We start from the raw sequence: 71,194 nt of genomic DNA on the forward strand, positions 1-71,194 counted from the left end.
CCCAGCCCAGCACACAACCAGGGCCTCATGATGACAATTCTGCAAAACTGGTCCTTGGCTGGTCCTCCCTTGCCCGGATGGATAAGATTGTGCAAAGCCCCACCCACAGGCAGCTGCTCCAGGTGTGGTTTGAGGGCTCAAAATTCCTTCCAACTAAAAGTATCTTTCCATCCCTGTTGGTATAGTGGTTAGGGGAAAAAAATTAAAAGAAAATAAACAATGTATTTTCCACATCAAGATGCCTGAACTTCCCTTAACAGCTGTCACTTTGAGAAGCCATAAGAGAAAGTGCCAGGTCTCCATAGGTCATTATTTTTACCAGGCAGGGTCAACTTCCTCTATTAACACCGACGCACATATCAGAAGCTACCCATGAAAGGCCAAGGGCCTACAGCAAAGCTCCCATGACTGGAAAGTATTTAAGCATAAGGAACAGAATAGTTTTGAGGGAAGGGTAAGAAAGAGAGTCTGGAAGGCTGGGCAGAACACTACTTGGACAACTGAAAAAGGAAGTGGGGACATCCCAAAGAGTGGGCTGGCCACTCCCAGAACCTGTATGAGCAGGAAACAAAAAGCATTTATGGCTGGTAAATGCTTAACAACTGGTTCTCTGGGATAAAAATGTATATACGTACAGAAATTTACTATAAATTTCATTGATAGAAAGGATGCACAGCACAAATTTATAAATAATAAAATATACAATGCCATTTATTGTAATTCTAGAAAAGCTTTTTACTGAACGCTTTCGTTGATTTTTGCTGACTCTTGTATCCAACCTGTTTGCAATTCAACCATGATATGACACAATCAGACTACAAATAAATGTTTGCTATGATATGATTCAGCAAAGCAGTCACTCATTTCACGGAATGGATATGGGCTGTTAGTCAGTGGAAAGACACATGAGATGGTTCAGTGCTAACTCACCCTTCTGACAGAAAATGCCAGAAAGTTTACATCCCATTGACAGGCTTGGAGTCTTGAGTACCATCTGGGTGGGTGGAGCCGGCACTGGCATAATACCTCTCCACTGCTATCCTGACGGAGATGGGGCATGTGCTTCCCAGGGCCACCTGCCAACCCGGGGAGGTTCTCCATCTTGCTGGTTTGGTGAGGGAGGCTACTTTCAGATTTCAAGTGGACACTGCTGGCCTGGATGGGGCTGAGGGGCTCTGCCTCTGAGAGGTGTTCTTCACTTTGTGGCATTACCCTTCTGAAGTAGAGCAGGCCTGCTTTGCTCCACAGAATCCTGCTGCAGAGCTGAGGGCTGGACAACTTCATGTTCTCTGGCAACTGATGGCCACTGTAGTACTGAAGGAGGGATGTATGTCAGGGCACTTTCAAAAGTATGTTATTAGAAAGTTGTGCATCATGGCCGGGTGTGGGGGCTCACACCTGTAATCCCAGCACTTTGGGAGGCCGGGGGTGGGTAGATCACCTGAGGTCAGGAGTTTGAGACCAGCCTGGCCAACACTGTTGAAATCCCATCTCTACTAAAAATATAAAAATTAGCTGGGCATGGTGGTGCACGCCTGTAATCCCAGCTACTCTGGAGGCTGAGGAAGGAGAATCGCTTGAACCTGCCGGGTAAAGGTTGCAGTGAGCTGAGATGGTGCCACTGTACTCCAGCCCTGGGAAACAGAATGAAACTCTGTCTCAAAAAAAAAAAAGAAAGAAAGAAAGTTGTGCATCAATCCTGTCGTCTCACTGTCGTAAGAACAATGTTCTGGCCCCTCCCTCCATTTGAGGTGCCAGGTTCTATGATAGGGTCTTCCCCACCATGGACCAGAATACAAGATAGCATTTTTTCTGCAGTAGTATCCAAAGCAAAAACTTCATCAGAAGGATGGCATTGGAGTCTCTTTCAGTTGAAAAGTGTGTGCAGACAATTGAGTGTCAGATCCAGGGGAGAGGAAAAGGCGGAGGAGAACTGGGGAGACAAGTTGAGAGTAAGGAGATGAAGGGACATTTGAGAATCTGAATTTTTTCTCTTTTTTTTTGTAGAGATGGGATCTTGCTATGTTGCCTAGACTAGTCCTGAACTCCTGGGCTCAAGTGATTCTCCCACTTTTGACCTCTCAAAGTGCCAGGATTACAAGCATGAGCCACCATGCCAAGTCCAGGGAACCTGTTTCTCACAGCTGGGTTTCTTGCACATCCAGACTTCACAATCCCTTCCTGTGCATACAGACTGGCAGTCCCTTGGGTAGCAGGAGGACAGGAATGGGATTGGCTTTGGCCATGGGGCAGATTAAGCAACATCTGAGGGGAGTTGCTAGTGGACCAAGGCCCAGACCACAGTGCAGGGAAGAGGGAGAAAAGGGGTGGAAGAGTGACAGGAACTGACATTTTTTGAGCAGTTACTATGAGGAATAAAACTGGGCAAGAAAGAGAAAATACATAAAACAAGGACAGGTTGTTCAGCATCTCTTCAGGAGATGACTGTCTGGTACTTCCTTTACCACCATTATCCTCAATCACCAATCACTAAGCACAGTCATGTACCAGGCCTGGGGACTGGGACTATGGGAGCTAGTTCTTATAAGGGGCTCATGATCTACCTGGGAAGACAAGACCTAAAGAAATGACAAGTAAGCCACAATGGCATATGCTTTGTCAAACGAGAGGACACCAATCAGTAAGTGTGCCAGGGACTTAGAGGAAGGGGTCACAAGCCGTGGGATCGCTGAGGTCCCCAGGGAGATGTCAGGCCTTGAGCCAGAACTTGAGTGCTGGATGGCACTTGAGTGGAAAGGAGGGGCAGAGAGACTGTCCAGATTGGAATGGACAAGGCATAGCAGAAAGTGCATAGATGGTATACTCAAGGCACTGTGAACAGCAGTTTATTATTATTTTTTCCTTCATCCTGTCTTCTGGGGTCCTTAGGAAATGACTCTGTTGTCCGTCACAAGCCCAGCTAGGCCCTGGAACAAATGGCCTTCAGCGAGTTCAGCAGTATGAAACTCCTACTACGAGTAAATCTATGTTGGGTGTTGTGGGGTATGTGGAAAAGTGAAAAAAAAATAGTCCCTGCCTTCAAGGACAAGAAACGATTTTCCCTTTATCAAATGTCCAGGGAAGGAGACTGTGGGATGATACTGTGGCAGTGAAGTCTCACATCTGATAAAAGGCAGTGGGCTCTGAGCAGCGTGCACAAGTTTAAGAAACACTGGATTTGCCATCTATCAAGATGCTCCATTTGGGGGTGGTCCAAAAGGTCTTTCAGTGACTCAGCAGTTCTCTTCTCAGAAGTGGTTCCCAGTCTGGGCCTTCCAATCTTCCCAGTATATTCCTTTATCAGCACAAAAACTCATGTACAGCCAATGACCAGTCCAGAATCAGATGCCAAAGTAATCAGACTATACCAGTAGCCCACCCCATATCTGGTCACTGAGTAAGACATCACAGACTCTGCAAATAATCCTGGAAAGGAAGATGTACCAGGACAAGAACGAAAGAACCAAAACAAGGATGTAAATAACTTCTAAACTGGTCAGACTTGGACAAAAGGAAATCTGGAAATCTCGACCTGGCCTGGGAGAAACCTCATCCTAGCCCTTAAAATGCCAATTAAGGCTGAGCTGAAAAGGAGTTGGGCATCACCACAGACAAACTGCCAACAAACTTAGCTTAGGCACCCAGAGTGTGATGATGTGGTTATTTCCATGAAGGAGCAGTCTATGGAGAAGTGCAGGAACTTTCAAAGCTGCATGGGCAGAGCTGCTGCTTATATGACAGAATTGGTAGCTGCCTGTCACTTCACAGTGGGTCACACAAATATGAAGCAGAGAACTGGTTGTGTGGGTCAGCGGGAGAGCTTAAGATTGCAGATTCTGGGGAATTAGCACTCACTGTGACACATGTGATCCTCTGTCTCCTCAGACAACTGAAGGATGATGAGAAGGGGATCTCTGGAGCCTTGACCTTCTGGGCTCCGAATTTCTAGTTGGAAAACCTCTTTTCAAGACAAAAACATGCCAAAGTACATTTCAAAGTATTTCGAAGAATGAATCACATGTCCTAACTTTATAATAGAGGAAGGCACAGATCTCATTTTTGTGACAGGTGAAACATAATCCTTGCCACAGGTTAACTCCAGAGGAAGGAATTATACAGCTGAACAGAGCAGAGTCTTAGAAACTACAAACTAACCAACCAATAAACAAATGAGGCAAAGAACAGCTGTACATTACCTTTAATTAAGATTCCTTATTTAAAGGTTGTATCTCTAAGCCAGGCTATTATATAATCAAGCAGGAAAGTATTACTAAAACTTGATAGTTTTGACTGGTGGCCTTGTCTTGGATGTTAACAAAAAATTTGCTGTTGTTTTTCAAAATAATAGAGATGGGGGTCTCACTGTGTTGACCAGGTTGGTCTCGGACTCTTGACCTCAAGCAGTCCTCCCACCTCCCAAAGTACTGCAATCACAGGTGTGAGACTCTGTGCCCACCTGTTGTTTTTTAACCAAGCAGCCTGTAACTCAGCTTTCATGTTAATTCAAAAAACTCCATTTCCTGACACACCAGGCCCTGAAGTGAAGGTGAAGTGAGTACCACTCTCACTGCACTAAAATTCCCAAGGCAAGGGGTCAATGGAGCTGACCAAATAACCCATGGTAAGGTGTTCCAAAGGAAGACACCATATATGGAATTTGACTATTAAGAAAGGGAAGATTCAACCTCATATAAAGAACTCTTTAAAGAACTGTGCAACAGCTCTCCAAGCAAGTGAATGAGGTTTTAACATACTGAGTTACTCAAGTTGTTATAAGAAATATTTGGATCTAAGAGAATCTGGCAATGTTATCTGAATGAACATCAATTTTGATCTATCCTAAGAGTTAAGATATATTTTTGAATGTTAAAGATATTTCTGTACTAGGAAAAAAAGGGTGGTGAGCAGATGGAGAGCTGGCCAAGGAAAAACGGATCAACTGACTGGCAGATTATAACTATTCTGACACCCTTAATAGAGTCCCTTACTTCCTCTGTGCTGTACAGACCAGGCTGGGAAAGACATGTTGCCAGGCTATTGTAAGAATGTTTGACAGCCCACGTCATGTCTCGAGGTGAACTTGGAGATAAATCACCTGTCCTTTCGATCTCTCCAAAAGGTTTAAAATATTTCCATGGCCTCTCCTTCATCCATTTCTAAACCAATCAAAGGCACTTCAGAGCATTCATGGGTTCCCCAAGATATTGCAATGAAATAACCATGTCTCTACCAGGTGCAGTGGCTCACGTCTGTAATCCCAGCACTTTGGGAGGCCGAGGTGGGCAGATCACAAGGTTAGGAGTTTGAGACCAGCCTGGCCAACATGGTGAAACTCCATCTCTACTAAAAATACAAAAATTAGCTGGGTGTGGTGGCAGCACCTGTAATCCCAGCTTCTTGGGAGGCTGAGGCAGGAGAATCGTTTGAACCCAGGAGGCAGAGGTCGCAGTGAGCCGAGATCACGCCACTGCACTCCAGCCTGGGCAACAGAGGGACACTCTGTCTCAAAAAAAAAAGAAAAAGAAAGAGAGAAAGAACCATGTCTCTAGCTCAGCAATGGTTCTGTCAAAGCATTATTTGTAACACTCAACTAGACTAAGGAATCAAGAATTTTGGGTTACACTCCCAACTTTTTCTCTTGCCTACTGAGTACTGTTTCTTCCTTTCCTACCTTATTTTTTTCATTCAACAAATATTTATTCAATATTTACTATGTGCCTGGGTCAGTACTAGGCACTGTGTCTACAGGAGTGAACAAGAGGGATAAAGTCCCTCTCACGAAGCATACATTCTAACTGGAGAGACAAATGATTTCAGATAGAGATTAGTGCTAGAAAGAAACAAATGATTTCAGATAGAGATTAGTGCTAGAAAGAAACAGGGAAGCAGGCCACCACACGTGATGGCTCACGCCTGTAATACCAGGACTTTGGGAGGCCGAGGTGGGCAGATCGCCTGAGGTCAGGAGTTCAAGACCAGCCTAGTCAACAAGGTGAAACCCCAACTCTACTAAAAATAGAAAATTTAGCCAAGAATGGTGGCGTGCGCCTATAGCCCCAGCTACTTGGGACGGTGAGGCGGGAGAATCGCTTGAACCCAGGAGGTGGAGGTTGCAATGAGCTGAGACAGTGCCACTGCATTCCATCCTGGGTGACAGAGCAAGACTGACTCAAAAAAAAAAAGAAGAAAAAGAAACAGGGAAGCAGAATTCAGTAAGGGGGCAAGATAGAGGGGAGGGGAAGAAAAGCCCTACTTTAGATAGTCTGGGAAGAGCTCCAGGAGGAGGCGACAACTAGTGAAGATCTGAGTCACAAGTAAAAGAAGCAAGGGAAAAACTCTCCAGGCAAAGGGAATGGATACAAAGACTCTGAGGTGGTCAAGAGTCAAGAGATGGAAGGAAGGCCTGTGTAGCCAAAAGTGAATGAAGAAGAGAGTGGATAAAGACAAGCAGAAGTGATAGGGCTGGAGAGCCCAGGGAATCAAATGTTATAGGAAGACAAGATTTCGATCAAAGTGAGATGTCAAACCCCTGGAGTTTTTTAGTAGGTGTGAAGCCATCTTAAGGGGCAGACTTAATGAGGATCAAGTGTCCTCATTAAGGAGGACTTAGAGAGCTAGTGGGTACGATGAAAAAGGAGGTGCTCTATGAGAGAAATGCAGGTCATCACTAACCAGGCTAGTGTCTTTAGGCACTGCAGACCGATTCAACTGGAAATCCCCTCATTTGACAAACATATAAGTGCTGCTCTCTGCCAGGCCCCACCTCCCCCCATTCTTTTCCAAGTGTCTCCGCCTGCAGTGATTAGGTTAGAAAGCATTTCTCTCTGCTGTAACTTAGTTCCTGCAGTATGTAAGACTACAGAGCTGAATTAGGACTGTCAAAGGATGTTCATACATAATAAAGGAGTCACACATATTAGAAATGACATTGTTACTAAAAAGCCACACAATATCTCATTTAGAGAATATGCTTAACAAAATATACACCTTAAAAATTCAGCACTCCAGAATGCTTTTTCAATTGTTTCCATTTGAGAAATAAAGAACAAAAATTGGTAATAATTATAGACATAACTTCATACAATAATCTGGATAATATGCAAGAAGCATCATGATGTCTTTCAGATATTTCTCTTTGTGGCTAACGAACCACTCATCAAAGGATGGACCAAAGTTCAGATGTACACAGTCCAGGGTGCCTCCCAGCACAGTGGCAGTGCCCTTGGGGATTTTCTTTCCCTTGGTGAGAGACATGGGGGATGGGGAGGAGCCCAGGAGTGGCACCAGAAAGCACACAACCCAGCTTCTTACCGAGCCTGCTGGCATCATCAATTATCAAACCATTTGCTCCTCTTTGCAAGAGGTGCTCCTTTAGAAGGTCCCAATAATTTCTGCTTATATTGTTCGACCAGCTGGTTGAAGCGGGTTTCCGTCTTATTTCCCTTAGCTTTTTTCCTAGATACCTACAAGTGAAAGGATTAGAAACATAATATAATCGATTTCAAAGACTATATATCACCTTACCCTCAGGCCACCCAAGAGAGAAAGTAAGTGTACAGAGATCAGAAAGGGGTAGGTTTCTAGAGAGAGACCCTTAGAAAGGCTCAAACAGAATCATCCACTGGTAAGAAATTAGACCAACAGTACACAGGGAGCAGGGCCTGACTAACTCCCCTGTCTAACACACTGTGTTGGGGGCTCAAGGGCCTCTCTCACTCTAGCTTCCAAAGCCTCACTTTAGCCTCAAAGCAGATAAGCCAGCACAGAATCTGGCCATTCTTGCTTGCCCATTCCCTCCCCAAGAACACTGCTCATGGGATTTCAGAGATCTATAAAATAGTATGGTATAGGTCAGAAACTTCCCAGACACAGATTTCTTGAGTAGGATGGGAAGCTAATGCTGCTTTTACCCTTAAAGGAAAGAGACTAGGAAAGGGGAGAAGAAAGCTTGACTTCAAGTATTCAAGAATGTAGGATCACCGTTTTCTACTAAAAGGAACTAGGGCTCCTTGGGAAAAATGGCTAACGTCAGGACCGGGGAAGAGGTACCTGAGCTCAGCCTGGACATCCTGCACTAGAAAGCAGGGATATTACCAGACAAACAGGCCACATCAGAAAGACTCAGAAGCCAACCTGCAGGGGCTTCTGCCAGCCTTAAACAGAGTAAGAATAATGACAGTATTTGAAACACATCAAGTATATGAAAAGTCAGGATTTCCTAATACTAAAAAATGAGCCGGTATGGCAACAGCTCATTACTCTGAAAACTAATACAGAGAGAAAGAAAAAAAAAATCAAGCATTTATCCTGTCTTTCCTATACAAATGATATTTTGTGGTAACCAAATAATTGACAAAGGAAGATTTTTCTTTCTAGAGTTCTATTTAAAAATGCAAAAGGATAGAAGTTTAAATAATCAGCATTCTGTAACCCATAATGAAATAATGGATCTGGTAACACTCATCAATAATTGCTAAGGCCATTACATGAAAGGCTAACTGGCGACTTCATCAATGGAGGGACAAGGCAGACAATCCTCAAATCTACTGATCAATCTCAGAATCACTAAAAATGGGCAACCAGGTAGTATGTGCCTCAGGTGATGTAAAGAAACACATACACCACCTGTGAAATACTCTAGTCAAAAAAACTGAACTTGAGGCGAGGCTAGGCATGGTGGCTCATGTCTGTAATCCCAGCACTTTGGGAGGCCAAGGCAGGCGAATCACCTGAGGTCAAGAGTTCGAGGCCAGCCTGGTCAACATGGTGAAACCCTGTCTCTACTAAAAATACAAAATTAGCTGGGCATGGTGGTGCGTGCCTGTAATCTCAGCTACTAGGGAGGCTACTCCGGGAGGCGGAGGTTGCAGTGAGCCAAGATTGTGCCATTGCACCCCAGCCTAAGCAACAAGAGCAAAACTCCATCTTAAAAAAATAAAAAAAAAGAAAACTGAATTTGATCAAGCTACCAGACCGAACTAACTACCAGGTGACAGGCAAGATGGGGTGTCACAGAAACAAGTTAAATGACACCACAAGGAAGCAAATGGCTAAATTAAAAATGTAACACAAATGACCTGGTTTCTCCAATAAATGAATAGCATGGAAAAAAGGGTGGTAAGGGAAAATGGATATTAGAGAAGAAAAAAATGATTTAAGAAATTAAAAATCCAAGTATAATATGTGGACTTCGGATCCCGACTCATACTAACCAAGTATAAAAACATATTTTTCAGGCAATTGGGGAAATTTTAATATGGTTTTAATATATCATTTGTGTAGTACATGATAAAGGGCTTATTAGTTTCATTAGATATTATAACGGCATAAGGTGTGTGTGTTTAAGGCCTCATCAGTTAGAGATGCAATCTGAGGTTTTTCTGAGCAATGTTTCATTTTCATATGAGACACATTTACATGTGAAATGGGCTTTGCTTTAATATACTCTAGTGGGGAAAACATGTTACGGGGAATACGTAAACAAGGAGACTGCTGAAACAGAGGAACAGATACATGGAGGTTCATTTTACTTTTTTCTCTCCACTTTTATGATTGTATGCCTCAACATTCTCTAAAAAGCTACTGTCCTACACAGAAGTCTTTCTTTTTTTGTTTTTTGCGCAGCTAATCAAGGTACAAACATGGCTACGATCTGGCAGAACCATGCCATACCAAAGCTGAATGTCCTGCAAAACTCACCTGCTCAGAAGATAATTGCTGTTTCTCCTGCTTCCACTGGCTTATCTGGGGCTTTGGCTTTTTGGGATGGATGGGCTTCACTTTGCCTTTGTCCCGCAACCTGAAATAAAATGGCTGAGTGTCACCTTAAGTCCTTCTAATTTGACCCTCCTAGGTTCTCTTAGCTCAAGGGATAAAATTCCTCTTTGTACACTGGCCCTTCCCAAGCCCATGATATGTTAAGTCATTCTAAAAAGGGATACTGCAACAGAACCTCTGAAAGCTCAGTATTTGTATACTTAGAACTGCTTGATGTCAGAAGCTTGAGACCAGCCTGGGCAACATAGCAACCCCGTCTCTACTAAAATAAAATTAAAAAGTCCCAGCTACTCAGAAGGCTGAAGCAGGTCGATTGAGTCCAGGAGTTCGAGGATACAGTGCGCTATGATCATGCCATTGCACTCTAGCCTGGGCAACAGAGTAAGACCCTGTGACATGGTTTGGATCTGTGTCCTTGACCAAATCTCATGTTGAATTGTAATCCCCAATGTTGGAGGCTGGGCCTGATGGGAGGTGACTGGATCATGGGAATGACTCCTTCATGAATGGTTTAGCACCATCCCCTCAGTGCTGTTCTCATGACGGTGAATGAGTTACCACAAGATCTGGTTGTTTAAAACGCTCCTTCCCCCTGCTCCTGGCCATGTGAAGTGCAGGCTCCCACTTCACCTTCCACTATGGTTAAGTTTCCTGAGGCCTCCCTAGAAGATGAGCAGCTGCTGTCATGCTTCCTGTACAGCCTGTGGAACCATGAGCCAATTAAGCCTCTTTTCCTTATAAATTACCCAGTCTCAGGTACTTCTTCATAACAGTGGAAGAAATGAATAATACACTGTCTCTAAAAATAAAATAAAATAAATAAATAAATAAAATCCCATGGATATCTCAAAAACCTTCATTTATTTAACAAATATTTTGTAAAGATTTATTTTTTTAGAGCACTAATCTGCTGCCCCAAACAGAAACTACCACTGAACCTCACGTATGTGGCCTCAGCTGGCAGAGATAGTCATCTGGACAACAGGAAGCTCTTTAAAAGAGGAGAAAAGGGGCACAAAAGCCTGCCCTAGGAGGCCTCTCTGCCATTGATCTAAGAGTGACATCTCTGACGGTGTTGAAGACTCACGTGTTAACCCCGTGTGTGGGAATACATAGCACCAAGCATCCTTTTCAACCAAACAAATGCCACAAAGAGAAAAGAACTCAGCAAAAACAAACCCGCTTAGAACCCACCCACTGTTCTATGCTGCCGCTTTCCTGCATCTCACCTGATTTTGGGGCCTCGGTGTGAGGGGAGCGCCAGGACCTTTCTTCTCTTCTTTCCATCAGGCAGCTCCACCTGCTCCACTTCAGCCTTGGTCTGGAACCCGGCCCATGAGGTAGAGCCCGCCTTCCCCTTCTGCTCTGGGGGCGCCTTGCTTTGTTCCTCTGTGTGGTGTTGGGCTGCCTTCTGTTGCTGGTCTTTTGCAGGCTCTAGTTTCCCCTTCTGAGGCTCACCAGTTGCAGGCTTGGATCTCACTTTTTGCTGCATAAAACAAGAAAATGCCATCTGGTTTCTGGATGAGCTTTGTTTGCTGCAAATACTCAACAGAAGATGAGCTTTATGTGAGCTAGATGAAAGAAGAGGAATTCTTCCCCCACACAGTTGGAGACTAGAGGAAAGTGAATACATGTAGTTCACAAGCCCTGCCATAGTAACAGATGGTTACTGGGTGGGGGGCACAAAATAACCATTCCCCTTCCCATAACACAGAAATAAGGGAGAGTGCATGCCCAAGATTCAAAAGCCAGTAGGTGGGACAATTATCAAAGGTGTAACCTATGTAGAAAGAGAATACAAGAAGAAAGCAAGCAACAGAAAAGATAATGAAGTAATAAGCGCTGAGAATTTTTCAAAACTAATGACAGTCACTAAACCACAGATCAAGGAACTCAGAGCTCTAAGACCAAATAAGATAAAAACTAAACAATTTACAACTAGTCATATCATAGACAAACTGCAGAAAATCAAAGATAAAATCTTGAAAGAAGCCAGACGGGAAAAATTTTACCTATAGAGGAACAAGGATGAGATTACATCAAATTTCTCTCTTTTGTTTTTAATAGGCACCCTCCCAAACCAGAGTAGGTTCAGAGAGATTTCCAAGACTTCTCTTCAGAAATCATGTAAGCAAGAAGGGAGTGAAGTGAGATATTTAATATTTAAAGTTTTAAAAGAAAAAAAATCACCAACCTACAATCCTGTATCTGATAAACTTATCCTTCAAAAGTTAAGGACAAGACCTACTCAGACAAAAGAAAATGGAGGGAATTTGTTGCCAGTAACCCTGTCTGCAAGAAATACGAAATAAATCTCTTCAGAGAGAAGAAAAATGACATAGGTCAGAAACTCGGATCGTTTTCAAGAAAGGAAGAACATTAGGAATGGAATAAATGAAGCGAAGACGACAAGGAAAAGACGCTGTGGAAAGGAAGGCATCAAGGATGTTACAGAAGTATTTGCACTGAAGTGGAAGAAACAGAAGATTCAAGTGAAATTAATGTTAATGATAAGTGTGTGTTGTTCTTCCCTTTCACCTTAGAAATACAGATACAATGAATAGTTATTATATGCTTATTGTATGCCAGTCTGTTTCTAGGATACAAAAAAAAAAGTGTCCACCCTTCAGGACTCACAGCCAGGTGGAGACAAGAGATGTATACATAAATAAACCAAAGTAAAAAAAAACTACACAGCTTAAGGAAGTCCACGAAAATCAAGTAAAGAGGGCCTTTATCTTTTGAGAGAGGTGGAGGAATGTTACTTGAAAGGGATCATTTGATCTGCATATGCAAAGTGAGTAGAGGCATTTTTACACAAAAGAACAGTATGAATATAAATCCAGGCAACAAATAAAGTAATTTGGATGTTAAAAAACAAACAAGGCTGAGCTCAGTGACTCACACCTGTAATCCCAGCGCTTTGGGAGGCTGAGGCAGGTGGATCACTTGAAGTCAGGAGTTCGAGACCAACCTGGCCAACATGGTGAAACAAATACAAAAATTAGCCAGGCATGGTGGTGTGCACCTGTAGTCCCAGCTACTCAGGAGGCTGAGGGAGGAGAATCACCTGAATCCAGAAGGTGGAGGTTGCAGCAAACTGAGATTGCACCACTGCACTCCAACCTGAGCAACACAGCAAGACTCCATCTCAAACAGACAAACAAACAAAACTGGTAGCTTCAGAATCACCTCTGAAACAATGGGTAACAGTAATAAGCAATTCTATTATCTAGGGTAACAAAGTTGCCTTGAACAACAACCAGATCCCAGATTTTCCAACTGAGAGCCATTGCATTAACCACCAGAATGGCTCATCTGTCGGTAATGCTCTTGGTATACACCATAAAGACTACAAATGTTTGCTGTATATGCAAGTGAATTTTGCTGTGCAATATCAATGAGAGCTCTAAGAATAACAGAGTCAAGAATAATCTGGCCCTGCATGTCCTGGGGGAAGATGGGTAAGAGAACGAGTACTGTGTGCTGACTATGCAGTATGCTAGATGATGGACATGTATTATCTCATTTAGTCCTCAGCAATCATGTAAGGCAGATGTTGTCCACCCATTTTACAAAATGAAGTTCAGAGCGGTAATAACTGCCAAGGAACATGCAGCAAAAAGGGCAGAGCCAGAGTATGAGCATGAGTACACCTATTCCTAAGTCCCTGCTCCACCCTCTATAGCACACCAGATTAAAACCTGCATAAAACTATCAGGCTTCACACTTCTGGAGCCAACTAATAAAAGAAAATACGGAAGAGATAACTGAAATCTACAGGTAACGGGAAACCCTAACCTCAACCATTAATTTTGGCACATACTATCAAAAGAACGGCTGACTGGAAATAACATTGGTCTGCTTCCTCTCTCCTTCCTTTCCCTTCTGCTGTAGAGCTATCAGACATGGGCCAGCAGATAAGAAGATGGCCTGGAGAGGCTTAGGGAACAGGGACTAAAGGGAACTGGGAGCAAAAAAAACCTAATTGAGGGGAGAACTACTCTAAGAGAGGAGAAGCACAAACTGAGCAAAATAGAAGAGTTTAATTATGTCCTTAAAAATATGGATCATTTAATTTCTGTACCAAGCTGCGCTGGATCCTTAATTCCTTCATTTTAAGTTTTCTTCGATCTTCTAAAGAGAACTCCACTATCGGTCTCTGTCAGAAGGAGATAGAATGTCATTCATTAGACTTCTAAATCTGTGCATGCAATGAGTTGAGTTTTTCCCCTTCACACATCCTCCCCCAACCCACCTTTTTTTTTGTCCACTTGCCACTCTTTCCCACCCTTCAAATGTCAGAGGACACTAGGCATAAAGGAGAAGGCTGGTTTCCTGCAAGTGGTCCTAAGGGAAACAAGTCTCCCCAGAGGACGAGGCTTACCTTCAGAGGCCCAAAGATTTCTGGATTGTTGTTGATCAGGCGGAGGGCTTTCAAGGCATGTTCGTGCTCTTGGAACTCTGCAAAGGCGTAGCCCAGGGACTGACCCTTCATGTTCCCATGAACTCCTTTGAGGTCTCGCATCACTCTACACTATGAGTAGAGCAAGAAAAAAAATCAGTAATTACAGAATGAGAAGCCTTGCCTGACATGAACTGCTTTAATAGAGTCAATAAAAAATAAGGTTATTGGGTGAGCATGGTGGCTCATGCCTGTAATCCTAGCACTTTGGGAGGCTGAGACAGGAGGATTGCTTGAGGCCAGGAGTTTGAGACCAGCCTGGGCAACATGGCAAAACCTTGTCTCTGCAAAAAATACAAAAAATTAGCCGGTGTGGTGGCACCTCAGCTACCCAAGAGGCTGAGGCAGGAGGATCACCTGAGCCTGGGGAGGTTGAAGTTGCAGTGAGCCATGATGAAACCACTACACTCCAGCCTGGGCAACAGAGTGAGACCCTGTCTCAAAAAAAAAAAAAATCAGGTTATTGAAACATAATCTTCATTTATACCACCATCACAAAAATCACACTGGAATAACACTTATGTGTGTTCATCTTATTAGAATTCACCTACTAACACCATAAAACAGATTAAAATAATATTTTCTTGCTTTCTACTAGTTTATAGACATCAACAGAGACCTAAAATAAGCATATAAACAAAACTTCCTGAAGTTTTTGGAGGTTTGGATGTTAAAGAGGTTTGGATTTGTTAAAGAGGTTTGGTTTTGGAGGTTTGGATGTTAAAAACCAAACACAATACAAACACAACTGTTCACGATACATACAAATTGAGAGGTACATGGTATTCTAAGCGTGTAACAAGTTATTGCCGAGGATGGAATACTGTCCATAGATCTTACCACTGAAAAAAGCCCTCAGGAAGGAAATTATTAAAGAAGGGAAGGAGGAAGGACTGATGGCTTTAGATAAGAAAGACATTTCAAGCACAGGAAAAAGGCTCTCCAACATACAGGCTCAGAAATACAGGAAGAAGTTTCAGCTCTCTTTGCCTGCGGCTCAGATCCTCTCTAGTGTGATTTTTCCCTTAAATCCTTAAGCCAGATGTAGCAAACATCTGGGGCACCAAAGTACAGCAGGATGTTTTGAGAAAATTGATCATTTACATGCCATTACTACCGAAACTGTCGTTCTCATGTAATGGAGATGGCTAAGTATTGGGGACACATGGATGCCACATTTAGTTTACGTCCAGTGTCCACTCTGTGTCTAGAACTGTCATATACTGTAAGGGAATCAAGAGAAGCATATAATGAAGATCCTGTTCTCAAGATACTTACCATCTTACTGAGACACTATACGTATACATAAGAAAGAATTAAGAGGAAAATTCAACATAATGCAAATATTCTAGAATAAACATAAATTTCTCTAAATTATGACAGGTGCTAAATGTGCAGACACTAAGTATTCAGATGATATGAGAAATTACACAGCTGTCCCTCCCCTATAACCAGTAACACAGCAGTTTTACTAAGAGTGGTGTCAGATATGTGCTGATATATTCACATTCTCTCATGTAATCTCCCAAATACCAATCCATACATTTTGAAGAGGTTTTCAGGGATGAGGAAAACAGTTTATGGTGGTGAAACAGAGTAAAGCAGACCCAAAATATTGGCAATGGTACTTTAAAAATAAGTATTGACCAAGAGATGACTATGTAGCAGGTACTACACCAAGGATTGGGGATAATGAGATAACGCTTGCCTCAAAAACTCAGTCTAGTGGGGAGAAATGACTGACTGACAGTTTGAGGCTAGGGCAATAGTAAGCAGTATGACAGAGATATGCAAGGCCAGGCCCAGTGGTTCACACTTATAATCCCAGCACTGTGGGAGGCCGAAGCAGGGGGATCATCTGAGCTCAGGAATTTGAGACCAGCCTGGGCAACATGGCAAAACCCTGTCTCTACCAAAAACATAAGAAATAGTCAGGCATGGGCCAGGCACAGTGGCTCATGCCTGTAATCTTAGCACTATGGGAGGCCGAGGCGGGTGGATCACTTGAGGTCAAGAGATCGAGACCATCTTAACAAACGTGGTGAAACCCTGTCTCTACTAAAAATACAAAAATTAGCTGGGCATGGTGGTGTGTAACTATAGTCCCAACTACTTGGGAGGCTGAGGTGGGAGGATTGCTTGAGCTTGGGAGGGGGAGGCTGCAGTGAGCTGAGATGGCACCACTGCATTCCCTCCAGCCTGTAACAGAGCAAGACCACATCTTAAAAAAAAAAAGAAAAGAAAAGAGAAATATGCAAAGGGGAATGCGGAGGCAGAGAAGTTCTGTACTCACAGAGCCTAACCAAGTTGGTATGAACCCAGTGTTTTTCTAATTCAACTGCTGAACATCTACATGGCTTCCTGTGTTGACGACAGGCATAGGTGACTCTGACTATAGGGTAAGAATCTAACTAGAAGTAAAATACTCTCCAAAAACCAAAGCAGATTATTTTCTCTGCAAGAAAATTCACATGATAGTACAAAGTATAATGCTAAACACACAAAAGGCATTTAATAAATTTTTGCTAAATTAATTCATGCAGACAGAGACTTCCCTGCATTCTGCTGTAATTCAGATGTAAAAGACAATTTTTAGAAGAAAAAGAACAAAACCAAGAAACTGCTAAACTCAGCCATGCATGCTGACAACATGTCCAGAAGAAAGTCTGTTGATGGCCTAGCACAGTGGCTCACGCCTGTAATCCCAGCACTTTGGGAGGCTGACGTGAACAGATAACTTGAGGTCAGGAGTTCCAGACCAGTCTGGCCAACATGGTGAAATCCTTTCTCTACTAAAAATACAAAAATTAGCCAGGCGTGGTGGCGCACACCTATAGTCCCAGCTACTCAGGGGGCTGAGGCAGAACTGCTTGAGCCCAGGAGGAGGAGGTTGCAGTGAGTCAAGACTGCACCACTGCACTCCAGTCTGGGCGACAGAGTGAGACTTCGTCTCAAAACAAACAAACAAAAAATATCTGGCACCGCAGCCTGAGGGAAATGCTTGATATGACCCCAGATCAGAATGAAAGTTCCAGATGGACAGGGCCACGCCTCACCTCCTTGATGCGCACCCCTTTCTCTCCACTAGTAGCACTCAGCAGCAGCTTTCTGAGCTGTTTGTCATCTACAGCCTTTGGGAGATTGTGCAGGCAGAGCCTGGTTTGGGAGACAAAGATATTCTGGTCCTTGAGTTTCTGATGCTTCAGCAGCTCAAACTGAAAGAACAACCAATGGTTAACAGTACAACTCACTCTTTTTAAGAGGCAGGCTCAAAATTCTCCAAAAGGAAAGAATTATGATCTCCATCCCATAACCACACATATAGAAAATGGATGGACACTGCCCACACTGCAGCTTTACAATGCCCAGTATAGGGAAAGAAAAGTTCAAAGGGACAAGATGGTGGGTGGGTAACGGTAAAATCATAGGCTCTGGAGACCCATCCCTAACTGGAGAAATTACATAAAATTTTAAAGCCTCAATTTTTCATCTATAAAATGGAACAGTAGAACAAAGTCTCTGAGTACTGATGTGAGGCCAAAACGAGATAACATAAGGCTGGGCAGGGTGGCTCATGCCTGTAATCTGAGCACTTTGGGAAGCCAAGGCAGGCAGATCACCTGAGGTCAGGAGTTCAAGATCAGCCTGGCCAAAATGGTGACACCCTGTCTCTACTAAAAATACAACAATTAGTCAGGCATAGTAGTGCATGCCTGTAATCCCAGCTACTCGGGATGCTGAGGCAGGAGAATCGCTTGAACCTGGGAGAAGGAGGTTGTGGTGAGCCAAGATCACGCTATTGCACTCCAGCCTGGGCAACAAGAGTGAAACTCCATCTCAAAAAACAAAAAAGAAAAAAATCCCTAGCTCAAAATGTAGCCCAGAGCAAACAACAGATAATACTGTGGTTAACGTCTATGCCCAGTCCTCATCTACCCACCAACTCAACTGATTATCTAATCCTTCCAAAAGGAAATGGAACTTATTCAAAGAATACTTGACAGAATGCTGTCTTGTCTCAACTCTGCCACCCTGAGGCAAAGGAATATCCATGACCACAGAACCATATTTTGCTCTTAGAGCAATACCCTCAACTATGCTGCCACAAAACTCCAGTACCTGCGTGATCTGTGTCTAAAATGAAATGAAAGATGACATTATTCTTCCAATTAGTTTTTTCAAAACCAAGTTGGTAGAAAAAAGTTTTCAATTAAAAGTTTTTCTTTTGTCAAGCCTTCTCAGTCCTGCTGTTTCTTGTTTGGTAAAAGTACCAATAAATCACAAAATAAACAAATCCCCTGGAAAATGACTGTTAAAGGAACATCTGAAAAGGCTATCATGTTTAAGTTCAACAGATTATTTTTCTGTCAGGAAAAGCTGTGCCTGCTGTGAATGTATAATGCACACCTATCACTGAATGAGCTTTCTGCTAACAAAATTAGTTTTAAACTAAATATGTCATTATTGCATTGTGGTCAGACAAGGGTATACAATGCCCTTATAAAATTGAGGCTTTAAAATTTTATGTAATTTCTCCAGTTAGGGATGGGTCTCCAGAGCCTATGATTTCCAGATGTTCACTACTAAAGTTGAAAACACTAGTGCAGAACCTGTGCACACCGAAAAAAAGACACACTGCCTCCTGCCGTCATTACACTCTCACCCCTGTTCCTCATCTGCATGTTAAGGTTCCATAACTAATTCTGCTCATGATTATGCATCTTTATCATTCTAGGCTGGCTTGGCTTTTTGAAAGCAAGTTATATGGGAAAAAGCAAAAATGACTGGGAACGTTACCAAGCAGCCAAGGAATATAACGGTATCGGTTAACATCGGAAACGCCCATAAGACAGGAGTTTTTCTAAAATGATTTTATAATCTGGAGATACCAACTCCTCCCAACTGACAGCTACCCCTTTCAAGAGCCATATCTTCTTCCTTCCCTAATAACTCCAGACCATTCTGATCTTGCCCTTCTACATTATTGTGTTTATACTGACACCTAATTACACGTAGCCCTAGCCTCTGACTGTCTACTGTACAATCTAGCAGCATGTGTTCGCAAACATTTACTGCCAAGCACTAGGGAAACAAAGAATAAGACACAGTTCTTTTATACTGGCATAGAAAGCAGATAGAATACTATGTATAATGTTGGGTTACTTGCTGTCTCACCTATGTGCTTTTCTCTCTAACAGGGCAGTAAGTATGGTCTGTGACCATACTTGGTTCTTTTATGAGCACATCGAGCATTCGATAACTATTTTTGATTGATTTATAGGCCACGCAGAACCTGAAGGTCAATGCCTAATCTACTCACCCGTTCTCTTTTGGCCATATCAGCAGCACTCACACCCTCTGCAGCCTTCGTCCCAGCACGAATCACTGCAGAAAGAGGGAAAAAGGCCAAGACATCAACAAGGGAATTTTCACTGAGCAACAAGAGGAATGTAATTTGAATGATGCAAACTCTTTGTACAGGGCCCAGAGGACTATGTTGGCCAGGACACGATGGCATTTGGTTAGGTCCAGAAATAGGATACAGGGCTAAGTTCTGGGCTTAGAGCTGTTCTCAAGGACTAAAACTCTGAACATTTTGTGATTTTATTCCTCTTCTCCTTCTCTCCCCTCAAAGAATCTTCACGTACATGCCCAAAGTCAGAAAGAAAGGCCTGGAAGAAGTATGGAACATAAATACATTTTGGGCATTTAGAATGCACAATGTTCCACCTATAATCTGCCCTTGGAACTTAACTTTGCTGTTCCTTATGTACTTGAGGTTCAACCATTACTAAGCAGTGAGATAAGCCAGTCAAAAACAGTTATGTTGCCATAGAGGGCTGGTGTCAAAGGCTAATGGACATTACTAGTACAGGGTGTGAAGCTACGGAGGAGGTAAGCTGATAAATACTGTGTGACCTAGAAGAAAGAATTTTTTCTTTAAATTTAAAGCTAATTTCTGATTGTCTTTCTGACACTAAAGGAAAGTACTGGGTGTACATTTTAAATCCATGAATAATCCAAAAGAGTAATTTTAGTCATAATGAAAACCTCTTATTAGAAATGATGACAAGAAGCAAAGGTATTTTGAGTTCTTTCTCCCTCTTTGCCTTGCCAATCCTCTATTGAAAAAGACAAAAGGCAACCAGGCAGAAAAGATAATGGGACAGTTAATCCACAAAAATGAGTGAAGGTTTACTAACACTAAGCCACATTTATTAAAGTGGAATGATCATATAAAACTGTTAAAAAGAACATTTGGGTTTTTAATTTGAAACATGTTCCCAAACATACTATTGCTGGATCGATGATATGGCACAGGGTCAGCTACTTGGAAGCCTGGGTTACATCTCCCTACTCACAGCCTTCTCGGGCCAGATAGAGATTCCGGGTGCCAGTCGGCTTCTTCACCTTCTTTGTCTGAAGCTTTGCAGCCTCATCACGGGTCACCGCCAAGTCAACTTTGAGCTGCCGGCCATCCAGTTTAAGCCCACCAGCCTGTAACAGAAAACAACCCCTTCTTAAAACACATAATGGCCGAGCACGGTGGCTCACGCCTGTAACCCTAGCACTTTGGGAGGCTGAGGTGGGTGGATCACCTGAGGTCAGGAGTTCAAGGCCAGCCTGGCCAACATGGTGAAACCTCGTCTCTACTGAAAATACAAAAATTAGCCAGGCATGGTGGTGTGCGCCTGTAATCCCAGCTACTTGGGAGGCTGAGGCAGGAGAATGGCATGAACCTGGGAGGCGGAGTTGCAGTGAGTGGAGATCACGCCACTACACTCCATCCTGGGCGACAGAGCGAGACTCTGTTTCAAAAAAAACAAAAAACAATACATAATGAGTAGAAACTAGAAACTAAGCACCTGACAAGAACACCACAGAAAGGGATACGGCAAGCATCAATTATGCTATGTAAGCCAAGCCCTATGACGTTTCAGCTCAGCTAGCTACAAATGGATCACTGGGCCTCACAATATTTAGTAGAGCTGTGAAAAAGGCCACATGTGTATTTCAGGCAGTCAGCAGTAAATAAATTATTTTCTGGGAGTTGATTAGTCCCAAAGTAGACCCAAATTGAGGAAAATTATCTGTAAACAGGCAAATGTCTAGTATTATAAAGAAAGCTAATGAAATAGTAGAGTACTTACTCAAGAGGACTTAAGAAATAACAGCAATATTAAATAACATTATACTCAATTGTAGGACAAATGGAGTAATTCTCCATCACCCACACACGTTCTCTCTCAAACATCTACTCTACTTCACAGACGACCTTAATACCTTCTTATCCTAGTCTTTCATGTTATCAATCTAGGATGGAGGCTGACACAGACAGCAAGCAACAAATATCAGATATGTTATTATCCCCATTTCCTCACCTATGAAGTAGAGATCATAATTCTGCCTACCCTAAAGGGCTGATGTAATGATTAAATAAGATAATGCAAGTAAAGTTCAGTGTCTAACACAACAAAGTGCTAAATAAGTGTTAGTTTTACTATTACTGACAAGAATAGTAATAATAATAAAGCTTTGTGTAAATATCAGATGTTGCCCCTAAGAGCCAAACTGCCTCCTGTGTTATAAGGTAAAGGAAATATCTTCCTTACCTCATTCTCTGGAGAAGCAGCTAGAAGGCATTTCTGAGCTGCTTCTTGAGTCATGAACTGGGCAAATGCACAACCTACACAAGGAGACACAATTCAGTGAGATCCCAAACTCCCACAGATAAACCAAAGACAACACTACAAATGGCAGCAGCCTGACACAGAGTGGAAGGGGCAGGTGGCATCCATTTATTAAGTACAGCCATGTACTTGCATAAGGATGTTTTGGTCAGTGACAGACTGCATATACAACAGTGGTCCCAGGAGATTACAATGAATCTGCCCTATACAGGGCAGATCCCTGTACCATTTGGTACAGGTACATTTGGTACCCTGTACCAAAAATGCCCTGTGCCATTTTTTATCTTTTATACTGCATTTTACTATACCTTTTCTACATTTAGAAACATTTAGATACACAAATACTTACCATTATATTATAACTGCCTACAACATTCAGTATAAGAACATGTTGTGCTGTGCAGGTTTGTAGCCTGGGAGCGGACCATATGACCTGTGTGTGTAGTAGGCCATACCATGTAGGTTTGTGTAAGTACACCATGACATTCACACAATGACAAAATCACCAAATAATGAACTTTGCAGAATTTATCCCCATCAGTAAGTGACGCACACTGCACTCTGAGACAGGCACTATGTTAGGTATCAAATAAGACGAAGATACCACTGCTTTTAATGAAATTTTATTATTACTTCCTTCATCTGTTCTAATTCTTCTTAGAACTTTAGTCTCATGATCTCTCTTAATAAGAAATATCCATGTGAAGGCTGGGTGTGGTGGCTCACACCTGTAATCCCAGCTCTTTGGGAGACCAAGGCAGGAAGATCACTTAAGCCCAAGAGTTAAAGACCAGCCTGAGCAACATGACTCTCTACAAAAGAAAAAAAAAAATTGGCTGGGTGTGGTGGTGCATGCCTGTAGTCCCAGCTACTCAGAAAGCTGAGGTGGGAGGATGACCTGACCCTGGGAGGTCAAGGCTGCACTCAGGTCAAGTCATGATCACTGCACTCTAGCCTGGGTGATAGAGCAAGACCTTGTCTCAAAAAAAAAAAAAAAAAAAAGGCCGGGCGCGGTGGCTCACGCCTGTAATCCCGGTACTTTGGGAGGCCGAGGCCGGTGGATCACAAGGTCAGGAGATTGAGGCCATCTTGGCTAACATGGTGAAACCCTGTCTCTACTAAAAATATAAAAAATTAGCCGGGCGTGGTGGCAGACGCCTGTAGTCCCAGCTACTTGGGAGGCTGAGGCAGGAGAATGGTGTGAACCCGGGAGGTGGAACTTGCAGCGAGCTGAGATCGCACCACTGCACTCCAGCCTGGGCGACAGAGCAAGACTCTGTCTCAAAAAAAAAAAAAAAAAAAAGGAAAGGAAAGAAATGTCCACCTGAAATGGTAGAGAAATTCCAGCCTAACACTTAATTCGGCATCACTTATGAAGTACCTATTAGATGACTAAAAAGCAAAGCAGGAACCACTTAACCCTGAACTTAATTACAGATCTCACTGTCTCATAGGTCTCATAGTCACTTGGGAGGCATCAGATATGGGCAGATCTGCCTCTCAGAGTAAAAGTCTCTGTCCTCTACTATATGAATATAGCAGGGAACCAGAAAGCCAGGAGTTCAATTCTTGGCTCATACTCTAGAATCTCCATAAGGCATGCCTTTCCTTAATTAGATGCCAGATCAATTACCCCATCTCTATTTCTGCTATTGACAAAAAAAAAAATTTTTTTTTTTTGAGACAGAGTTTCGCTCTTATTGCCCAGGCTGGAGTCTAATGGCACAATCTTGGCTCGCTGCAACCTCTGCCTCCTGGGTTCAAGTGATTCTCCTGCCTCAGCCTCCCGAGTAGCCTACAGGCATTGCCACCATGCCCAGCTAATTTTGTATTTTTAGTAGAGATGGGGTTTCTCTATGTTGGTCAGGCTGGTCTCGAACTCCCAACCTCAGGTGATCTGCCTGTCTTGGCCTCCCAAAGCGCTGGGATTACAGGTGTGAGCCACCGCACCCAGTCAAAAAAAAAACAACAACAACTTTTATAAGCAAAGAAAGTAAGTTTACCTTTCAGCAGATTCCAAAAAAGAAATACAAGTTTCATAATTTTGTTTAGTATTCCTTTAAATTTTAAATATTCTCTCAGAAAGTGCCATGTTTCCTAGAGCTACTGGGGCATTGATCTTCTGCCTCCTATAAAAATGAATGGCACAGACTAACTGAAAGGACACATGCGCCAGGCCAACACAAAGGTCACCATCTAGGAGCTTCTGTGTCCCCTCCTGCCTCCTATCCTCCACTCACATCTTTACTATAGCACTAGTCAGGTGACATCCTCCCAAACAGAATGAATACCACAGGAAAAATGACCACAATTCTTGTCTGTTTCTACATCCCTAGCACCTGCCATAGTGTACAGCATTAATAGATACTCAATAGAAAGAAACAAATAAGGAAATATGGGGAAAACGTTCCTAACAGGCAGATTCAAATGAATCTAATTTGATTGAATATGAAGAAAATGGGTGCTTCTCTCTGAAAGGGTAAGAATTTTATCACTGGAGTTTCCAGAGTCAGTACTGGGTTCAGTCTTAACATTTCCCTAAAAGATTGCAGTTAATACTGAGCTCTTCCAGGTAGTGAAACGGCATGCTGAGAGGGATAAATTACAGGAGCAACACGAAGCTGCATGAGTAGGCAGAAAAGGTATCGGAAAAATTTAATGAGCTAGGGAAGGACAATACATTTTTTAAAAAAATGATTAAAACTATGCTTATTAAGATCATGAACTCTGTTAACATTAACAGACCACAAGGGATATCTAGTCAGTCAATTGTAGGCTTAATTCTAAAACTATTAACCCAATATACTACCGCACTAAAAAAGAGACAAAAGACACTACCGCCAAAGTAAAGCAGTATCATACCACTAACTTGGCACATTCTGTGCAATTCAAATTGTCTAAAAGCATTTTAGAAATGGAAAAGACCCAAGTAGTACAACTAAACATGAGAGCTGCAGGTACCTTAAGTGATTACTCGAACCCACTCATTTTACAGATGAAAACCTGAAGACAACAGTAGTTAAATGATTTGCCAAAAATCACCCAGTTGATCTGTAGCATACCTGGGATTAGATCCCTAGCTCTGTTCCACAGTGCTGCCTTATTCACATCTTTTTTTTTTTTTAAGAGATGGAGGAGGTCTTCTTCTCACAGTCTCGAGTGCAGTGGCAATCACAGCTCACTGAAGACTCAAACTCCTGGGCTCCCTGCAGCCTCCTGAGTAACTGACATTTCAGGTACACACCAAGTCTTTCTTTTTTTTTTTTTTTTCTTTTTGAGATGGAGTCTTGCTCTTGTTGCCCAAACTGGAGTGCAGTGGCACGATCTCAGCTCACCACAACCTCCACCTCCCAGGTTCAAGCGATTCTCCTGCCTCAGCACCCTGAGTAGCTGGGATTACAGGCATGTGCCACCACACCCAACTAATTTTGTATTTTTAGTAGAGACAGGGTTTCTCCATGTTGGTCAGGCTGGTCTTGAACTCCTGACCTCAGGTGATCCACCTGCCTCAGCCTCCCAAAGTACTGGGATTACAGGCGTGGGCCACCACGCCTGGCCAGGTCTTACTTTTTTTTAGCTGAGTAAAAATCAAAAGTGATTAGGTCCTGTCAACGTGAAAAATAAAATGGTTTAGAATGGAGGTTCTTAAGCTGTGGATAGGCTCAACAGAGCCCACACGCCCTCTGAAGCAGCATTTTTCTAAGGAGAGGATTTTTTTTTCACAGCTTTTTGCTAGATCTCAAAGGAATCATGAATCAAAATAAATTAAGAACTTAGGCCAGGCACGGTGGCTCACACCTGTAATCCCAGCACTTTGGGAGGCTGAGGCGGGTGGATCACGAGGTCAGGAGATCAAGACCATCCTGGCTAACACGGTGAAACCCCATCTCTACTAAAAATACAAAAATAAAATTAGTTGGGCGCGGTGGCGGGTGCCTGTAGTCCCAGCTACTCAGGAGGCTGAGACAGGAGAATGGCGTGAACCCAGGAGGCGGAGCTTGCAGTGAGCCAAGATGGCGCCACTGCACTTCAGCCTGGGTAACAGAGCCAGCCAGACTCCGTCTCAAAAAAAAAAAAAAAAAAGGAAGAACTTAGTGGTTTAGGAGAATGACTGCAATAGGTGAAATCAAAGATTATGAATGGGTTGGAAAGATGCTTACCTAACAACAGTATACTAGAATGAAGAATGGTCCACCTTTAAAACTCAAAAGAGAGAGCTTTCAGGAAAAAAAAAACCTAAGGCAGCACTCCTGCAACATAGTTTTCCTTGTAACCACTGCCACTGCAACAGAGTTGCAGCTTCTACCTCTATCAAAAGCAAGAGTTGCAGCTTCTACCTCTCTATCAGCTTCTACTTCTAACAAAAGCAATAGGAAAAAAAAAAAGATCCTGGTAATTTCAAGCAATGTAGAGTGATTAGTACCCATGAGATACTATCACATTTGAAATGCAAAGAGCAAAAATGGAATTCATTACCCTAAAGTAAATAAGCAAGGGCTTAAAAAGCTTAGATAAAATTATGGCTAGCAGCACCATTAAAGAGACTGAGTTTGACACCATTAGAGACAACCTCAGGATGTCCCTGGTACATTTTTTTTTTTTTTGAAACAGTCTTGATCTGTGGCCCAGGCTGGAGTGCAGTGGCGTGATCTCGGCTCATTGCAACCTCCATCTCCCGGATTCAAGCAATTCTCCTGTCTCAGCCTCCCAAGTAGCTGGGACTACAGGTGCACGCTGCCACGCCCAGCTAATTTTTTGTATTTTAGTAGAGATGGGGTTTCACCGTGTTGCCCAGGCTGGTCTTGAACTCCTGAGCTCAGCCAATCCGCCTGCCTCGGCCTCCCAAAGTGCTGGGATTACAGGCGTGAGCCACTGTGCCTGGCGTCCCTGGTACTTTCATAGAACCCTGAAACCTGGGCTGGATGGAGTGTGAAACCTTCGAAATGGCATACATGATGCTCTCGTAACCTAGTCAGTGCCCACCACAGCGGTCTCAACCCTTTTAGGGCCTGGCCAGCTGACAACACATACCTTTAGAATGCTCTGTGTCTGGATGCAAGACAATGCGGACATATTTGAGTTCTCCAAACTGTTGGAGAAGCTCCCCAAGTTCTTCTTCTTCTGAGTCAAAGGACAGATTTCTATGGAAGATAACCAGATGATCACAAGAAAGGTCAATTACATAAGTGAGATCCTATGTTCCAGGACAATGTAAGTGAGTTAGATATCAACTCTCCCTTGTTCAGAAATAGCACTAATACACACGGATGGCCCCCAGTGACCCTTGGCCCCAACTGACTTTCCTTTATCAATGAGGTTCTCTTTCTCAGGAATCTGAAAACATAAACAGACACATACAAAGACCAGAAACTGCAAGTAAAGATTCATTTCAAAACAGCAGTGCCCTCTGCCAGGGAAACTTCTGAGGTGCTGGAAATTTCTACATCTTGATCTGGGTGGTGGCTACATGGATGTATACACATAAAATTATAACTGAGGTATATGCTTAATGTACTTTACAAAATATATGCTATACCTTTAAAAAACAAAAAAAAAAAGTGGTGTCCCCAGAGAAAAGACCCACAGGCTCTATCACCTAGGGCCCCAGAACTGCCCAGATTTTCAGCCTCTTCCTGAGGCTTGCTCTTTGACAACTTTGATTCTGAAACCCTCTTCTTTCACTTAAATTGACCAAAATTCATTTCTGTTACTATAAACTAGAAGACTCACAGCAGACTAGTGAGAAAAGTAAAATTCTCTCTCTCAGTTAGCCATTTTTCCCTCTGTGTTGCTATTAAATCCAGGCTTCAGTTAAAATCTTACTAAAGTCAGAAAAATCCTTCAAAACAGTAACACAAAAGCAAATACAGTAAAATTTACGAAGTCCAAAAAAAGAAAACTACTTACTTCTCTCGATGGGATTAAAAAAAATGTTGGAAGGAAATTTTGTTGTCCTAAAATTTCAACACAGTATAAAGATTCCTCATTGCCCCAACTATGTAAATCCTTCCAGGGGTAAGAAAAAGAGTCCCTGATAAGTATCTGTAATTTTACTTCTCTTAAATGCACTGAACAGCCCCATGAATGATTCTATTTCATGGATAACCCAGATAAAAAAAGGTTTTCTGCAATAAGACATATTCTAGCTACATTATTTCTTTTAATCTGCCTCATGATAGACATGGTTTTCTCTCTTCCACCCCTTTATTTCCCTAAGTTCTTTATTAATTAAAAGGTGTATAAGGAATGGTATCCTAAGTACTGAGGTCCCAGGCTTCTTCTTCACTGTGACATTTCTTCCTTCCCGTTAGACAGATCTTCCAGAAATACAAAATTATTTATATGGCAGTTCCAAATAATACAAATTTTAAAATATATGGAAAGACATGTAGTTAGGTGAGAAAATGGGCTTCAGTATAGCATGTATAAATTCACCTCTGTGAATCTTTATGATGTGGGCATGTAGTGTAGGTGTTCTCTGAGTAGTGATTAAGGTTACTTTTTTTCACTTTTTGCTCATGTATTTCATCAATTTCCTAGAATGAACATAAATTGTATAAGAAAACATTTTTTTTTTTAGACAGAGTCTTACTCTGTCAGCCAGGCTGGAGTGCCATGGCATAACCCCAGCTCACTGCAGCCTCTACCTCTGGGTTTTAAGCAATTCTCGTTCCTCAGGCCTCCCGAGTAGCTGGGATTACAGGTGCATGCCACCATGCATGGCAAATTTTTGTATTTTTAGTAGAAACGGGGTTTCACCATGTTGGCCAGGCTGGTCTCGAATTGCCCTCAAGTGATCCATCTGCCTCAGCCTCCCAAGGTGCTGAGATTACAGGCCTGAGCCACCACACCCAAGAAAATAATTTTAAAAGATTGTACAAGAAGATAAAATATATACCTCTAAAATCAGATGCAAATGACCCTAGTACACTGGTACTTCAGAAGGGCTAGAAGGCATGCCTGAGGCATACTGAAGACATCCTGACCTTATAAAGCAGCAATCTATTGCCGTCAGTAGAGCTAAACAGCAACAGCAACATGAAATAAAGCCTATCTCTACCCCCACTCCCACCCAGTTTTCCTGGAAACAGATGAGATGCCTTACTTTATTCTGGACACTACATCAGAAGATAATTTAGGCATAAAGAGAGAAATCATTTGAGACAAGCAGTGTCACTCCTCCCCAGCACTCCCCCTAAAACAAAGGCTGGAAGCAAGATGTTTCTAACAGTTGAACTGATTTCTTCCAAATGATGCCAACCCAATTACAAAGCATGAAATCTAAATGAAGACATGATGTCAGGACCCATGCTATCTGTCTTCTGTGTTATAGTTCTGATTGTCCTACATTTCTCATTGTTTGGTATGTTCCTGGGACCAGATGTGCTTGATCTAATTTTCTGGGCTAGGTAACAGAACTAGTGCCAAAAAGAGAAGGAAAAGGAGGAGAAGGAGGAGAGATTTATGAAGACCATGCAAAAGCAATTCTGGAGACAGAAAGACATACCTGATAAAAACAGTTTTCCCTTCATTCACATCAGAGGGTAATTTCCTCTTCTTTTTGTTTGAGACTTGCACAGCTAAGGTAAAAAGAAAAACAACAAACTGAAAGAGATTAGTGTAAACCACATGACAAAGAGCTAACTTCTTAAGTTATAAAGATTGGCCTGGTGCAGTGGCTCACGCCTGTAATCCAGCACTTTGAAAGGCTGAGGCGGGCTGATCACCTGGGGTCAGAAGTTCGAGACCAGCCTGGCCAACATGAGAACACCCCGTCTCTACTAAAAATACAAAAATTAGCCAGGCATGGTGGCAGGCGCCTATAATCCCAGCTACTCGGGAGGCTGAGGCAGGAGAATCCCTTAAACATGGGAGGTGGAAGTTGCAGTGGGCCGAGATTGAGCCATTGCACTCCAGCCACGGTGACAAGAGCGAAACTCAGTCTCAAAAAAATAAATAAATAAAAATAAAAATAGACAAAGGACATGTTAAGTACATGAAAAGATGTTCAAACTCACTCTTAAAGAAAACTTAGCACAAGAAATGAGATACTATGTTTCACCAACAGATTGCAAAATCAAAAAGACTGATGGAATTCAATGTGGTAAGGGTATGGGAAAAAGACATTCCCATATACTACTATGACAGTGTAAACTTTCTGGAAATACTGTATAGGACATGGGAAACTTTGAGGAAAAAACATACACATACAGTCACACACAAATTATAAAATACACTATATTTTGAATGTATATGTGTGCATTTTGCTTATAAATGTATTAAAATATCTCTAGATACACAAGAAACAAATAACCTTGGTTGTCTCTGGGGAAGCTCCCTAAGCAGCTCAGGATCTGCGTATAAGGGAGACGCACTGTTTGTTTTCAAGAGCAGACATATATGCTTATATACACAAATAAAATATCTGGAAGAATACACAAGAAACAATAGTGATTACTTTGGGGAATTGTGGGTATTGGTGAGGAACTTTTACTTTATGTATTACACTCTTCTGTATTGTGTTTTTTATTAACTTTTAATCATTATCATTTATCTGTCCTGTAAGTTTTTCAGGTGAAAGAACAGCATGAGACAGCTGACTGTGGGCTGTAGAATACAGGATCTCAGAGTCCCTTCAGTGTAAAAGCTTCTTTGATTCTAAGGTGTATACCATTCTTTCCTCACAGAAAAAGTTTATTTCCTTAGATTTCTTATGTGGTCAAACCAACATGCCAGACTTACTGAAACGGAATCAGAATAAAAATAGCTGAAATAAAAATCTCCACCCAGACAAATCAAAGAACCAGTTATTAGCCATTTCTCATTCTGTAATGACCTGCCTTCCACAATAAACAAGTTGAATTTATTCTCAATAAAGGTAGCAATAAGGATTGGCTAAAGTTTTACAACATGTTCAAAGAGGTCCTTGTTATGGAATGCACTGTGTTCCCCCAAAATTTATACACTGAAGCCCAACCCCAAATGTAATTATATTTGGAGACAGAGACTTTAGGGAGGTAACTGTGGCTAGCTAAAAGAGGTCTTAAGGTTGGGCCCTAATCTGATAGGATTGCTGTGCTTATAAGAAAAGAAAGACAAGAGTTCACTGTTACTTGTTCTCTCTCTCCCCTCATCAAGCATAAAAAGAAAAGGCCATGATGCAAGGACATAGCGAGAACGCAGCAGTCTGCAAGCTAGGAAGAGAGCTTCACCCAAAATGGAATCAGCTGGCACCTGGAACTTCTAGTCTCCAGAGCTGTGAGAAAACAAGTTTCTGCTATTTAAGCCACTTAGTCTATGGTATTTTGTAATGGCAGTCTGAACTGATGAAACAGTTCTTTATCCCCATCTCAACTCAAAGGAGTTGTTTAAAATCTACCTTGGTGTTGAGATGGTTATATCATCTATTTCATCTATATTATCTGTATAAGATGCTGTTTATCTGGTTATTCAATCAAGTTACATGATCCAGAAAGAGAGGCAGAATCTCAGCATCAAGCTAGGTTTTCAATTCCCTAAGAACGTTAACCCTCAAACACCACTCCAAAACTCACTTAAAAAACAAAACAAACAAAAATGAAAAAACAAAAAAAACCTTTGCGAGAAAGGAGTATAAAGGTTTCCTTTTCAGCATTTTAACATAAATTTGCTAGAACACCTTAGAGTCCTATTTAAAAAGAGGTCTAAGCAGAACTGATGCTCATTTCCATAACTTCAGTAACTTTTTGTAAAGTCTAAAGAGATTTATGAAAATCCAAACGAACCTTTATCCTCTTGCTCCTCAGTGCTGGTATCACTCTGAGCCAGTTCCTCTCCATCACCAATACTATCGCTTTCCTCCAGGTCACTGTCCTCCTCAGAATGATCTTCACTGCTTTTTGCAGGGGCTGCTCTCTTGAATGCTCTGCAATGGCACAGATCAGAACTAAGGATGTAGGCTGACAGAGGGCCTATTCAATTTCATTACACATGTCAATTCTGCAATGATGCAGGCAGAAAAAGATAGGAGAAGTTTTCCTCTCGGAGGCAGTCTTGAATCTTCCTCTGCCATCTCAGAACAGGCTGAGCTGCTTACCTCTTCTGAATCTGCACAGGCTTGGTCACCTTTGATTCTATATTCTCCTCCTCTTCATCTTCATCATCATCAACCTCATCTTCTTCATCATCATCATCATCATCGTTTTCTTCCTCTTCCACATCCTCTTCCTCCCTGCCCTTCTTTTTAACTGATTCCTGATGTTCAGATTCATGGCTCTTTTCCTCACCTATGCAGGGAGGGAAAGAAAGGAGGAATTCATTTAATATCCAAAACGATGTTATTTTAACAAAAGTAACCAATATTCCAAGTTCCTGGTTTCATCTGTTTTACAGAACTTTGTATATTTTTTTTACTGTATATAACAGGAGAAAGTATAAACAAAAGAAAAAGCAAAAACAGAAATAAACAAAACTGTCATCACCCAGGTTCCTTTAGAGTTTGTCCCATTCATCAGCCTGAAGGGTCACCTGGCCCAGACTGAAAGAAGTGGCAACTGAGTCTCTCCAAACAGTCTACCATTTGTACATCACAGCCAGCAAAATGCTCACTAGGGGGCAAAGCCAAGCCATGAACTTTAATCTCAGTGCATTCGATTCTCTGAGACCCTGGTGGCTTAACAGTGCATTCTATTCTCTGAGACCCTTGAGGTTTTCTAAACCTCAAGTTTTAAGTTTCTCTATTCTTCACGTTCCATCACTCCTATTATGCACAGCCTGGAAAGAACAGCAAGTAAAGGGGACAATGAACTCAGGCTCACTCACAGCCACTCCCAAGAGGGGGCTTAGACTCAAAAGAGCCTAGGTTTTGGGACCAGAGGACCAAATGGTACAATATGAATTGACAAACAGACCTAGACTCACTTCTGAACCAGCAGGAATTCAGAGTTTTCCCTGAAAGCCCAGTCTCATTCCTTTGGTTAATCTTCCACAATAGTCTTACTCTGACAAGCAGGTTCTCTTACATTTGTTTTTTTTTTTTTTTTTTTTTGAAAAGGAGTTTTGCTCTTGTTGCCCAGGTTGGAGTGCAATTGTGTGATCTCAGCTCATTGCAACCTCTGCCTCCCAGGTTCAAGCAATTCTCCTGCCTCAGCATTCCGACAATTTTTTTTTTTTTTTTTTGAGATGGAGTCTTGCTTTGCCGCCCAGGCTGGAGTGCAGTAGGGTGATCTCAGCTCACTGCAACTTCCACCTCCCAGGTTCAAGCGATTCTCCTGCCTCAGCCTCCCAAGTAGCTGGGATGACAGGTGCCCACCAGCATGCCCAGCTAATTTTGTATTTTTGGTAGAGATGGGGTTTTGCCATGTTGGCCTGGCTGGTCTCGAACTCCTGACCGTCAGCGATCCACCCAAAGTGCTGGAATTACAGGCATGAGTCACTGCACCCGACCTTTTTCCCACACTTTTATCACGAACACAGGAGTTGTTTCAATACTCTCGCCCAGGTTATACAACACCCCTACTAACCCGACACTACCACATCTTACCTAGAGCAGAAACAGACTGTGTATCTTTATATTTATCCTTTGCCACAGCCCAATCCACAGCCACCGTCCGCCCTGTCAAACAGAAAAGTGGCATCAGAAAGGCTGTCCTTTTAACATCCCTACCTTTGTAAATGACCCCTAGTCATCACAGACAATAATGGAACCAGTGGCGACAAAGAAACTGCCAATGCAGGGAATGCTGGTCTTTAAACAACTAGTCGCTGCCTACTCCTTTTAATCCTTAACCTTTCAATCAATGAACACAAATTTTGCCTTTCTACATAGCCACACCTGGGACAAGATAGAGTTAAAAAATAAAGAATTAGAACTATGTTCCCACTTAGACTATCAGGAATCAAAACAGGCATTCTGGAATAATCTGCACCCTACTTGGAAGCTAGGACATCTCTAAGGCAATAACTTTTTTTTTTTGAGACAGAGTCTTGCTCTGTCGCCCATGCTGGAATGCAGTGGTGCCATCTTGGCTCACTGCAACCTCCACCTCCAGGTTTAAGTGATTCTCCTGCCTCAGCCTCTCGAGTAGCTGGGATTACAAGTGTGCACCATCACACTTGGCTAATTTTTATATTTTCAGTAGAGACAGGGTTTCGCCATGTTGGCCAGGCTGGTCTTGAACTCCTGACCTCAGGTGACCCACCTGCCATGGCCTCCCAAAGTGCTGGGATTACAGGTGTGAGCCACTGCACCTGGTCGGCAATAACTTCTTTAGGCACAGTATTTTATAAGTCAATATATAAGTCACGATCGGTTTAATAAATAGCCCACAGATGCTGAACAGTGATCATAACCAAGGAGGAACTTAGATACCAACCTGCATCTATCAGCAATTATCTCAGGGACATTTTTCACTAGGGATTTTTAAATCCCAGGACACTCTCACCAAATAAAAGAAAGAACACTGGTAAGGGTTCTTTTAAGTTTAACCCTAAGATCAAGTTCTAGGAATATTTCACCTAAACAGCTACCATATTAGCAATGAGACTCTCAATAACGCAAACATCTTTTGAAAGTGCAGAAAATGGGTTACTATACTAATTCACCAAAACACCACAAATATCTGGGTCAATGATATGGGTATAGAAAGCTTACCTTTTATCTCTTTCATGTTCATGCCTCTGAGAGCTTTACCTGCTTCTAGGAGGTTTTTGAACTGAACAAAAGCAAAACCACGCATCTTCCCATCTGTGTGCAAATGTACAAATAAGTGAGAGGCGGCAGGAGGTAGCCAGAATACTAAGAAGGAAATTTACTGCAATTCAGGCCCAAAAGACAGTCCAAATCTTGCCAGCAGGCCAGCCCCTTCCCCAAAGCAATTGCTTACATCTTCTTCCTGAGTATACTCTGACTTGGACTTGGGGAGAGCAATGCACTTTCTCGAACTAACTCGCCTTCTAAAACTAATTGTGATTCAATGGAAAATATCATCAGGGGAATAAAAGCATTATTTGGGTTTTCATTAGTTGTCAAGCACAGTGCCAGATATTTCATATATATCATACATATTTGTTCAAGGGTAATATGTTAACTAATACAATCCACACCAAGTGAAGGTTCATTAGTACCTGGTTTCCTAGGGATATTTACTTCCAGGATAGCTCCAAATTGAGCAAATACTGTCTTCAAGTCTTCTTCCGAACACTGAAGCCAAAAGTGAAGAAAGAAAAAGAGAAATACAATCACAGCAATTAACATAAAACATCAACTATTAAATTCATTAATTATGAAAAACACAAATATGTTTACTTCGTTTTTTACTTTTGAGACCAGGACATCAAATGTTTCTAAATAGAAGACATTTAACTTTGTATCTAAGAGGCAAAAAGACAGATGTCTGAGAGCTTTTTCTGCCTTTTCTTTTTCAGTAGTAGTTCCCCCAAAAAGGAAAGCAGCTTCACACTTAGTGCCCTTATTACATAGGCCCACTTTCTGAATTCAACAGGCATAAGGTTCATTCTCAGAAGGAATTAAGCCCAATTATACTATCTTGGTGAGGAGTTCTACTAATGATCACATCTTGGTTCTAAAAGCCTTCAAAACATGCAATGTTCATTTTCTCTCTCACTTACCTTAAAGCTCAGGTTCCGAATAATTAATCTGGCTTTCTTATCTGCCACTTTGGCTTTTTTAGCCTTCGGCTCCTTCTTTGGGCACTCTGAGTTTCCTAAAAAATAAGAGGTAATGGAATAAGGGCTCGAAAATCACCCACTTCTACACCAGAATATCACAGAAAAAAAGCTACTGGTGACAGATGGCATTTACCACAGGGTTAAGTGTGGCAATACCAAGGAATACCAGATTTTTCAGATTGAGATGCAACAAAATAACTAAAATGAGTATCACGATACACTGGATCATTTTGGAGATCAAAAAGAAATGCAAAAAGCTTTAAGTTCTAGAAGCTACCTCCATGCCTCCCTCTTTCATTTTCATAGTGCTCCTCCTCACCCTGAGAGAAAAACTTCCTTGGATTACTAGAAACTCACCATTTTCCCCCTTTTCCTTTGTCTTGTTCCTCAGTTTTTTCTTAGCAACAGTCACGTTGATCTTGCAACCTTCAAAGGTGGTAATCTCCTTGAGGGCCCTCTGAACATCTTCCAGCATAGAAAAAGTGACATAGCCAAAGCCTCGACATGCCTTACTCCCTGGAATAATGGAGCGGGGAGGGAGGGGAGGGGCAGTGTGAAAAGGACAGAATCATAAGCCAAGACCACTAAATGAGTAAATCCTCAAAGCCTAAGCTACAGGATATAATGCCAACCCACCTTGCTATTAGTTTGCCAAAAGTCTCAGGAGGGAGAGAAACAAGGGTGGTATCAGTGGGTATAAGCTCCCCACTTTGCTTAGAAACTGTTAGCCTTCCTCCTCTTTTACTTTGGTGTCTTTGCTGTTAGCTCCTCTTCTTCCCCCTCTCTTAATAATCCCAAGAACACAGAGAATCCATGACATATTAGGCCCTCAAAGAACTCAACATCATAAAGAACAAAACATCACCAAAGAAGGCAGGAAAGTTAAGGTATATGCTATGGCTTGAATGTGTCCCCCAAATTTCATGTGTTGGAAACTGAATCCCCAATGTAGCAGTATTGAAAGGTGGAGTCTTTAAGAGGTGACTGATCAGAGGGCTCGGTCTTCAGGAATGGATTAATCAATTTATGGATTAATGGGTTAATGGATTAATGGGCTATCATGAGAGTGGAGCTGGGGGCTTTATAAGCAGAGGAAGAGAGACCTCAGCAAGCGCATTAGCATGCTCAGCCCCCTTGCATGATACCCTGCACTGTCTGGGGATTTTGCAGAGTCCCCACCAACAAGAAGTCTCTCACCAGATACAGCCACCAGACTTTGGACTTCTCAGCCTCCAGAACTTAAGAAATAAATTTTTCTTTACAAAGCCCCCAGTTTCAGGTATTCTCTTACAAGCAACAGAAAATGGATTAAGACAGTATGGTAGCTTCAAAAATCGGAACACAATAATGCAGTCACTCCTCAAAATAGATCAGCAATAAATGCCTGAGGCCCTGACAAAAGAACCTCAAACGGGCCGGGCGCGGTGGCTCAAGCCTGTAATCCCAGCACTTTGGGAGGCCGAGATGGGCGGATCACGAGGTCAGGAGATCAAGACCATCCTGGCTAACACAGTGAAACCCTGTCTCTACTAAAAAATACAAAAATCTAGCTGGGCGAGGTGGCGGGCGCCTGTAGTCCCAGCTACTCGGGAGGCTGAGGCAGGAGAATGGCGTAAACCCAGGAGGTGGAGCTTGCAGTGAGCTGAGATCGGTCCGGCCACTGCACTCCAGCCTGGGTGACAGAGTGAGACTCCGTCTCAAAAAAAAAAAAAAAAAAAAAAAGAACCTCAAACAGCCGGGCGCGGTGGCTCATGCCTGTAATCCCAGCACTTTGGGAGGCCGAGGCGGGCAGATCACGAGGTCAGGAGATCGAGACCATCCTGGCTTACACGGTGAAACCCCGTCTTTACTAAAAATACAAAAAATTAGGTGGGTGTGGTGGTGGGGCGCCTGCAGTCCAAGCTACTAGGGAGGCTGAGGCAGGAGAATGGTGTGAACCTGCGAGGCAGAGCTTGCAGTGATTGTGCCATTGCACTCCAGCCTGGGCAAAGGGCAACAGAGCGAGAGTTTGTCTTAAAAAAAAAAAAAACAAAAAAAACCTTACATGATCTGCTACTCTAGATCTCGTCTCCTAATTCTCCTCCCTTCATTCACTTCACTCCAGTCACCCTGTCCTCCTAACCACTCCTCCAATATACCAGGCACACCTCTGCTTCAGTACCTTTGAGCTTGCTATTTTCTCTTCCTGAATTGCTCTTCCTCCGGAGAGGCATGTGTTCACTCTCTCACCTCAGTCCGTCCTTCTCTGGCCACCCTATCTATACTGCCACTCTTCACCCCCTCTCCCCACTACACACATGCACACAGACTTTCTAACCCTTTTCCCTGGCTTTTCTCCTTAGCATTTGACATCATTTTCACTACACAGTTGGCTTATTTGTTTATTGGCTGTCTTCCCCACCTTGAAGACATAAGATCAAAGATTTTTTGGGTTTGGTGTTGTGCACTGCTGCATCCCCACGACCTACAACACTTCCTGGCACACGGTGGGTATTAAGTATATGCTGAATAAATGAATGAACGAGTGGATAGCATCCTGGCTAAGATGTCCAGGTCTAAGGATCAAATTGGGGGTCCACTACTTAATAACTGTACAAACTTAAAGTTACTAAATTCCCCTAAATCCCGAATTCCTGTCTGTAAAATGAGATTAAGACTCTCCATCCGGTAAGATTGCTGAGAAAATTAAATGAGATAACCTGTATCAAACTGATCACTGTACCTGCCAATCAGGTGACCCTCAATAAGCCTTACTGATGCTCTAGTTAACTATTTTCATTCTCAGAGCGCATTATCAACAGAAAGCGCTATAGAAACGTAAGGGAATGATTTGCCCTTCATAAACCGACCCCTATGAACGCATCTAAGGCAGAATCAGTTTGGAAAAGAAACTCAGTTCCCAGTCCCTTCTCTTCGGGGCGGGTAAAGGATGATACGGCTCCCTGAAGTTTGGGAAGGTGCCCTCGCTCGCGGGAAACCCCAGCATTATTCTCGACCGCCCCGCCCCCTACCTTTTTCAGTCACCACGAAGCACTGCTTCACCGGCCCCACCTGACTGAACAGTTCCTCCAGCTGCTCACTGCGGGCCGAAGGCGGGAGGCGGCCCACAAATAAGGTCAGGCCGGCCATGAGACCGGGAAACCCAAAGCGCGTGAGGACGCGAGCAAACTAGACCCGCGCACGCGAGCCGAGAGGCTGGCTTTGGTAGGACAACCAAGCTCACGTGCCGAGAGATTCCGGAAGTGCTCGTTGCTCAAAAGAGATCGGAGGAAAACATGGTCGGGAAGGTGATAAAAGGTTCCGGAATGAGCGGGGCTCCGCCCCCTGCCCTAGCATCGCCCTCGCCACTTTTGTGTAAACTTGGCGTCAATAATTTCTACCCTAGTGTTACAGCTTTTTTAGAATTTGCCTAGCAGGCTTTCTGGTTTTTGCCGGAAAGCCTCCAAAAGGTAATTTTTTTCTTAATATAAAAAATAAAAATATACAAACAATTTCTACCCTGTTTAAAAATCTCACCTCCAGATCCTCCCCAAAGTTAGCAGGACAGGCAGGAGAAGTCGTTTTTGCCCCGGGCCTAACTCAGGATCTGATATATTGGGTGTTTAATATTTTCTGAAGTGCCTCCACAAACTCCCAGATTACGTGCATAAAACACAACCGGAAACAAAGACGTAGACACAGATATATCATATACATCATTCGGACGATTCTCATTTTCGGAGAACATCAGTTGTTTGTCACCTCAGCCTCAAACAAACAAATTGTAGCTACTAAAATACACATAGACACAGATCGTACACAATTATTCTTTCAATAAATATATACTGAGCTCCAACCATGAGCCAAGCATTAGGGATAAAATTGGTAAGCAAAGAAAAGACAGGGTCCCTGCCCTTCAGTCTAGTGGGGGAAACAGATTTTTTTTTTTTTTTTGCAGGGCCTCACTTTGTCAACCAGGCTGGAGTGCACTGGCACGATCTCGGCTTACTGCAGCCTCGACCTCCCAGCTTCAAACAGTCCTCCTGCCTCAGCCTCCTGAGTAGCTGGAACTACAGGTGCACCACCACACCCGGCTAATTTTTGTATTTTTTGTAGAGACAGGGTTTCACCATGTTGCCCAGGCTGGTCTCAAACTCCTGAGCTCAAGTAACTCGCCCCCCTTAGCCTCCTAAAGTGCTAGGATTATAGGCATGAACCACCACACCTGGCTGGGAAGACTATTAGTCCAAAAATTCTTACAAATACATCACAGCACACACACTGCAAGACCACATCGAACACACTCAAAGCAAACATAACATCCAACTTAAACACAGAGACCTAGAACCCAGGTCCTCCTAGAAACAGAAGATCTTTGCCTCAAGTCAGCTCATCAGATAGACCCAAGGCTGAGAGATCTTAATTGGCCAGGAGATCTGGGTGCTCCTGGTTCTGGAATACAGAGAGCGTTTGCCATGCTACTGGGCTCAGAACCTGAATAGGTGCAAGAGAGCTACACCTTGCAGAACAACTAGCTCGAAAAAAAAGTACCCAAGGCCATTTTTTAATTTTTTTTTTTTTAAACAGACTTTTGCTCTGTCACCCAGCTTGGAGTGCAGTGGTGCCATCACGGCTCACTGCAGCCTTGATCTCCTGGGCTCAAGCAATACTGCCACCTCAGCCTCTTGAGAAGCTAGGACCACAAGTGTGCACCACCATGCCTGGCTAATTTATTTATTTTTTTGTACAGACAGTTCTCCCTATGTTGCCCAGGCTAGTCTTGAACACCTGGTATCAACCAATCCTCCCACCGCGGCATCCCAAAGTGTTGGGATTATAGGAGTGAGCCACTGAGCCCAGCCAAATTATTACTTTGAAATGGTAGTAACATGGCAGATAGAAAACTCAAAAACTTTATAGGTTTAGTACCTTTTATAAGGCACTATAGTGAAAATTAAGTTTCATGATCTCCTCAACCCCCATTCATTTTCAATACATTTTGGATGGCTAGATGACTGGTTGATAGCGATGGGAGTGGTTGATAGTGATGGGAGTGGAGATTGGGGGACACTAAACATCAGATTTATGAAGCTGTAGTTCAAAGTAAGTAACCTATGCTTAAAATAAAACTTCACAGTTATTTTTTAAAAATACAACTCACGGTCAGGCGCGGTGGCTCACGCCTGTAATCCCAGCACTTTGGGAGGCCAAGGTGGGTGGATCACCAGATCAAGGGTTTGAGACCAGTCTGACCAACATGGTGAAACCCTGTCTCTACTAAAACTACAAAAATTAGCCAAGTGTGGTGGCATGTGCCTGTAATCCCAGCTACTCAGGAGGCTGAGGCAGGAGAATTGCTTGAACCCGGGAGGCACAGGTTGCAGTGAGCTGAGATCGCGCCACTGCACACCAGCCTGGGTAACAGAGGAAGACTCCATCTCGGAAAAAAATATATATATATATACACACACACACACACACACACATATATATACATATATATACACACACATACATATATATATATATATTAGTAATTGAAGAAAAATGTGAGCCCTTTAAAGATTTTTTAAGATTAGGAAACAAAACCAAGCCAAAAGGAGCCAAAATAGGACCTTAAGGTGGATGCCTAGTGGTTTCCCATTAACACTCTTGAAAAATTGCCCTTGTTTGACGAGAGGAGTGAGCAAGAGCACTGTGATGGAGAAGGGCCCTGTCTGTTGAAGCTTTCCCCCAGGCATTTTTCTGCTAAAGGTTTGGCTTTCTCAGAACACTCTTACAATAAGCAGATGTTATCATTCTTTGGCCCTCCAGAAAGTCAGGAAAAAAAAAAAAAAAAAAAAAAAAAAGCCTTGTAGGCCCAGTGTGGTGGCTCATGCCTATAACCCAGCACTTTGGGAGACCAAGGCAGGCAGATCATCTGAGGTCAGGAGTTCGAGACCAGCCTGGGAAACATGATGAAACTCCGTCTCTACCGAAAATACAAAATATTAGCTGGGTGTGGTGGCATGCGCCTGTGGTCCCAGCTACTCTGAGGCTGAGGTGGGAAGATCGCTTGACCCTGGGGAGATGGAGGTTGCAATGAGCTATTGCGCCACTGCACTGCAGCCTGGGTGACAGAATGAGACCCCATCTCAAAACAACAATAAAAGTTTAAAAATAAATTTTTAAAAATTATGCAGGAAAGGAAGCTTTGAAATACAAACCAGATTTTTAAGGCTACTGTGTTAATCCTATCCAGGATAAAGAGAAACAAATAGACAAAGGCAATGGGATGGGTCATCTAACAAAGTTGGTTTGGGACTCCACATCCTCCGTCTTCCTTCTCCTTCCCTCCTGCCCACTCCTATCACCTTAGCAATTAAAATTCTACCCCCAAAGATTAAATTGTGAGCTTTAGAACCCCAGCTAGGGGGAAGCCTTCCCTGTCCTGGCTGCAGTCTGCACAAGGAAAACAATCCTGAGAAGATTGTTGCAATATTCCTTTGTGAGACCCTCCACAAATGCTAAGTTTTAAATAGTTCTGATCCAACTCTTCCTTAATTTAGGACAAACCAAACTGCGTCTCTATGCCCATCAGGGGGCAGCAGCCACCCACAGTGCAGGATTCTGCGCTCTTCTGGGAGGACAACAGTGCAGCTGACCCTTTCTACCCTCCCCATGGTTCAGAACCTGGTTCCCTGATCTGTCTCTCAGCCCCATTCCCTCCAATCCATTTCTATCAGGGTGGGCAATGGTTCTTTCCTCAGGAATATTTGCTCATCCATCTACCCAAGACACACGCAGCATTCTTTATTAAATAGCAGGAGCTGTGGTACCCTGCATCACACCAGAAATGTGGCTTCCAGGGGAAATACACTGCTGGCCTCCTCCTCATCCATCACTGTGCAGGAGCTGGGAAAGGTAGTAAGAGAGGGCTGGGCTGTTCTCAGCCAGCCTCTTCCATATCCCATCCCTCTAGCTCCACTCCGCCTGGCAAGCCAAACCTTCTTATCTTACAAAATAGTTCTTGGCCTTAGCACTTGTCACAACTAGAATTAATTACTTGTGCTATTGTGATTATTTATGTCATTAGTTGTTTAACATCTGCCTTCCCCCGAAAGGCTTTCAATTTCATAAATTCATGGCTGGTGTCTACCTCGTTCACCTCTCTGTTCCCAGAACCTAGTACATCGTAGGCATTCAGTAAATGTTCTTTAAGAGATCGAATGAATGAATAAATGAATGAAGATGAGTTTGCCTTTCAGTCTCTACAATACCAAGACTTAGAACTGAAGGGTGTAGCCATTAGGTTCTACCTGGATTCCTCCTGGGAAACCCACTCTGGGTAAGATACGAGGCATGAGACAAAAGGAAAGAGTCCTCTAAACGAAGTCTTGGCCTCTTTATGAAGTAAAAGGGCTGAGGTTATCCTTGCTGAGGAAAATCAAAGAAGTGTTGGAGCTAGTGAACACCGAGCTGTACTCCCTAAACTCCCTCCTGCCTCCCCCCAACTCCATTTAGAGCTGCCACACAGAAAAGGACCATATGTGCACGAGTGTGTGTGTGTGTGTGTGTGTGCGCGCGCGCGTGTGTGGAGAGAGAGAGAGAGACCAATAGACAGGCCAATAGAGAGACTGGCTGGGGTATTTGGGACTTGGACTGCTCTTTTGGGAAGTGTGTGCATGAACCCAAGGACCCTTGATGGGGAAAGTGAGCGAGAGAGAGGAGCTGGCAAGGACCAGTGTGAGGAAGAGATGGCATTGAGGAGCGGAGTGTGAGCAGAGGCAGATGAGTGGCAGATGGAAGTGTGAGTTTGAAAGAAAGGGACCAGTTTCTTAGAGCAGCAACACTCCTTATATGACACAAAGCAACTCGGAAGCTGGGCCCACTGCAGCCACTACGACACCAGTGAGAAATGCCTGTAATTAGGAGGTTGGCAGTTCTCTGGGCCTCAGCCCAGAGTGAGGATGCAGCAAGAATTTCTGAGCCAAGCTGAGCCAGGTGATGGAGGAGACGCAATCAAAACCATTCTAGTCCCATCCCTCCACCGCACCGGCACCACCTCCCTCCCATTTCTCTTCCCCACTATGATTCTCCCTCTCCTCCAAACAACTGATTCCCCTCCTCCATCTGAGGTCCCAGGCCCTAGATGCTCCTTTCAGCCAAGACAGATGTTCATCCACAAGGAGAGTAGTGCTTGAATTCTTCCACTCCTGCATTGGACCCGGTCTGGCCGAGGGCTCTACCCTCTCCTGGCTTCCCTGCCTGCTTCCCTCTTGGCTCCCAAGCCTCCCTTCTCCAGTCCCCAGGAGCTGATGGGCAAAGTTGGAAGAAAAATCACGAGGTTCCTGTGTTTCCACTTTGAGCCTAGTGTGTATGCTCCTGCAGGTCTCCCTGTGATATGCAGGACAGCTGCCAAAACACTGTCAGATTTTTGTTTTCAAACCTAATCCACAACCCTGTTTTTGTGCTACTTGGAACCACTGCATTTTAGCCAAGTGACAAACACAAACCACAGAGCGCAGAGCCAAATGCTCCAGGCAAGGGAGGGATTACAGAGTGCCTGGTGGTTAGACGTGTTTGTGGGTCTCTGCACTGTAAATTTTGCTACAGGAGCTGGCTGGGCTGGACAGGGAGGATCTGCACCTATTAGAGATGAGAGCTCTTCAGGAGAAGGGGGAGGGAGTTGAAAAGCCTCTGTTGGTGGGTTAAAAGGTAGAAAGGTAGTTTCCTCTTTGTGGATCCCAAACTGTGGGAATATGGCAGGAAGGTTGCTGGGGATCCCAGCTCAAGGTGACCAGGACCTTTTACATGTGCCTCAATATTTCCATGAAGGACTTGACTCCTAACTAGTCCCCAGTCAATTGTGTACCAGGACCAGACTCCTAGGAATGCAGGCATTTCCACCAATGACGGTAGAGTTTCTGCCTCACCTCCCAGGGCCATGTCCCATCTCTGTGAAAAGCCACTTCCCAACGATTCAGAAGAGTCTTCGAGGGGCTGCTCCCAGGAACCTCACTCATCCCAGCAACAGGACAAGACTTGCTGGTCTCATATGAAAGTCCCTGGGGTCTGGAATGGACCCACCCCACCCAAGAGCTGCTTCTCTTCCACTTGTGATGGAATCACTGGTACTGTTGCTCAATCGAGCTTTCCCAAGAAAGTCAGACCTTGCTCTTCTGAAAATATTTTATTGATAAATTAACTTTAAGAGCATTCCCCTCCCACCCAACTGCTGTAAAGTCTCCTAGATGGGTCATGGGCCCCTGTGGGTGTCACATGGAGGACAGGGAGTCCCACTCACACAGGGGTAGGATTCCTAGGCATGGCAGAGGGGGGTAGGGGGCCTGAGGCAGGTCCCAGGGTCCTCTGAGGACAGCCCCTCTCACTCAGCACCAGAGTGGGGAGTGGTGGTCAGGAGTGGAGCACCTTGGAGCTTTATTGCTGGTGAATGCCAAGGAAAATGGGACCCCTGCCAGCCTAGAATTGCAGCTGAGGGCATCAGCACCCAGGGCTCCAGAGAAGGTGGCACTGATTCCCAATCAATAGAGCCTGGCTGCTGACCCACCCACCCAGGGACCCCTGGATGGGGAAGGAATCTGGAGAGGTATCTTAGCCAGGCAGGGCTGGGGAAGGGTTACAGTGTGCAGGTCTCGGGCAGGGCAGGCTCCAGAAAGGGGTGTGTGGCAGGGTAGCAAGGTGGCCACCTCTTCACAGGTCTATGGTGTCGCTGCCCATGCTCAGCTCGTCAATCTGTCGGCAGGCGTCCAGGAACTGCTCCTGCAGCAAGGCCTCCTCGGCCTGCAGCTCAGAAGCAGGCTCTGGGGAGTCGCGAGAGGGTGGGGACAGGGCCTGGTAGGATCCTGAGGCCGGGAGGCTGGGGCTGCTTCCTGAGGGCCGCGGGGGACTGAGGACGCAGACCAGAGGGCAGCGCGGGAGCCGGTCGGGGCTGGAACACAGCAGCATGGACGAGCTGTCCCGCGAGAGTCCGCACAACGAGCCAGATGAGGCGCTGCTGCCTGCGGGCCAAGCCTCGGGGGAGGGGAGCTCCGTAGGCGCAGGGGAGCCAGGGGCCTCCCCTGATCTCTCACTGGGCCCGCCCCCGGTCTTGGTCTTCGTCCCCAGCGAGGCGGTGCGGTGGAGGCCGAGCCCAGGCAGGGCGTCCTCGAAGGCAGGGCCCTGGAAAAGGCCAGGCGCGAGCAGGGCCTCGCTGCAGAGGGCCTCCTCGATGCTGCGCCGCAGGTTGATTGGGGAGGGCGGGCGGAAGTCCACGGTGAAATCGCTGCAGGGAGAGGAGGCCGGGGACGGGGCCGGGTTGGCCGCCGCGCCTTCAAAGCCCCGGCAACCTCCGCCCTGGAGTAGGAGGTCGGGGCCTGGCTCTGCCAGCGCGCACAGCTGCAGCAGCTCCGCGTCGCCGCGCGCGATGGCGCTCCCCAGAGGTTCCTTGTCCGGGGGCCCAGTGACCCAGCCTCCCGGCAGCAGCGGAGCCGCGTGGCCCGGGGACAAGCGAAAGAGCTTGGCCCAGCAGCGTGCCGGCACGCGGGGACTGCAAAGCGCCGGGTAGAGACCCAGCAGCGCCAACGGGAGCGCGACGCCCACCTCGCCCAGGCGCAGGCCTAGCTGGAAGGCCCACCAGGGCCAGGGCCCTTCCAGGCCTGGTTGGCCGCCGTAGCCCAGGGCGTGCAGCACCTCATAGCCCTGCAGGGCTCCGCTCAGCAGCCCGAAGGCGCCTGCCACCGGGGCAGTGCGCGCCGCGCGCCGCCAGGACTCCCGCGGGGCGAAGGGGCTGCGCGCCTGCGGCAGGGGTGTGGCGCCCTTGAAGCCCGACCCCCCTAGGGGAGCCCCGGCCCGCCGCCGCCGCCCGCCCCAGCAGGAGAGCGCCAGCAGCAGCCCCGAAAGGAAGGCGGCGAGGAACGCGTGCAGCCCACGCGAGGCGAGCCGCAGGGGCCGCAGCGGGCGATGCGCGGCGCTCCCAAGGGCGGCGGCGGCCGCCAGCCCCAGCCCCAGAAGCAGCAGTGCAGCCAAGCCGGCGGGGCACCGCGGCGGGCGCGGCCGGGACAGCAGCAAGCAAGCCAGCCCCAGGCCGGCAGCCAGGCAGGGCAGCGGAAGGTCCTGCAGCAGCAGCCAGGCGAGCGCGGGCAGTCGATCCCTGTGCCCATAGGCGTCGTAGAAGAGCGGGAAGGCCCGCGTGGTCCCGGCTGACAGCAGCAGCAGGTCCAGCAGCGCCAGGCAGGGGGCGCCGGGCGGGCAGCGCCAGGGCAAGAGGGCCAGAGCCAGCAGCGCCAGCAGGGCAACCAGGCCGAAGAGTGCGCCTACCCCATACACGTGGGCCTCCCAGGCCAGCCCCCAGCGAGCCCTGGCCTCTGCCCAATTGGCATCCAGGGTCAGGAAAAAGAGGGGCCTCGGGGCCTCGGGAGGCTGCCCCTCGCGTTCAGGCAATTCTCCCACGCTGCAGGGCCCTGGCCCACACTCTGGCTGCCCCGAAGGGTTCCCGAGGCTGGCAGAAGAAGAGAGGTCATCTGGGCCAGAGGTGGGGACTGTGGGGTCTGTGGGCAAAGAAGGTTTGACTGAGGCAATCATGCAGCCCTGCCCCTGCCCACCCCACAGGCAGTAGCCTGAATGCCAGTCAGAGTCCCCTAACATATTCAGGACACACTTGTCTTACATATGAGACTCACCCCACCTCTTGGCCTCTCACCTTTCCCTCCCCCGTTCCCCTATTCAATGTCTTCGCTGGAGTTTCAGCTGTCATCCTTCCCCTCTTCCTCCTCCTGCTTCTCGCCCTCTGCCTCGATCCCCCAGCTCCCTGCTTGACTCGTTTGTGATTCTACTAAAGAGTTTTTCTTTGAAGTCACAGAACTTTACAACTACAAGGAACCTTAAACACCCTCTCCAAGGAAGTTTCATGAGAACAGGGATTTTTGTTTCTTTGCTCACATCTGAATCTCCATACTTAAATTAGTTTCTGTCACATAGTTGGAATTTAGCAGATATTCATTGACTAAATGAATCCCTGTACTTGCCGGATGAAGGTACTGAAGCTCTTCTGAGAGGCAAAGTGATCTGCCTAAGGTCACAAATGGGCAGAGCTGCACCTAGAACCCAGGTCTGAACATCAGTCTGAGCCCTTTTCTGTGATTCCAAAGCCTCTTTCTAACATTAGTGTGCTTATCTCTTGTTCTGCACCCCTGACTCCCAACCCCCAACTTAGTGCTAGGAGGAGCTTCCCCTGCCCTTTTTCAACTACTCCCCCACCTTGTCTCCAGCTCAAGGAAAAGCCCACATATGTGCATACACACACACACATGCGCGCGCACACACACATTCAGCAGGGGTGAGGTAAGATACTGCTGTCTCAGCACTCTGAGGAAAACATCATTTCTCCTTATTAATTGGCCTTCCTGCCTGCTACACCCCAAGCCTTAGCCTATCCATGGCTGTGACCCCTATCCTGTCTCATCCACAGAGCCACTGGTCTAAGTTTCTTAATATAGATGCCTCCATGCTTCTCCCCACACTGTACAGAAGGTGACATTGAGATGGACTCCCCCAGATCTCAAAAGGTGCCCTTAGGAACTCCCAGGGAGGAACTCTTGGGGACATCACAGTGGGATAAAACGCCATCTGAGTAAGTGAGCCCCTCAGTTGCTCTGGGGTCTCCTATCTTGGGTCCCTAGCCCCATCCTGTGCTCTAATGCCTTCCCATATCCCTTGGAAAAAGGGAAGTCAACTAAGAGATGGTAAGGAGTAAGATCCTTAATTCTACTCTTCTGGAGCAAGAGAGGAGTTGGGTAGAGTTAGACTCAAGGATTCTCCCCAGGGCCAGACAGCAAGGGAAGATGCTGGAATCTGAACCTCTACCTGCCCTCACCTACAGATTCAGCAGGACCGCAGCCACAGGCAAGGGTGGAAGAAGAAAGGGTGGTGGTGAAGGATGTGGACAGCCTGGCAGGGATGGGTAGGGGGACAAAAGACAGATATAGAATGTGAGGGCAGGGTGTCCGACAATCACCCAACTGCCTGGCCCTGCCTTGGCCATGCCCCAACTGGACAACACAGGAAGACCCCAGGAGCACCCCCAGCCACAGGCAGGGCCAGCTCATGCAGGGGACGCTCAAAACATAACAGTTCTAGGCCGGGCGTGGTGGCTCATGCCTGTAATCCCAGCATTTTGGGAGGTCATGGTAGGCAGATCACCTGAGGTCAGGAGTTTGAGACCAGCCTGGTCAACAGGGCAAAACCCCGTCTTTACTAAAAATACAAAAATTAGCCAGACATGGTGGCATGCGTCTGTAATCCCAGCTACTCTGGAGGCTGAGGCAGGAGAATCGCTTGAACCGGGGAGGCGGAGGTTGCAGTGAGTGGAGATCGTGCCTCTGCACTCCATCCTAGGTGACAGAGTGAGACTCTGGCTCAAAAAAAAAAAACCCAAAAAACCAAAACCAAAAACAAAACACACACACACACACACACACAACAGTTCTTAAAATAATAAATATATAAAAGATAAACAAAAAACACAAGAGTTCTGAGAACAAGTAAAAGGAAGGAGTGAGGGGGCTGAGAGGTGGCTCTGAGAGAAGGAAAGGGATGATGCAATTGGACAACTGGGGAGGGCAGAAAGGAAGCAGCCAAAACATTAAATATACACAGCTCACTGCCAACCGCAAGTGGCAGCATGCACCCTGGTTCCCAGTCCATCATGTCCTCAAATCTGAAATGAGTAAGAGTACCTACTGCATAGGACTATTGTGAGAAAAATGAGACAATGTGTATAAAACTCTTGGAGAACCTGGTGCATCGTGATCCCTCAATCAAGATTGTGTCGTTATCATGATCATCAGCTAATGTTCATCACTGATCCATCATCTGTTTGTGTGTATGTCAGTGTGACTACCTTTGGTCTCAAACAGGTTCTTAATTCAACTAACTAATGGCTGCAGTCTGTTTTCAAAGTCTTTCAAAGTCTTAGAAACTTTCTAAACTTGCTTAGAAAGACAACAATTAGTCAAATAGTGAACATCAACACATTGTCTCACTTTATGAACTCTGTTTAAATAATACCTTTGCTTTGTTTGTTTGTTTGTTTGTTTGTTTTTGAGAAACGGTCTTGCTTCATCACCCAAGTTGGAGTGCAGTGGCATGATCTCGGCTCACTGCAACCTCTACCTCCCGGGTTCAAGCGATTCTCCTGTCTCAGCCTCCCAAGTAGCTGGGATCACAGGTGTGTGCCACTGTGCCTAGCTAATTTTTATATTTTTAGTAGAGACGGAGTTTCACCATATTGGCCAGGCTGGTCTCAAACTCCTGACTTTGTGATCCACCTGCCTTGGCCTCCCAAAGTGCTGGGATTACAGGCGTGAGCCACCATGCCCAGCCAAATAATACCTTTCTGATGGCCTACTCACCCCTTAACACTAATAAAGACACCAGTCATCAATTAAATGAGAAACTACTTAGCTGGGAATGGAGAGCTTGCTGATCAGGTGGCATAGGTCTGGCAATGGCAGGATCAAATGCACACACCACCTCACCCCTCATTCTTTGGTCCCTTCAGATGCTCTTGCCCAACCCACTTCCTCTGCAAAGTGATTAGGTTTGCTCCATCTCTCTTTGGCCTCTGTGAGCTCTGCAGAGGGGCAGGAAAACATGACCTGGGAGCCCACAGTCTGCTCCAGCCTGTCACCCCCTCACCACACCCTCTTTGTTCACCGTACAGATAAGTGCAGCTGTCAGAGGTTGGCTCCAATTCACCCTCTTCCATCTTTACTTCTCACCCATGGGCCACAGGAAACCTTATTTCTCACCTCTATACCTAAGCTCTATGGCAACTACAGCAAATTTCAACATTCATAAGAATCCAGGCTGGGCATGGTGGCTCACGCCTGTAATCCTAGCACTTTGGGAGGTCGAGGCGGGCAGATCACAAGGTCAGGAGTTCGAGATCAGCCTGGCCAACATGGTGAAACCCCGTGTCTACTAAAAATACAAAAATTAGCCGGGCATGGTGGTGCGCGCCTGTAATCCCAGATACTCAGGAGGCTGAGGCAGGAGAATCGTTTGAACCCGGAGGTTGCAGTGAGCCGAGATCACACCACTGCACTCCAGCCTGGGCGACAGAGCAAGACTCCATCTCAAAAAAAATAAAAAATAAAAATAAATAAAAAATAAAAATAAAATAAAATAAATCCAGAAAAGGAATAAAAACCAGATAATAGGCAAAGTACAGGGATGGCTCAAGGGTCATAAAAGGAGTTCTGAAGTAGGAACACTGATCCCAGGGGTCAGAGCATGCTCTGCATGCCCCACACTGGTCCAGGTGTGAATGGAGACGGGTGGAAAAAAAGCCTGGCTTCTGCCTTTGTAGGGTCCACTTGACCTCATCTCTCATCTCCCCATCGGAGGCTTCTCCAGAAACAGCCTTCAGTTTTCCCCAAAAGAGACCAGAAGATAGTCATCTCTGGTCTTCCCTTCCCAGATCCCTCTCCTGAGCAAGCCTCCTCTACTGGGAGGTCCCGTTCTGGCCCTGTGGGCCCTCTTGACCTCAGTGATGAGGGAGGAGAGGAGATATCAGTGTGAATAACTGGTGAGGCAGGAGCTGGCTCAGGAGGGATTGTGGGAGGGAACAGTTTGATTCATGGAAAAGTCAGGCCTGATTATCCACCAGCTGCCCAGATCAAAGGGCTGGGAATCATGTCTCCACTCTGGATGCTGGAAGCTACAGCCCATTTAGTGGCCTGGCCCCATCCCTCTCCCCACCCCCACCTCCAGGATCATGGAGAGTGGTTACACTTTGTAGGGGTGGCACTCAAAATATTTAGCAACTGGGTTGGCACGGGTGCCAGCCAATCAGAACTGACACGAGCCAGAGTGGTCAGGGAGTGGAGGGGAACCCTCTGTGGACTAAGGGAGGTGGGCACTGATTAACCAGTATGAAAGTCGCACACTGATTAACTGGATAACTGTTCTGGTATGTATGGGCTGAATACAGGCTCTGTCCAAAGTGAAGGGGACCTAATGCAAGGAGGGCCTAGGAGTCAAAGGTTAGTTGCACCTAGGTTAGAAAGATTCTAGAGGCAACACAGAGAGACTCCCTTTGTATGGTAACTGCTTGATACAACTACACACACACACACACACACACACACACACACACACACACACACAGTTGGTCAGAGCAAGGCCCATTGGCATTCTCTCCAGAAGGCCTGTAGCTCTCCTGGGTTTACTCAGAGGTGCAGTATCAGAGGCTGGGTTCCTGCAGCTACCAGGGAGGAGCGAGAATGAGGTGGGGCCGCCAGCCTGCCCGGCTGCACTGCTTCTGATACTGTCCAGACTCATTAAACCTGCCTGGCCAGCGCTGTCACCAAGGCCGACAGACTGCCAGCCAGCATCCTTCCCCTGAGGCACAGAACCTGCCCCCCACCCCCAATCACATCCTGCCCCTGCTGCACGCTGGGCTGAACAGGGGCATAGTAGGCCCCTCACCCACCATCCAAAGGAGTGCAGTGACTGTGGCTGGAGTGAGCCAGAGAACCAGGTCATGGGTTAAGTCTGGAGCTGGAAGAAGCGGGGGAGACCAGTGGTTTCCACTGCTGAGCCTAGTGTGGGGTGACTGAGGAGTTTCACAGCCGCAGTAAACCTTTTGCAGAGCAAAGCTGGGCCTGAAAGCCCCTCAGTCCCTCTGCATGACTCCCTGTCTCATCCACCAGAACCTCTCCTCCAGCACCTGTGCCCTCTGCTGTGTGGGTTGTGTTGTCCCACCACTGCCTGGGGCCAAGGCTGAGGTTTCTGAGAGGTAGGGTCTGGAAGTGGATTTGGGATGCAGTGGGGGAGAGAAGCAAGGTTAATAGCTACTATTTAATGAGCCTCTCAGCATCATGCTAAGAGCTTTGCAATAACTAGCGAGTACTATTATTAAACCCTGGGTCTATGAGAAAAATTAGGTTCAGAGAGGTTAAATAACGTGCCCAAAGTCACTAGCTAGTAAGTAAGTAAGTAAGTAAATAAATAAATAAATAAATTGGAAAGCCAGGTCTCAAGATTCCTGAGCCTGTGGTCTTTCCTCTGTACCACCAGCTTGTCTATGTGCATGTTCTGAAAGGCTCCCTTGAATGAAGGTGGCATCTGCCTGCTCAAGGTCTCCTCCTCAGTGTCTTCCCAATGAGAGACCCAGCTCTGCCCATATCTGACAGCATGTCATGTCAGATCAGACAGCAAAGGAAAGAGCCCCAAGGTTGGTGGGGAGTCAGGTCAGGCAGATTGGAGTGGAGGATGGGGTTAGTGCCAGGGCTGTGGAAATCATGAAGAAGTTCCTGTGTCTGTCCCTGATACATCTGTCTACATCCTGCTGTGCCTCTCACTGCAAAACTCTCAGGGGACCATTACTTAACTCTGTGTGGGACTTTCTCCAGCAATACTTGCTCTCAGACCATTCATATATATCTCCATGGTGATGATGAAAAGAATGATGATTATGATTATGATGGCAATGAAATAAAAGGGTTCCAGAACACTGATGAGTGACTAGCATGTAGTAAGTGCTCAATAAATAATTATCAAGTTCAAATGAATTGGATACTTACCTAATGAAGTTGTTGCAATCGAGGCAAAACTTAGGGAAGCAGCTGGGTCCAGAGGACTTGGGCTGGAGAGCTTCCTCTCCAGGGAGTATGGGGGCGGGGACAGAGTGGTGCCAAGGAACCCTGCAAAGGGAGCACATGGGGCTTGAGTGCCACCCCACCAACCAGCCTTGCCTCTGGGAGTTTGGAGAAAATTATGTCCTTTCCCAGAGTGTATCCTAAGGAAGTCACTGTCCCAGGAATTTAGCCACATGCTAAGCTTATGTACACCATGAGCTAAGCTACAAAGAGCAAACCAGATTCAGTATGGCAAAGAGAATACTCCTTCTGTGGAAGTAGTAGCCCATATCCTAGGGCCTGGAAGAAGCAATACAAGAACGTAAAAAAAGAAAGGTACTTGTTAGGCCCCTAGCACAGTGCTTGGCACGTAGAGGTGTTCCACGATTGTTTACTGCAATGAAATAAACTCACCCAGAGAACCTGAAACTCCAGAGGCAGAGCTTGTGGATGTAGTTTCACCTGGGGGGCTCAGGCCAGAGAAGTTCCGGAGTGGGGACAGAGTAGTACCAAAGAATCCTGCAAAAGAAGCCCAGGCTGAAGCTGCCTCCTACCTGCCAGGGGTGCCCAGCAGGGGCTTTCCTTGGGATGGGGTGGTTACTCACCAAAGGGTCCCAGGCGCCCAGCAATCTCTGCCAGGCTGGCCCGCAGGCTGGGCAACAGGGGCAGCGTTCGATGCCCAAGTGTGGGGGCTGCACCTGCTCTCAGGGCCATGTCAAACTTCAGCTCCAGCTCATTCTGGTGGGGCTTGGGAACACTGGATGGAAGTGCTGTTGCAGTCAGAGCAGTGTCCCAGGTCACAGTGTTCCTCCTGGTCTGATAGGGGGCAGTGGTCCAGTCGCTGGGCCCAGAGCGCCGGGATGTGGACTCCGGGAGCAGGGAGGAGGCCTGGGGCTTTGAGCCGCCTTCAGCGGAGCCCCACTCAGTGAGAGAGTTCCCCGGGGAGCCCACCAGCAGTTCCCAAAGGGGGTCAGTCCTCAGCCCACTGGCCACCTCTTCTGCTGGCTCCTGGCCTGGCCCAAGAGAGAGTGGCTGGGTCTCTGTGACAGGGCTCCCCCAGACAGCAGCAGGTCCCCGAAGATGGAATTTGAAGTTAAGTCCCAGGTTGAGAGACAACATAGAGGCCTCACTTTGAGGTGGGGGGGTCAAAGTGGTGACAGGGGCACCTGGGACGGAGGAGGCGGGCTGGGGGCCCACAGTAGCAGCAAACAGGACGCAGCAGAACAGTCCCAGCCCTAGACAGCCATGTCTGGCCATGGCCCCACCTGGCTTTGGGTGGCCTTGGTGGGCAGGGACTCAGTTCTTCAGCACCTTTTGAGCAGGAAGGTCCTGGAGAGAGGAGAGGCCCTGTGAGCCCTGGCTGTGGCCACCCTCTTCCCTTTCCCAGGATGGGGTTCCCCAGAGAGAGGCTTCTGATCTCAGAGAAGCACGTAGTGCGGGTAGGATGCAAAGTGTCCTGCCCATGGCTCTGGCTCTTCTTGCTGGGCCCTTCCTGTACCTTCAGGCCCCAGCACAAATCCCTGCCTGGGGGTTCCTCCTTCCCCATCTGCTCATGCAGAAACTGGGGTCTGACTGCAACCAGGGGCCCTCATCCTTAACCAGTAGTAAAAGGGATGGGCTTGGGCTTCCAGATGTGGATTCCTCCCTTCCTTCCCTCTGCTGAGCCTCAAGTATTTACGAAGGCTTACCATGTGCCAAACACCCTTCTGGGCATATAACTGTGAACAAGCACGCCCTTCCGATGTCTTGACCTATTCCAACCCCCACCTCCCGCCCCAGCCAGAAGTGCTGGCACTCTCACTCTCAGACCCCAGGGGGCACAGGCCTCGGGAGGGGTGAAGCCAGCGCTGAGTGATCTGGCCCAGTCTGAAGGGCGCCCAGCCTCTGGCCAGAGAAACAAGGTTCCCAATCTGGCAGAAGCACCTTCCCTCCAGCCCCTCCCCTTTCCTGGGTCTGGGCCTGTTCCCTTCCCCAGGACCCTAGAAGTATTCGGGGTAGGGGCAGCTTGGCGATCTCTGGCTTCCTGGAGGAGAACGCCAGGCAGGCAAGCTGGGTGAATGGCAGGCAGCTGCAGCAGACTCCTACCCCCTCCCCAGAACTCTCTCCTCCATGCGCACACATCTGGTGGGGGAAGGGAGGGTGAGCCAGGGACACACGTGCACCCGGCACCCTTACATCACACACATAGCCACACCTAGCGCCCGTGACACACTCACCCTTCACACACCCCTGCCCCTGCACACACACACACACACACACACACACACACACACACACACTCCGTCCTGCCAAGCCCCTCTCCTTCCTGCATGGGTTCAGACCCAAGCTCTGTGACCTCCCGGCCTCCCCTGTCACACACACACACACACACACACACACACACACACACACGGCATGTACTGTACAGAGAGATGCACACCCCCTACACACATTCACACACACAGACACATGCCACACACCGCCATACCCCCACACTCGTACACGCCCACCACCCCTCGCAGGCACACATGCACACACGCGCGCGCACACGCACACACACCCCCAGCCTGAACCGGCCGCCCTGCTCCCCGGGGTCCCTCCCGCAGGCAGGTCTCCTCGCCGAGTCCCGGAAAAGGGGTGGTCATGGTGGCCCTGGCGCCCAGCTGGGCAACGCTCCGTGGTGTCTCACCGCTTCTCTCTGCTGTGCCCAGCGCTCCGACTGAAGATCCAGACCCCCAGCTCCTGGCGCCCCCTCGCCTAGTCCAGAGACCGCAGCCTCGCTGCCCCGCTGCCCCTGATCCGCCCCTGGCCCGGCCCGCGGCCCGCAGCGCTCTCACCAGGCGGGCGGCCCGGCCCCGCGCTCCGCACTCCGCGCTCCCTCCCCGCGGCGCCGCCTCCTGGCCCCCAGCCTCGCTGCCCGGCGAAGCCGCCAGCGCCCGGGCTCCGCGGCAGCCGGCTCTGACGGCCCTCCCTCCTGCCCGCCCTTGCTCCCGCGCCCTCCCTCCTCCTCCTCCTCCTCCTCCTCCTCCCACCCAACCCTCCGCTCGCCGTCCCCCCACACCCGGGCGGGCAGGCAGGCGCGCACAGCAGCGCGGAGCCGCGGCCACCTCGGTGTCGGGCGCCTACACGCGCGCTCATTCACCCAGCGCTGTCAATCAACCACGGCGGGCTCCTCACTGTGAGCCTGGCGAGGGCAATCACACACTCCCAGGGCGGCCCAGCACACACATCCACACGCGCGCCTTGGCCAGGAAACACACTCGCAGGCCGGAGGGTGAGCGCACACACACGCACACATGGCAGCCTGCCCAGGATGGCACCCTGGGCAATAAGAACCCCACCGTTTGCTAAGTAGAAGTACAATGGGCACTTCTACTTCCTTTATCTCATGAGTCCTCACCGCAACCCTGTGTATGTCCCCACTTTGCAGATAGTTAAATGAAGACACAGAAAATTACCGCATTTGCCCAAGATTGCACAGCTTGGTAGAAACTGGAACCGTCTCCCTGCCGGCCCTCTCCACTACCAGGTGGTTTTCAACAGTTGCACTGCTACACAGCAGTGCCTCCAACACTTCACAGGTGAACTGTCAAACGCCATTCTCTGTGCGACGTGTCTTTTCGCTAAAACGGATCTCTCAAAAATACTGTTTCAGAAATGGTTGCCAGAAGGAATGGTGAGCTAAGCTGCTTGTGAGAAGTGGATTACAACCTGTTTCTAGTAAAAGATGTGGGGAGAACAGTACAATAAAAGCTTGGGCTCAGTAGTTCACGCCTGTAATTCCAACACTTTGGGAGACTGAGGCAGGATGATCGCTTGAGCCCCGGGATTCAAGAACAGCCTGCGCAACATAGCAAAAGATAAAACAAAAACAAACAGCAGGCAAGCAGAAAGAAAGAAAGAAAGAAGGAAAGAAAGAAAGAAAAAGAGAGAAAGAAAGAAAGAAAGAAAGAAAGAAAGAAAGAAAGAAAGAAAGAAAGAAAGAAAGAAAGAGAGAGAGGAAGAAAGAGGAAGGAAGGAAGGAAGGAAGGAAGGAAGGAAGGAAGGAAGGAAGGAAGGAAGGAAGGAAGGAAGGAAAGAAAAATTAGCTGGGTGTGATGGGGTATGGTGGCAGGCACCTGTAGTCCCAGCTATTTGGGAGGCTGAGACTAGAGATTGCTTGAGCCTTGGAGGTGAAGGTTGCCGTGAGCTGTGATCATACCACTACACTCCAGCCTGGGCAACAGAGCAAGACCCTGTCTCAAAATGAAAAACAAAGGAAAAAGAGCTTGCCCCTTCACAGAAAGTAGGAGAGCTCAGGCAAAAGCTGACACATGTTGAAGATGACCAAGAAAACTGAGCAGTCACTATGTATACTTCATGGACCCCGTTAAGCTGTAGTAGTGACTAATTTAAGTAGTACTGATTCATTTATGTGGTTTTGAGTCTCTAAATCCTTTCGTGTTTTCTTCTAACAATGCTAGTAATTTAAAAGTATCAGAACATGAAACACTTCTGGCTCCCTGCACCATTTAAAACTTTCCCTCAAAATCTAAACCTCCAACTGTGTGCCAGGAATGATAGTGGGTGCTTTATAAGAGTCTCCTTACTTATTCATCATCACAAGCCATAGAGAGAGAAAAATTATTGTCACCATGTTATAGCCTTGCATATGACCCTGAATTCCCTTTCCATCTATATCCCCTCTCTTCTTCTCTGGAAGGTTGTGGGAATTGCAGGGTGGGGGACGGCGGGTGGTAGCGGGTGCTAGTGTTGCTTAAAGAGTTACCTAGGGCAGATTCTGTCTCAGTAATTGAGAGCTAGCTTAGCACTTTGTGGACATGGTCCATGGCTATTTGATAAGTGAATAATGATGAATGGTTCTGGGGTCCATGTGGGCAATGGGTTACATGTCAGAAAGGCATCTTGCTTATCACAGAGCCCTGCCAATTGATGTAAAATCAAATCAGGCCACCAATTGAGCTACTCTCAGGGTCATCAGTGATAAAGTCTGGGATTTATTCCAGGTCCCTTAACAAAGCATTGCAAAGGACATCTCCAGATGCACCCCCAGGGGTTATCATACCCTGCCCCCACCCCGAAGTCCATTAGGAGTTGCCCAGAGGCTGCAAACTGGGATTCAGCCTCTAATTTTCTCTCATATGCTTAATAAAAGTTATCCTACTGGAGACATTTTCTTTGAATCCTCCTCATAGAAAAGCCCATTTCCTGCTAATCATGTTCACTTAAAGATTTCTACGTGGAAAGACAGAAATAAACATATCCCAGTACATTAAGATAGCAATCCTCCATGAGCCAGTGGGGTTATTCCCAGGAATAATTTTTAAAATATATTAGAAAAGGAAGTAAGGGTTCTGGGTTAAGATGGTAATTGAATGCATATATCTAATTTCACTCCCTCCCAAAACCCCACTAAAACTTCAGTAAAGACATTTTCAAATCAAGAGATAAACCTACAAGGATGCAAAGACCAGGAAAGGAGACAATAGCAATAGTATTTTTGAGACAGGATGGTAGGCAGTCATGCAGTTACTGACTTACCAGCCTGAAGGAAAAAGACATCCCAAACTGGCAGTGGGGAAATCCGAGAGCCAACTTGATTTACATTGCAAGGCTCTCAGAAGGCACAGAAAATGGCATTCCAAGATATCTCTAGAACTGCGGGAAAGGTTGCTAAGGTAGGGACTGAGCTGAAACACAGTTAGGTCCCTAGACCTCTTCCCTAACTCCAAACCACTGGACAACAGTCTTTCTCATATCACAAAGGTCTGGAGGATTTTCCTCTGAAGAAGGTAAGATAGAAGGTATCTGGACTGGGGAAACTTCCGGCAGAGTTGTGAACAGATATGCCAGACTGAAAACGCTGAAAATGAGGGAATTAAGTGACCAAGTCATATTGAATGCTGAATACAGAAACCCTGAGTCTTCTCCCAGAACTGGTTCCCAAAGTGTTAGGAGCAGGACCTTTGCTTCCAGGCTGGAGACTAGAAGATTCTATACTGGGGCATTTTACCAGCCTACCCATCTAAACATTCTGACATAGGGGATTCTCCAAAAACAACCTGGTTAGATCACCCTACTGTAGCAAACCCAACCTGTGAGCTTGGAGTTTCCCACCAACCTCCTACCCCCAACCCTCAACCTTAATCATGACCAAAGATTACCAGATATGTAGGACATTTTCTAACACAGAAGTGAGAGACAAAACAATCAGAAAAAGTAACTTAGAGAAACAAATTACACAAAAAGAACAGGGCACCAAAAAGATCATTGTTAATATCCTCAGAGACGTGAGAAGGCACCGTATTCATGAAACAAGAATAAAATGCTATAGAAAGGAACATTCAGAGAACAGTAACAGTAACAATAATGCCTTGGAAAATAAAATAATGACAGCATAAGCCAGGCACAGTGGCCCCATGCCTGTAATACCAGCTACTCAGAAGGCTGAGACAGCAGGATGTCTTGAGCCCAGGAGTTCAAGACCAGCCTGGACAACATAGCAAGATCACCTCTCAAAAAAAAAAAAAAAAAAAGAAAAAGAAAAGAAAAAGAAAAAGATCATGACAGCAGAAACAAAAACCCTCAATAGAAAGATTAGAAGATAACGTTGATTAAATCTCCCTAGGAAGTAAAGCAAACATACTAAAAGATAGAAAATATAGGAGAGAAAAGATAAAAGCATTAGAAGATAATTCCAGGAATTCAGCATCAACATAAATGTTCTAAAAAGAAAAAAAGGGCTGGGTGCAGTGGCTCACATCTGTAATCCCAGAACTTTGGGAGACCCAAGGCGGGAGGATCACTTGAGCTTGAGAGTTTGAAACCAGCCTGGGCAACAGAATGAGACCTGGTCTCTATAAGAAAAATTTTAAAATTTGCTGGGCATGGTGGCACATGCCTGTAATCCCAGCTACTTGGAAGACTGAGGTGAGGATTAATTGAGCCCGGGAGGTGAAGGTTGCCATGACCCATGATCACACCACTCCACTCCAGCCTAGGTGACAAAGCGAGACCCTGCCAGAAAAAAGACGGAAGAAAGGAAGGAAGGAAGGAAGGAAGGAAGGAAGGAAGGAAGGAAGGGAGGGAGGGAGGGAGGGAGGGAGGGAGGGAGGGAGGGAGGGAGGGAGGGAGGGAGGGAGGAAGGAAGGAAGGAAGGAAGGATCGATCCTGCATCAAGTTGCTCATTGGCACTTCAAATGCATTTGTGGCTCTGGCTTCCTCCCAGGGCTATTAAAAAAATGAAGAATAATGAAAGAAAACAAAATTTAAAAAGAACCAGAGGAAAATGGAAGAGAGAAAATAATCAATGATCGAATATGAAGAAATTTTCTAGAACAGAAGGACACGAGTTGCCAGATCACAAAATGGTCCACCAAGTCCCCAACACTGTAGATTAAAATAAACCCACACCAAGATAAAGAGAAGAGTCTAGAAATTTCCAGATAGAAAGAAAAAAACATACAGACTCAATTATCATAAATGTTTTGAATTTCTCAACAGCAACACTGGAAGTGAAAAGCAATACCTTCAAAATTTTGAAGAAAATTGCTTTCAACTGAGAATTTATACCCATTCAAACTATTAATCAAGTAAGGAGTTAGAATACAGGTATTTACATCCTCAGACGTATGAGATTTCAAAAGGTTTGCCTCGCATACAGAATATCTGAAAACGCTACTGGAGAAAGTGCTCCACCAAAACGAGAGAGTTAACCAGGAAAGTAGAAGGCACAGGCTGCCAGAAATAGAGAACTGCCACAGGGTAGAAGCAAAGGGAGGCCCTGGGAAGACAGTGGAGGGGGATCCCAAGATAGCAGCTGTGCACCACATGCAAAGGGATGCCAGTTCAGATTGGAGCAGTGTGACTAACTCAGGAGACAGACACACTGGTAGCTATCACCACCAAGACCCCTGCTGTCAGTGTACCATTTTCCGAACCTGACTCAGATCAGGATGTCTGGTGAGCCTGGCCCTGATACCGAATTGTACCAGCCTTATCTTGACCAAGTGCTGTAGAGCTCATGTTCTCCTTGCCACACCCCGCTGCCTGATCAGGAAGTTTGCACTTGACCTGCCCATGAAAGAAGGAGATAGAAGTGAGCTCCCAGGCAGAAAGCACAGAGCAGCCAGCTGCCCCTGACCATATTCCATCCAGATGTCCAAAGTCTGGCTGATGCTACAGCCCAGCCACATGCCCTCATTGCAGGGAGTCCTGTGCTTCCCAGGACTGTAGATTAAAATAATCCTGGGAGTCTTCATCTAGTAAAAAATTGTCCTTTCCCTTCATATTACGATTATATTTGCTTCCCAATATTGTTTAGGAATATACACACATATGGTGAAGACTATAGACAAAAGCAAGGGAAGGATTAACCTAAAAGTCAAGAGAGTCATTCACTGGGGTAAGGAAGACAAGGAGGGAGTGGTTATAACTCAGGAGGGAAACCCAAGGGGCTTCTAAGATACCAGTGATGTTTTATTTCTTAATCTATGAGACAGATACATGGATGTTCATCTGCCTGCCTGCCTGCCTTCCTTCCTTCCTTCCTTCCTTCCTTCCTTCCTTCTTTCTCTTTTTCTTCTTTTCCCTTCTCTCTTCCTTCCTTCCTCTCTTTCTTTCTCTTATTGAGACAGAGTCTTGCTCTGTCATCTATGCTGGAATGAAGTGGCACAATCACAGCTCACTGAAGCACCAACCTCCTGGGCTCAGCCTGACCCTCCCACCTTAGCCTTGCAAAGTTCTGGAATTACAGTCATGAGCTACCTAGTCCAGCCCATTTTCTTATTTTTTTTTAAGCATACCTATGACACCCAGATATATAAAGCAAATATCATTAGAGCTAAAGAGACAGATAGACCCCAATACAATAATAGCTAGAGACTTCAACACCTCAGTTTCAGCATTGGACAGATCATCCACGTAGAAAATCAACAAAGAAACAGCAGACTTGTTCTGTACTACAGACCAAATGGACCTAATAGATATTTATAGAACATTTCATCCAATGGCTGCAGAAAACACATTCCTCTTAGCACATGGATCATAACATATAGCACAGACTATATGTTAGTCCACAAAACAAGACTTTAAAATTAAAAAAAAAAATATATATATATATCAAGTACCTTCTTTGACCACAATGGAATAAAACTAGAAATCAATAAAAGGTACTTTAGAAACTACACAAACACATGGAAATTAAACAAAATGTTCCTCAATAACCAGTGGGTCAAGCAAGGAATCAAGAAGGAAATTGAAAGATTTTGAAACAAATGATAATGGAAACACAGCATACCAAAACCTATGGGATATGGCAAAAGCAGTACTAAGAGGAAAGTTTACAGCTATAAGCACCTACATCAAAAAAGTAGTAAAACCTCAAATAAACAACCTAATAATGCATCTTAAAGAACTAGGACAGCCACAGCAAACCAAACTGAAACTTTTTTTGTTATTTCATTTTTTTCTTATTATTTTTTTTTTTTTACAAGCCAAGGTGACAATCCCAAACTTGGTAGAAGAAAAATAATAATACAAATCAGAGCAGAGGCCAGGCACAGTGGCTCACGCCTGTAATCCTAGCTCTTTGAGAGGCCGAAGTGGGCGGATCACTTGAGGTTAGGAGTTCAAGACCAGCCTGACCAACATGGTGAAACCCCGTCTCTACTAAAAATACAAAAATTAGCTGGGCATGGTGGTGCAGGCCTGTAATCCCAGCTACTGAGGAGGCTGAGGCAGGAGAATCACTGAAACCCGGGAGGCGGAGGTTGCAGTGAGCCAAGATCAAGCCACTGCACTCTAACCTGGGCGACAGAGTGAGCCTCTGTCTCAAAAAAAAAAAAAAAAAAGAAGACAAATCAGTATATCAAAGAGATATCTGCACTCCCAAGTTTATTGTGCCACTATTCACAATAGAGAACATTAGGAAGCAGCCTAAGTGTCCATCAACAGATGAATGGATAAAGAAACTGTGCAGCCCGTCAGGGAAGTCGGGGGAGGGAGAGCACCAGGTGGAACAGCCAATGGGTGCTGGGCTTAATACCTGGGTGATGGGTTGATTTGCAGCAAACCACCATGGCACACATTTACCTATGTAACAAACCTGCACATTCTGCACATATACCCCAGAACTTAAGAGTTGATAAAAAAAAAATTTTAAGGAAAAATTTAAAAAGAAAAGGAACTGTGGTACATACACACAATGGAGTACTATTCAGCCACATGAAAGAATGAGATCCTGCCATTTGCAGCAACATAGATGAAACTGGAGGTCATTATGTTGAGTGAAATAAGCAAGGCACAGAAAGACAAACTTCCCATGGTCTTACTTATTTGTGGGAGCTAAAAATGAAAATAATTGAAGTCATGGAAATACAGAGTAGAAGGATACCAGAAGCTGGAAATGGTAGTGGCGGTGGGAAGAAGTAGGGATGCTTAAGGGTACAAAAATATAATTAGATAGAATGAATAAGATCTGGTATTGATAACACAACAGGGTGACTACAGTCAGCAATAAGTTATTGTACATTTTAAAATAACTAAAAAGGGCCGGGCACAGCGGCTCACGCCTGTCATCCCAGCTTTGGGAGGCCAAGGTGGGCGGATCACTTGAGGTCAGGAGTTCAAGACCAGCCTGGCCAACAGGGCAAAACCCTTTCTCTACTAAAAATACAAAAGTTAGCCAGGCGTGATGATGCGTGCCTGTAGTCCCAGCTACTCGGGAGGCTGAGGCAGGAGAATCACTTGAACTCGAGAGGCAGAGGTTGCAGTGAGCTGAGATTGTGCCACTGCACTCCAGCCTGGGTGACAGAGCAAGACTCTGTCTCAAAAAAAAAAAAAAAAAAAAAAAAAAAGGAGAGAGAGAAAGAAATAGAGATTCTGCTGTCAATATTGACATTTAACTTTGTTTTACAATTTGTAGCCAATGCAATAAGACCAGACGAACAAGGAGGAGGATAAAGAGAACAGAAGGAGGAGGGGAGAAGACTAAGGAGGAGAAAAAGCAAGAGGAGGAGAAAAAATATTGGAAAAGAACAAAGGGAAAGTTAAAATATTATTATTGGCTAAACAAGCCTCATAAGTAGCTGGGACCACAGGCATACACCACCATACCTGGCTAGTTGCATTATGGCAAAACCCTGTTTCTACAAAAAATATAAAAACTAGTGGGGTATTGGGCAGGTGAGGTGACTCACGCCTATAATTCTAGTACTTTGGGGGCCGAGGCAGGCGGATTACCTGAGGTCAGGAGTTTGAGACCAGTCTGGCCAATATGGTGAAACCCCTTCACTATTGAAAATACAAAAATTAGCCGGGTGTGTGGCACGTGTCTAATCCCAGCTACCCAGGAGGTGAGACTCCCTCTCAAAAATAAATAAATAAATAAATAAATTAGCTGGGCATGCCTGTAGTCCTAGCTACTGGATAGACTGAGGCAGGAGGACCACTTCAGCCTTGGGGGTAGAGGTTGCAGTAAGCCGAGATCGAAACACTGCACTACAGCCTGGGCAACAGAACGAGACTGTCTCAAAAAAAAAAAAAAAAAAAATTATTTTGTGAAACAGTTAGAAAACTATTAGAAGAAACTGTGATTAGATTAAAGCTAAATATCTCATTCCATATAAACAAAGTGCACTAAAGACAGAAATAAGTTTACGTTTATCAAAAAATGAACTTTTGTGAAGAAAACCATACAACTTTATTGAGAGAGACAGAAGAGGCTTTGATAAATGGAGAAACAACTCTTATTTATGGAGAGAGCCCCTCAACATTTTATAAGGTTATTTTCTCCAACTTGATTTCTATTTTTAGTACTATTTCGATTAAAATATCAATGTATGCCAGGCGCGATGGCTCACACCTGTAATCCCAACACTTTGGGAGGCCGAGGCAGGCGGATCACTTGAGGTCAGGAGTTTGAGACCAGGTTGGCCAACATGGTGAAACCCTGTCTCCACTAAAAATACAAAATTTAGCCAGACATTGTGGCCTATAATCTTTATAATCCCAGCTACTTGGGAGGCTGAGGCAGGAGAATCACTTGAACCTGGGGGGACAGAGGTTGTAGTGAGCCAAGATCATGCCACTGCACTCTGTACTCCAGCCTGGGTGACAGAGTGAGACTCCTTCTCAAATAAAATAAAATAAAATAAAATAAAATAAAATAAAAGATAAAATAAATTATCAATATATTTTTAAAGTTTGAAATAATTATTTTAAAGCTCATTAGTGAGTATAATGGGGGAAAATAAACCCTTTTGAAAAAGAAGAGTAGCAAGTGGGATGCATAGCAGAAACCTGCTCCCTTGGACGGTTTGTATTTATTCATTTACATACATGTTAAACTATACTTACAAAGCTACTATGATTCTGTGATAAATGAACAAACAAACAAAAACTGCGATACTGGCATAACAATCACTAGGAAGTTCAAATAAATGGGAAGCAGCACTAATTGGGTTCCCACCCCATTTCCCTGCTCTTCCCAGCACAGTTGTCTGCATGTATTGTCTCCACATTCTCACCCCATACTCCAGTCTGGCATCCATCTTGCTGCTTTACTGAATAGCTCTTGCCAAGTCATTCTGACTTTTAGCCCGCTGTGTCCAGTGGAGCTGGGTCTTCTTCCTTGACCTTGTTGAAACAGTAAATCTCACTGATCACTGCATTTGTCAAGGTTCTCCAGAGAAACAGATTCAAAAGGATATATGTAGGTATGTAGGAAGAGATTTATTATGACAGATTGGCTTATGCAATTAGGGAAGCTGAGAAGTCCCACAATCTGCTGTCTGTAGGCTGAAGGCCCAGGAAAGCTGGTGGTATAGTTCTAGTCCAAACCTGAAGGCTGAGAACTGGGGGAACCAATGGTGTAAGTCCTGGTTCAAGCCTGGAGAAACAGGAGCACCAACGTCCAAGGGCATGAGGAGACGGATGCCCAGCTCAAGCAGAGAGAAAATTCATCTTTCCTCTGACTTTTTGTTCTCTTCAACCTCTCAAACAATTGGATGATGGCTATTCTCATTGGTGGGGGTAAACTCTACTCAGTCTTCTGATTCAACTGCTAATCTCTTCCTGAAATACCCTCACAGACACACACAGAAATAATATTTTACCAGCTATCTGGGCACCCTTGAGCCCAGTCAAGTTGATACCTAAAATTAACCATCACAATCATTTACTCTTTCTTCTTGAGGACTCACTCTCTTGCCTTCAGAGACACTGCATTTTCTTGGCTCTCCTCTTTTGTTGCTCTGCCTCCTCCATCTACAGTTTTTCCTAGGTAATCCCATCTATCTAGGAAATGCCAACTCTGACCTCTAACCTGCAGACGAATCTTACCTAACCACCTACCTGACATCTCTGCTTGGCTATCTAAGAGATACTTCAAACCTGTCATGTTCAAAATAGAACTATTTTTTGTCAACCATTTCTAACCAAAACAACAACAATAGTCAATCTCTCTACCAAAAGACATTTTCCTTTCAGCCTGTAATCCCAGCACTTTGGGAGGCTGAGGTGGGTGGATTGCTTGAGCTCAGGAGTTTGAGACTAGCCTGGCCAACATGGTGAAACTCCATCTCTACAAAAAATACAAAAATTAGCTGGGCGTGGTGGCACATGTCTGTGGTCCCAGCTACTCAGGAGGCCGAGGCAGGAGGACTGCTTGAGGCCAGGAATTCAAGGCTGCAGTGAGCCATGATCGCACCACTGCACTTCAGCCTAGAGACAGAACCAGATCCTGTCTCAAACAACAAACAAACAAACAACAACAACAAAAGCTTAAGGATATTCTCGACAGCATTATTTATAACAACAAAACACTGGACACGACCACACGGTCTTAACAATAGGGAAATAGCAGCCAGGTGCGGTAGCTCACGCCTGTAATCCCAGCACTTTGGGAGGCGGAGGTGGGTGGATCACCTGAGGTCAGGAGTTCAAGACCAGCCTGGCCAACATGGCAAAACCCCATCTATACTAAAAATACAAAACAATTAGCTGGGCATGGTGGTGCACACCTGTAGTCCCAGCTACTTAGGAGACTGAGGCAGGAGAATCACTTGAACCCGGGAGGTGGAGGTTGCAGTGAGCCAAGATCGCATCATTGCGCTCCAGCCTGGGCGACAGAGCCAGACTCCATCTCAATTAAAAAAAAAAAAATAGGGAAATGGCTAAATAAACTATGGAACAACAGTATGCAACTGTTAAAAATAAAATGTTAGGCCAGGTGCAGTGGCTCACGCCTGTAATCCCAGCTCTTTGGGAGGCCAAGGCAGGCAGATCATGAGGTCAAGAGATCGAGACCATCCTGGCTAACACGGTGAAACCCCGTCTCTACTAAAAAATACAACAAAAATTAGCCAGGCATGGTGGCAGGCACCTGTAGTCTCAGCTACTCGGGAGGCTGAGGCAGGGGAATGGCGTGAATCTGGGAGGCGGAGGTTGCAGTGAGCCGAGATTGCACCACTGCACTCCAGCCTGGTCGACAGAGTAAGACTCTGTCTCACACATAATAATAATAATAATAATAATAATAAAGAAAGTGTTAAAGATTGTAATAAAATGAAAAATAGTTATGTTATAATGTTATATATACGTTAGTTTTTCAAGCCAGGTGGAACTGAAATACTAAGCCTGCAAAAAAGAAAAAAAGCAGGACATAAAAGCATATATACAATAGCATCACAATTATTACATTTATTTTTCTGTGTGTTCCTAATTGTCTGGCCTGAACATAGATTTTTTTTTGACATGGAATACTATTTTATTTGTATTTATGCTTTTAATTTACACAACTGGCATTGGGTAATCAACCTCATTCTGTTTCCTTTTTTACTCAATACTTAAAAAAATTATTAATAAGCCAGGTGCAGTGGCTCTCGCCTGTAAGCCCAGCACTTTGGGAGGCAGAGGTGGGTGTATCACCTGAGGTCAGGAGTTCAAGACCGGCCTGGCCAACATGGTGAAACCCCGCCTCTACTAAAAACACAAAAATTGGCCAGGAGTGGTGGTGGGCACCTATAATCCCAGCTACTCGGGAGGCTGAGGCAGGATAATCGCTTGAACCCAGGGGATGGAGGTTGCAGTGAGTCAAGATTGTGCCACTGCACTCCAGCCTGGGCAACAGAGCAAGACTCCATCTCAAAAAAATTTTTTCTAATAGACTTTACATTTTTATAGCAGTTTTAGGTTCACAACAAAATTGAGTGGAAAGTACAGACATTTCCCATAAGCTCTCTGCCCACACAGCACAGCTTCCCCCATTATCAACATCCCTCACCAGAATGGTACCTTTGTGACAATAAGTGAACTACATTGACACATTGTTATCACCCAAAATCCGCAGTTTATATAAGGGATGTCTCCAGAACTGTACAGTCTGTGGGTCTGGACAAACGTATAATGACATGTATCCACCATGATAGTACCATACAGCACAATTTCACTGCCCTAAATATTCTCCACGTACTACCGACTCATTCCTTCCTCCCTTCTAACCCTTGGCAACCAATGATCCTTTTACTGTCTCCATAGTTTTGCCCTTTCCAGAATGTCATATAGTTGGAATCACACAGCATGTTTTCAGATTGGCTCAGTCATATTCATTTACGTTTCCTCCATGATGTATTTTCATGGCTTGATAGCTCCCTTTTATTTTATTTTATTTTATTTTATTTTATTTTATTTTATTTTATTTTATTTATTTATTTTTTTGGAGACAGGGTCTCACTCTGTCACGCAGGCCGAAGCTGGAGTGCAGTGGTGTGATATTGGCTCACTGCAACCTCTGCCTCTCAGGCTCAAGTGATCCAGTGATCCTCCCACCTCAGCCTCTGAGTAGCTGGGACTACCAGTGCATGCTACCATGCTGGCTAATTTTTGTATTTCTTTTTGTAGAGATAAGGTTTCACCGTGTTGCCCAAGCTGGTCTTAAACTTCTGAGCTCAAGTAATCTGCTTGCCTCGGCCTCCCTTAGGATTACAGGCATGCACCACCATGCCCACTCTACCTCTTTTTAGCACTGAATAATATTCCATCGCCTGGATGTACCACAGTTTATTTATCCATAACCAAGAAGGACATCTTGGTTACTTCCCAAGTTTTCAATTATGGATACAGCTGCTATAAACATCCTTGCGCAAGTTTTTCTGTGGACAGTTTTCAATTCATTGGGGTATGCCGAGGAACACAATTACTGCATCATGTGGCAACAGTGTATTTAGTTTTATAAGGAGCTGCCAAACTCTCTTCCAAAGTGGCTGTACCCTGTTGCGTTCCCACCAGCAATGAATAAGTGTTCCTGTTGCTCTACATCCTTGCCAGCATTTGCTGTTTTCGATTTTTGCCATTCCAATGGGTATGTAGTAGTTTCTCACTGTTGTTTTAATTTGCCATTTCCTAACAACATATGATGTTTAGAATCTTTCATATGCTTATTTTCTGTCTGTATATCTTCTTTGCTGGGCTATCCTTCCAGCTCTTTTGCCCATGTTTAAATCACATTGTTCTTTTTCTTATTATTGAGTGTTAAGGGTTCTTGGCCAGGCACAGTGGCTCATGCCTGTAATACCAGCACTTGGGGAGGCCAAGGCGGGCAGATTACTTGAGGTCAGGAGTTCGAGACCAGCATAGCCAACATGGTGAAATCCCATCTCTACTAAAAATACAAACATTAGCCGGGCATGGTCACAGGTGCCTGTAATCCCAGCTACTCAGGAGGGTGAGGCAGAAGAATCGCTTGAACCTGGGAGGCAGAGGTTGCAGTGAGCCCAAGTTGCACTGCTGCACTCTAGCCTGGGCAACAAAGCGAGACTCTGTCTCAAAAAAAAAAAAAAAAAAAAAAAAAAAGAAAGACAGAAGAGAAGACAAGAGAAGAGAAGGTAAGGAAGGAAAGAAAGAAAAAATATTTTCAATACAGTCCTTTATCAGCTATATCCTTTGCAAATATTTTCTCCTAGTCATGGCTTGTCCATAGACCACTTTTTTTTTTTTTTTTTTTTTTTTTTTTTTTTTTTTTTTTTTAAAGAGACAGGGTCTCACTCAATTGCCCAGGCTGGAGTATAGTTGCATGATCATAGCTCACTGCAACCTGGAACTCCTGGGCTCAAGGGATTCTCCTGCCTCAGCCTCATGAGTAGCTATAACTACAAGTGTGTGCCACCACGCCTGGCTACTTTTTTTTAAAGTTAGCCCTATGTTACCCAGGCTGGTTTTAAACTGGCCTCAAGCAATCCTCCCACCTTGGTCTCCCAAAGTACTGGGATTACAGGCATGAGCCACTGTATCTGGCCCATAGATTATATTGCAATCACAATTCAAAGAGTGACATTTAGAATCAATACAAAACAAATCACCCAGGTGTATATCTCAACACCCAGAATGCCCCTGTCATCTAAGGGCCCTGTCATCTTTCTGGGTCCCAGACTCTGATCTCCCTCACCCCCTCCCAGTGGCCATGGCTAACATCTTTCCAACAGCCACTTCCTCGTCTGGCCTCTCTGAGCTCAGCCGTTTGCTCTCTCTCCCTCTTTCAACCATACTCTGAGGTTTTCTCTCCTTCTCTAGGGGCAGAGAGTGAGGCCACATTCTAGGGATACTCCTAGGGCTGAATCCCTTCTGGGAGAGGACAGTGGACCAGGAACAGCATGGTACTGAGGCACCAAGCACCTGAAAGTAGAGTTTGTTTTGGGTCTGGGAGTCAGAGCAAAGGGAAGGCAGAGGGGAAGGACCATGAGACGGATGTCAAGAAAAGACAGGCCTGGAATGAGGGCACCTCAGCCCAACTCTGCGGGGCTGTCCCCTCCCAGGCAGGCCAGAACACCTTTCCTAGCACCCACAGGGCCAGGCCCAGCTCTCTCCCAAGAGGAATGAAGAAAACTGGAGGTGAACAAGAAGCAGAATGGTGAGGGGGGCGGCTTGAGGAATAGAGCCTGGAACCCAGGATCCCTCCTGGCTCTGGTCCCTGGCCTTCTCCCCTCCTGCCCTGGATCCTAGGACTACAGAGTAGGAAT

At 45.4% G+C, this 71,194-nt stretch overlaps 2 protein-coding genes and 1 non-coding gene across 4 annotated transcripts; 1 reads left to right on the top strand and 2 right to left on the bottom strand.

Annotated features, from left to right (window-relative positions):
• Window positions 1-1,290: 1,290 nt before the first annotated feature.
• RBM28 (RNA binding motif protein 28) lies at window positions 1,291-38,818 on the bottom strand. Of its 2 annotated transcripts, XM_073009319.1 has the most exons (20): window positions 38,613-38,818; window positions 35,959-36,117; window positions 35,542-35,636; window positions 35,038-35,113; window positions 34,565-34,657; window positions 33,455-33,526; window positions 32,009-32,198; window positions 31,698-31,837; window positions 29,441-29,513; window positions 26,965-27,074; window positions 21,856-21,929; window positions 20,605-20,740; window positions 19,563-19,627; window positions 17,299-17,457; window positions 14,165-14,314; window positions 13,865-13,939; window positions 11,007-11,263; window positions 9,700-9,799; window positions 7,312-7,463; window positions 1,291-1,634 (listed from the first exon to the last, which is right to left on the bottom strand). In XM_073009319.1, exons 1-19 carry the CDS (start codon window positions 38,728-38,730, stop codon window positions 7,329-7,331), a joined length of 2,277 nt encoding a protein of 758 aa, XP_072865420.1. In that variant the 5' UTR covers window positions 38,731-38,818; the 3' UTR covers window positions 1,291-1,634; window positions 7,312-7,328. The 2 variants fall into 2 exon arrangements, with proteins under 2 accessions (XP_072865420.1, XP_007981016.1); XM_007982825.3 differs by lacking the exon at window positions 1,291-1,634 and having other exon boundaries at window positions 4,184-7,463.
• A 165-nt stretch (window positions 38,819-38,983) lies between these two features.
• Window positions 38,984-39,045, top strand: LOC119626391 (U7 small nuclear RNA). The gene has a single exon (XR_005242558.1). It is a non-coding gene; the product is annotated as a U7 small nuclear RNA (small nuclear RNA).
• A 5,499-nt stretch (window positions 39,046-44,544) lies between these two features.
• Window positions 44,545-56,067, bottom strand: PRRT4 (proline rich transmembrane protein 4). The gene is made up of 5 exons (XM_007982828.3): window positions 55,870-56,067; window positions 53,807-54,530; window positions 53,616-53,720; window positions 53,148-53,267; window positions 44,545-47,108 (listed from the first exon to the last, which is right to left on the bottom strand). Exons 2-5 carry the CDS (start codon window positions 54,456-54,458, stop codon window positions 45,274-45,276), a joined length of 2,712 nt encoding a protein of 903 aa, XP_007981019.1. The 5' UTR covers window positions 54,459-54,530; window positions 55,870-56,067; the 3' UTR covers window positions 44,545-45,273.
• Between the last annotated feature and the right edge of the window lie 15,127 nt (window positions 56,068-71,194).

The sequence above is a fragment of the Chlorocebus sabaeus genome, chromosome 21, assembly GCF_047675955.1.
Source record: "Chlorocebus sabaeus isolate Y175 chromosome 21, mChlSab1.0.hap1, whole genome shotgun sequence".
NCBI lineage: Eukaryota > Metazoa > Chordata > Mammalia > Primates > Cercopithecidae > Chlorocebus > Chlorocebus sabaeus.

Coding starts and splice junctions, on each gene's coding strand:
- RBM28 (XM_073009319.1), bottom strand. CDS start 38,730: ATGGCCGGCCTGACCTTATTTGTGGGCCGCCTCCCGCCTTCGGCCCGC. Junction 17,458..19,562: donor ATATGGCCAAAAGAGAACGG/GTGAGTAGATTA, acceptor TTGTTCTTTCAG/TTTGAGCTGCTGAAGCATCA. Junction 11,264..13,864: donor TAAGGATCCAGCGCAGCTTG/GTACAGAAATTA, acceptor TGTTTTATGCAG/CAAAAAGTGAGATCCAAGCC.
- PRRT4 (XM_007982828.3), bottom strand. CDS start 54,458: ATGGCCAGACATGGCTGTCTAGGGCTGGGACTGTTCTGCTGCGTCCTG. Junction 53,268..53,615: donor TGGAGTTTCAGGTTCTCTGG/GTGAGTTTATTT, acceptor CTCCCTTTGCAG/GGTTCCTTGGCACCACTCTG. Junction 47,109..53,147: donor GATTGCAACAACTTCATTAG/GTAAGTATCCAA, acceptor CTTTGCCCACAG/ACCCCACAGTCCCCACCTCT.